The sequence below is a fragment of the Telopea speciosissima genome, chromosome 1, assembly GCF_018873765.1.
Source record: "Telopea speciosissima isolate NSW1024214 ecotype Mountain lineage chromosome 1, Tspe_v1, whole genome shotgun sequence".
NCBI classification, from domain to species: Eukaryota; Viridiplantae; Streptophyta; class Magnoliopsida; order Proteales; family Proteaceae; genus Telopea; species Telopea speciosissima.
Genome location: NC_057916.1, coordinates 30,131,714 through 30,192,661, shown reverse-complemented (window position 1 = coordinate 30,192,661; position 60,948 = coordinate 30,131,714). Strand labels below are relative to the sequence as shown.

Here is a 60,948-nt window from a genome sequence, read left to right as displayed (position 1 = left end):
GACTTCCAAACATAGAATAAAGATAAAAAATCTTAAAAAAAAAAAAAAACTATTAGGGCATAATGGAAATTTTGAAAATTTAAAGAATTAAACACAACCATTGCAAGTGGGACCTGCAGATGATCCACATCCAACCAAAATAAAGATCAAAGTTGATCTACCTTCAATTAGAAACATGAACAACCAACCAATACAAGATATTTGTTACCAAAAAAAAGAAAAAGAAAAAAGAATTGGTACAAAATATTCAAATCCAAAGGAAACCTCACACTTTTAGCTTAATTGACATTCAATCAATATTCAAAACAAGACTCGAATGTTTTGTTTGTCTTGACTAATTTTGATGCCACTGTTGTTCTCGTTGTAAAGCCAGAGATTTAAGAGAAATGCCATTGATTATTTTTCAAAAAGCAACATAGTTGTCTTATAATCATCATCATTGTTGTTCTATATGGGGGAGGGGATGAAGAAAGATCAGTACTTCTTAAGGTGTTTCTCTTTTTTAAGTGCATATAATTATTTTCTATGGATAGAAAATAGTAAAAATCAGTTGCTTTTTTTACTAATGAGGAAACTCTTGAACCTGCCCGGGTTTACAGTTTAGGTCCTAAGAAAAATCCCATTTCAACGAAGCCTCTTCCCACCCCCGTCTAACACTTCATTCGGGGGGGATTCGAACCTGGGATCCTGTGACGGAAGCTTAGAGTCGACTTATTGATGTATCTTTGTTTTTTTTAATACATTAACATGGCTTATGAGTTTGCATTAGTTGATTATCTTCGTCACGATTTGTCAATATTTGGGAGCATAGGTCATAGAAACAAGATGTACATGGACTAATATACAAATTTTCAAGTGTTAGTCACCAGATAAATATTGTATAAGAATACTTGTAAACACTAGAACTAAATCGCTAATGACATCACATTTCACACACACTCAAATGTCTTGGAATAGGTTTAAGAGTTAATTAGGTCCATGGGCACTGATCAAGGAACTGTTGTTCCGTCCAAACCATTTTATTGGTTCTTTGTTTTTGGAAACTATAGACAAACAATAATGAATATGTCGAATATGATTAATGGGTAATTCAAAAGAAGGTTGTAGGAATCGGCTGAAATCAGGATTGGGCTCGGTTGATTCCAATTCGAATCAGACGACTCACCTAATCCAATTCTAATTCCATAAACCATAGATTGAATAAAAGCAAAAACATAACTTCTGTTATTGAAAATGATCATTGGTTTTGGATGAAAGGTTTGACTTATTTTAAGTAATGTTTAGAACAATGATTTTAACTGAATAGGTCCTCGAGAAATCTAAAGTCTATGATTTGAATTGAAAGTTTTGAATGTGGATATTCTAAAATAAAAAAAGGCCGAGGATTGGGCACATCACCTGCTCTAGGTAAGGGGGCCGTCTTGCACTCTTGCCCAATGGGAGGAGTGGGATGGTATGGGTAGGATGGTCCTTTCCGGAGAGATAGAATCATAGATATAAGCCTATTCCCAAAAAAAAGTAATAAAGAAAAAAATCTATGCTTTTTTTAGGATTAAGGATAAAGCTCCTTTATTATCGTCCCGATTTGAGGGCTGTGTACTTCATCCGAGAATTTAGAAAAGAAGTTCTTGCACATGGGTATTTATGTAATTTTGTCACAGTTTTACTAAATTAGATTTTTTAAGTGACGATTCCTGTGAGATTTCACAGTACTTAAAAGCTAAGTGCGGACGGTGTGAGAATGCCGGTCCCGGTTTAAAGGGGGTTTCGATGCGTCACCGGCGGCGGCACCACCATCAACCGTAGTCATGACTCTTGAGCTTTCCTTCTCTAGATCAGCAACTTTGCTCTCTGTCTCGCTCTGGCTTTAAAGTTACTACCAAAATTTGGTCTTCTCTATCTCAACCGGTCACTCTCTCTCTCTCAGTTTATAGGAGGAATCTTTTAGTATTTGCTTTAAATCAGCGATTGAGGGGAATGTTTCAAAAGCTCTTCGGTTATCAGAGGGGGAGAAAAGCCAAGCCCAAAGATAAAGTAAGATAAATATTTCTCATCTCCAAATGATGTAATTCTCCTCTTGGCTCTTACACGAGTGGAATAAAAGAAGCTAAAGTACAACAGAAGAACATTATTAAAAAAAGGGTTTTTGTTTCTGCTTTCCCATTTTCCCTTTGCAATTATCAATCACCACATTTGGTTGCTGCGTGGGGAGAGATTGAGTTTGGGGCAACTGCGGGATGGACCCTGCTGTTCTCGATGACATAATCAATCGGCTTCTTGAAGTTCGAGGTCGACCGGGGAAGCAGGTCCAGCTCTCAGAGTCGGAGATCCGGCAGCTCTGTCTTGTTTCCAAAGACATTTTCATGCAGCAGCCCAATCTATTGGAGCTTGAGGCGCCCATCAAGATTTGCGGTAATTCCTCGTCAATCCCACATTCCTTTCTCGTCAATACCTCTTCTAGACTCTAGGTGTGGATCTAATTGGCTGTGTTGAAACGGGTTCCCATCAATTTCCGACTTCCTTTCTATAAATAACTTTTCTGGGTATGAATTAAATTGCGTCTGCCGAAACGGACTGTGCTAAAGGAATATGGAGTCGGATGTACCAGTTTTGGGTACTGGCTGAATTATACTTCTTTTTAAATGTGTACTGCTCGGAACTCTCTTTTTAAATCTTAAATTAAATTTCTTTCTGGGTTTCTGGGTTTCTGGGGAGAACGTATTAACCGTCTGAAATGGATTCTGTACCTAATTTATGGTATTTATCATTTGTAGCCGCCTAAAGAGGGATTCTGAACCCAGTTTATGGTATTAGCCATTTGCATGACAGAAAAAATTTCTCAAGGTGATTCAACTAAGGAATATCTGTCGTGGATATGGGCTATATTGATTCTTCCTAAACGTATTTCATTCACTTCCTGCATTACAAAAGGATTTTATCTATAACCATTAACCAGTACAAGTATGCAATGACGTTGCCCCCCAAGCCCAAACGGGAAAAATGGGGGGGGGGGGGGGGGCGGAAGACCACATGCAACTAATTTTACTAAAGGCTTCTATAGTGCCTGTTATGGGAGGGTGGTGTTGTTCTTTCATAGTACCTCTGATGGGCTGTATGGAAGATGGTTGGCAGCCTCAGACCATAGACAGAATAGTTGTATGGTCATCCATCTGGATTGCCTCTTGATTTGGGTTATGGAGAAGTTTAATTTGTCGTTATCTTACCAGTATGAGTTGGAGCTCTAAGTGTTTGTATTTTACATTATAAACGTGTTTTAGCTGATCAAACTCAAATCCTGAATATGAAAGTAATATCCAAGGATATCATATTATGTGGAGTTCTCCTGAAAGAAACAGAGGTCATGAAGGATTTCCAAGATGGGTTATTTATTACACTCAGCAGGAACCAGAAGAGAGAGGAGGGATAGGTCCTTATGTTTGGACAAGGATATGACATTTCTTGGTGCCCTAAATCTAGCAATTCTGCAGCTGGTACTTTGGTTAGGGAGTAATGGGAGATTTATTGTAGATCCAGGCCATGCCCAGAAAGTGTGATTTCTACTTCATTTTGTTTTGGTTCTTGATTGATCTATGTTTGACCCCTTTTTTCTTTTTTTGGGGGAGGGGGTGTTGTGATAGGTTTTGCTTTTGATTTGCATGGTGCTATGGGTATTCTCTTATATCAGCTGGCAAATGCTTTTGTTTTGATAAAAGGTGTTATTAAAAAACATTTTATTTTGTGTATCTATTTTTTATTTAATTTCTGCATACATAATTGGTCTTAGTTGGATTTTAGGATATGGTCTTGTTTGTTTCAATGTATATTTTAAGTTGGAGAAGAACTTCAGTTTAGCGACCTCGGTTATTTGTTTTGGATTCGTGTAGCGGGAGCCTCGTGCACTGGGACACCCTTTTTTAAGAACTTCAGTTTAGCGACCTCAGTTATTTTGTTTTGGGTCCATGTCAATTCTTTGCTCTCCCATGTGGGACAAGAAAAGGAGAAACTCCAATTCCTTGATTTTTTTTAATCAAGTTAATCAGATGATCAATGCTGATCTTGGATTCTGTCGCTCACATTGGTGCTTAGGATCTTTGGTGAGTGTGATCAGAGCTCGCTTGATTGCTACGCCACATGTAGACTTTTAGCTTGCCTTGGGACACATAGCTCAACCTACTTGTTGTCACCCCCTATCTACAAATGGTGATTCAGTTCCACCAATCCAAATATAGATTTGTTATTTGAGATTTCGGAAATATATGCCAGTTATATGTAATGACATTTAAAACGAGACAAGGCTATGTCTATGGTTACAATCTGAGCTCATGGAAGGAAGTAGGTCAATAATCAGAAAGTGCTGTTGAATGTCAACATGGAAAAGGTAGACACAAGTATTGCTGGACTTTTTGTTACTAGTGGCACAAGCAAATGACAATGATTTAAATCTGGATTTGTTTAGGACTACCAGGAACTAAGGTAGGTAGTTCCGTAGTTAAGTATTTCTGGTGGTGCATGCTTTTTGAATATGTAACATTTTATCCCCTTCTTGAAGATGTTTGATAAGTTCCAAATCTACGGTGTTCAATATGAAGGGAATATTTTAGTTATTCTTAAAGAATTTATGGAACATGCTATGGAGCTGAAATATCCTAGCTCATACCATTCTCAGATGAGCAAACAGAGGTGATTAAGAGAAGTTTGGGTTTTCTTCTGTGATGTGTAGTTGGAGATAGATCTAATATCTCTGACCTTTTGCAGATTTTACTACTGGATGAAATCCTGTTGTAATTTTCTTAGGCATGAGACCGAGGAAACTGATTAATTTGTCACACTGTTTCATAATAATCTTATGAAGGAACTAAATATTTCACTAGTCAATATGAGAGATCCTAAGCCAGGTGCCAAAATATTACCACCAATAACTTTTATGAGGTGAAAATGAACATAATCTGTTGTATTTAAGGAAGTTAACTTGTTAATGCATTGTATGGATAGGTAGGCTTTGGGGAACATATGAGTAGATGCAAATGTGTTGCCTTTTATGAGGTCTTAAAGAAAATGGGTTTCAATACATTTTATTCCGAATTTCCATCAGATTGCAATTACTCTGGTCTTGAATGCGGCATACCATGCTTGTTACGTTGAAGCAAATATTAAATACTTGGCCTTGAGGCTTCCTCAAGTACTAAAAGCAAAAGGTAGATTGAAGATGTGTTTGAGTCCCGGTGGTTTATATCTGCTGAGGGGGAGACCAGAACTTTTTGTGAAAATGAAGAGCCTTTTATGTATGAGGGTAATGTTGCAACAGTCCTAGTAGGTGTTGATAGTGTGGTTTTACAGATCAGTTTGGATCACTCAGATTGTCCAATCTGTATTGGTATCAGATGGCACTTATTTTATCTATCATGTTTATTGGAATGCCCAATCTGGTACAGGTATTGGGATTTTCTTACTGGCTTGGCCAACACTTTGTTTGGATTGTCTAATTCTAAATAATCCAGTCTGGTATTGGTCATGAACAATCTGTTCCATAGTTGTCAAGGTGACTCAAAGCATTGGAGGAGTGCCTAGGCGACAAGGCTTCTTCCTAAGTGTTGCCTAGGCGTCCTAGGCGTGCATATGACTATATAAAATATAGGAATGATAATTTTATATAATTATGCTTATATGCAAAATAGAAGATATTTGGGGTCAATCATAAATAAAGAAGGTGACATAGAACATGATGTCTCACAGAGAATTAAGGTGGGATAGATGAAGTGGAGAGGTGCATCGGGAGTGCTGTGTGATCAACGTATTCCTAACTTAATGGAAAGTTCTATAGGACTGTTGTTTGACTGGCTTTGATGTTTGGGTTAGAATGTTGGACAGTTAAGAAGTGTCATATTGAGAAGCTTTGTGTGCAGAGATGAGGATGTTAAGATGCATGTGTGGAAAACAAGGAATGATCACATCAGAGCTGATTTGGGAGTTGCTCCGATCAATGACAAGCTCCGAGAGAGTCGTTTGAGGTGGTTTGGTCATGTTCAACGGAGGCCTAGGGACGCCCTAGTAAGGAGGAGTGATACGATTTCGATTGAAGGAACTATAAGAGCGATGGGCAGGCCTAAAATGACCATAGGAGAAGTTGTGAGAAAGGACATGCATAGTCTAGGTCTCGTGCCATGTATGACCTCGGATAGAGCCTATTGGAGGGCAAAGATCTGTGTAGCAGACCCTATTTAGCTGAGATTCTCTTGACTTGTTGGGCTGTGCCTCTTTCCTCTTTCACTTTTCTTTTATTTTCCATTGTTCATTTGTCATCTTTCATCTTTCACTTCTCATCTAAGCCGACCCCATTAAGTTGGGATAAGGCTGAGTTTGTTGTTGTTATGGTTATATGCAAAATAGAAGCCATATCAATGCAATATGATATGATTATGCTAGTAATGACTTAATATAAGAAAATATATATATAATAAACAAATTATAGGATATAATATAAGTACATTCATCGAAAAACAAAGCAATAAACATAAATCAAAGTAAACTTGTGAAGTATCAACAAGGCGTAAGGCGTGCTGTTGCTTTGGACCCAAGAAAGCCTGGACGCCTAGGCGGTGGTGACACCTAGGCAACGCCTTGACAATTATGATCTGTTCTATGATTGATCTTTAAATCCTTAGCTCCCGCCATCTTGAACTCTTCTTGCTCTAACGGACTAAGTATTCCATAAAGAAGAGGGAACGCCATACATATATATCGCAGACTCCAGAACTCACTAACAACTAGGATAATACAGGCATTCTACCCAGTGTTTGTGCTAGTGGACCAAATAAAACAGTTTGCCATTTGTATCGTTGCCCACACATGATCTCAGGTTAATTCCCTTATTGAACCATAGTGCCTTGGAATCATCTGAATTGTCTGCTTTTTAGAAAACTGTGTGTCCTAAACAGTTGAATTGCTTCGGTCTGAGTTAGATAATGAGTAAACTCTAAGACTTGAGTTGAAATCATTCTTGGTAAAAAAAGAAATATTTCATTAGTGGGATATTAGTAGTCCCTTGATTAGGGGATGCTAATTAGCTCCTTGATTAGTGGGTGTTAATCAGTTCCTTAATACTAGGGAATTAGAATCTCAAAGATGATTGTTAATTTATTAATTTCCAGATTTTTGAAATGTCAGTGATGCAGAAGCCGAAACCATGATTAATTTGGCTGTTCTTTGATTTTTCGTTGGAGCCTTTTTATTTGTTTGTTCTTTTAGCCTAGGGTTAAAACAGTCTTTTTCATGGTTTATCTTCTTAGTTCCCCTCCACGATTTTAGAGGGATTAGTATTTTATTTTATTTGTTTTAGTTGTTTACACTTATACTCCTATTTAGAGTATAAGTCTATTCTATGTTTTATAATTAGGATTCAGATTAGGAATCCCAACTCCTAATCTGATTAGGATTGCTTTAGATTGATTATTTGTAAGGCCTTTAGGCCCCTTTATTATTATAAATAGTAGAATCGTGGGAGGCTCCCCACCTATTATGTTTGAAATTTTGTTTCTTCTTGCTGCTGCCGCCATGACTGCTGCTTCTCTCTGTCTTGTGTGTCATATCAAGACCCCTTGTGAGTAATATCAAGGGCTAGGGCTGGAGTAATCCGCGACTCCTTGCATCTTGCAGATCGGGAGGTTCGTCTTCTTCTTCCTTCAAGTTCTTCAAGGTTGCTGCTGCTGAAATTCTGCAATTCCAGTAAGAGTTACAATTTCCTGCAACTTTATCATCTCTTCTTCTTACTTCCATCTAACCTAATCGACTTCCCCAAACCCTAGCTTCATCTACATTCATCACAGCCCTATTCCCTCATCGATTACACTCAAAACCTAACCACAGGTCCATCACAAGTAACCCTCCCACTCGATCTCAGTTGCAGCCTCACCTATCCACTACAAACCCTAAATCCCTCCCTCAACATAAAAACCCAGAAACCCTAAGATCTGCCTAGACCTAACCAGCCATCAAAAACCCACCAAAGTCCAGCCGAACCACCCCTCCCCGCTAGGAAAACTCGACCTAAAGCCCAGCCCCTAAATCTGCTCCTAAACCCTAGTTTCAGCTTAGATCCTAAATCCAAAACCCTAACCCTAATATTTCTGAATTTCTATTTCTTATTCAAACCTCATTAAAACCTATTCTAATAGACTCCTAAAATTCTGCAGACCATTCATTACCCAATAAAACCCTAACTCAATCTCCCATTCCTAACCCTAATTTTGTCCTAGTTACCCTAAATTGCCCATTCGGCCAACCCTAAAACAGAACCTGGTCCTAAGTGAGATTTATTTCACCTAGGCTACATCAGTCAGCTCTTTTTAGGTTATGAAATCTACATTTAATGGGTGATAATTGATGAATGTATGGTTAAGAAGAACCTATTAGTTGCCTGCTCAAAAAGAGAAGATAACTAAAACAGATTTTCAAGAAATACAGCATAAAATGACAAGGCATGTACAAGGGGTGGTTGTTTGGTTGCCCCCTAAATTTGATAAATGGGGTGTCCCCACTTATACCTATTTTCTGGCAATGCTTATTGACTAATTTTGTTTCTTCTTATGACTGAAACACCGATGATGTCTTTGGTCTTTGTTTTCTTGAAATTGGGTCAACCCTTTTTTCAGGGAACTCTTAGTGGAAAATATTTGGTGGACCGTAGGTTAGCTAATGCGTAAACACGTGATAGTGGACTACTTGTCCAATGGTTTTCTTTCCCTTTGTATCTTTAGTTATCTTACCTTTTATTTATTTATTTTTAAAATTTTCCTTCAATTCCATACCTTCTTTATTGTTTTCTAAAACCACAGAGAGAGATGCTCGTCTGTGTTTCTGGTTTCTTTGGAAGACGGGGTTTTTTGAAGCTACATATGAGGATTTTGTATCAGACCCTGTGAACCTGCCAACTGATCTTTTTCCCAAAGTTTGTATTTCCCTCACAATTTTAAACCTGTGATTATCTCTAAAGCTTTCCTTTTCTCACAGTTTGCTTTCTAGACCTTTTTCTTTCCCTCTCTGGAGCACCAAATTCTAAATTCATATGGCAGTTGCATCTCAAAACATTAGTAAACTTCCAAACCAAATTCTCAACTTGCCACTGTAGGAATAAGCATCCATACCTCGTAGAATGTCAATTGGACGAGACAAGTGCCAATCTCTTTTTTTTTTTTTTTGGGGGGGGGGGGGGTGGTGTTGGGAGATGGGGATAGATATACGAACACAGCAGGGGGGAGAAAAAGAGAGATTTCAACACATTTAATATTGGACCTGTTAGCATTATTATGGAGTTCTTTTTTTCTTTAGTTCAAGCTGGATCTTCTTTCTTTGCTTATTTGTATAATCTAGCTTGAGGGGGAGTGTTGGAATATGTAATCCAGAATACTGTGGGGGTGTTCTGGTCTTTTTGGGGTAGTTTTATTCTTCTTATGTTATTAAGTGTAAGTGGGCTATGTGGGTTTTAGTCCCATATCGTCTAGTTTAGTTTCTTTGTAATTTCCCCTCTATTATAAATGGAGGGGCTTACCTATCAATGAATACAACAAGTTATTATTCTCTCAGTCTCTCTTTTCTCTCAAGTTACTGGTTACAGGTCTTAGGTATTCTACATGGTATCAGAGCTAGGCAACCAGTAACTGATTCTCTCCAAGATTGCTGATTTGAGAGTCGTTCCAAGTTTCTCCGATTTATGAAGAAACCCTAGTTCATAAAAGAAGGAGAACTAGGGTTTCGTATGGTTTCGATGAAGATTTGTCACAACTGCGTTTTGATGGTGCGCATCCCCTACTGCCGCTGCTCTTATATCTGGTGAGAGTGCTCCTGTTTGATGGCGTGCATCCCAGTTTAGGTTTCCACTCTCTTTGCTGGTTGCTGGCAATGATTCAAAACCCTCAGGAAAACCCAATCTGAATTTACGTTTTCTGTTTCTGATTTGCTGTTGTCGATTGCTAGTTGGGGCTATCGTTTGAAGTCGATTTTTCAGATCCTGATTTGTTATTTGTTGCTAGTTTGATGCTATTGGCTTACTGGTTGGTTTGTTGTTATCAATGTACTGGTTCGATTGGTTGCTGCTGGTTTGATTGAAGCTGTTCTTCCACCATCCTTCAACTGAACAAATATCTACCGCTGCTTCCCCTTTTGAAGTGTAATCCTCTTTAGTTGTGAGAAACCAATTGGAAATCATTTCTGGTTCTGAGTCCTACCGCCAGATTGGAGTTGCAGGATTTTTGTTTAATCTTTGACCTTCTATTTAGAGTTGCGTGGATTTTGTTTCTAATGCAAACATTTCTGGTTTCGATGGGTTTCTTTGCCTCTGTTTGGCAATCTCTTGTTTATCTCGTATGTGGCTGGAGTTCAATCTCTTTCCTGAAGGTATTCAAGTTTTCGACCTCTTCCCAAAGTAACAGCTCCCATCGAAACTCCTATTGCTGAGTTCTCATGGCTGAAAGCAGACTTGGCTCTACCGCCCTCCTTGTTCCAGCAAACTATCGAAGGTTGAAGAAGACTATTATTCTTATTTGCTAAGAAGGACAGCTCTTGTTTATTTCCTATATTACCCCTCCTTTCTCTTTTTATTCCACTTAGCCTATATTTTACAGCCCTGCCTAGTTTGTCCCCTTACAATAATTTTAATTCCCATCATGTCCCATTGCCTCTTTATCTACCAAATGACCCCTTGCAAAATTTTGGTTATTTACGGAACTGCCATTATTTTTTCATACATTCCCCTATTTGACTACCCAATTGACCCTTGAAAATTCTGGTTTAATACCAGTTTGCCCTTTGGCTTGGATTGTATTTAAAAGTGGATTTCCACCAAATTACAGCCATGCCATCCTTTTTTCCAACATCGTTCCCTTTCAATAATTCTAATTCCCTTCATATCCCATACCTTTGGTATTTATCCATAACACCTTTGGAAACTTTTGGTAAATTATAATTTTGCCATTCCTTTTTAATTACCCATAGCACCTTTGGAAAATTCTGAAAAATTACGTTTTTGCCATTAAACCTTACATCATCTCCATTATTTGTCCACGTGTATTACTACACGTGAGGGGGAGATTATGTACAGTACACCTGCAGACATTGTAGAAGTAGAACTTGCAGGAATACTTGGTGCAAAACATAGAAGATCAGAGTTTTCACCATTGCCAATGGGTATCTACTTTGTTATTGGGTTGAGTTTGCCGTAAGGGGGAGATTGAAGTATTGAAGATATTTGGTTGTTGCTTATTTGAGGACTTTCAGTTGGATTGATAGAGTTTTTTTCCGCTGCTTGCTGCCCTAGTTATTTAACTTCAAGATTTTATGTCACTATGACAATCTGAGATTCATCACTGGATAGCTATTGAAGATCGTTGAAAGCGACCTTTTTTGGAAGCCATTCCAGTCCCGGTTTGTTGATCATGTCTGTCCAGGTTTTGAAGATCAATTATTACAAGATCTTGTAGGTTTATTTGGGAGCTGCATTCATCTGTCAAGCTGGATTCTGCTACAACTTAGTTTCTTCCCATTTTGTTCAAGTTGGGCATTAGCACCTTGTATGTGCCAACTTGAGGGGGAGTGTTAACATTATTATGGAGTTCTTTTTTTCTTTAGTTCAAGCTGGATCTTCTTTCTTTGCTTATTTGTATAATCCAGCTTGAGGGGGAGTGTTGGAATATGTAATCCAGAATACCGTGGGGGTGTTCTGGTCTTTTTGGGGTAGTTTTATTCTTCTTATGTTATTAAGTGTAAGTGGGCTATGTGGGTTTTAGTCCCACATCGCCTAGTTTAGTCTCTTTGTAATTTCCCTTAAGGGGCTTACCTTTCAATGAATACAACAAGTTATTATTCTCCCATTCTCTTTTTTCTCTCTTTTCTCTCAAGTTACTGGTTATAGGTCTTAGGTTTTCTACAAGACCTAATAAGTGATTTAGATCTAGGCATGCCGCACATCATTTGGTTGGAACCCTCACGGTTAAACCTTCTCCGGTTGTCTCATCAAATTTAACTTTAGGCCTTTACACATCTAATAGAGGGCGGGCCTTGGTGCAACGGTAAGGTTGCTCCACTGTGATCAAGTGGTCATTGGGTCGAGTCTGGAAACAGCCTCTCTACGAAAGTAGGGGTAAGGCTGCATACATTATGACCCTCCCCAGATCCCGCAGTGGCGGGAGCCTCATGCACTGGGTAAGACCAGTTAGACTAGAGTAAACCTGGTCAGACCAGCGGTCAAACTGTCCCAGTTCCATGCCTTTGTTGGGTTTTGAAACATTGATTCCTTCAAATCTGATTGGAGTAGGAAATGCTGAATCACTAGCTCTGTGGATTGTCCAGCTAAATGAAGCTGTTGGGAACCTGGGCCAGTTTGAGTCCACCAAGGTTTTCTTTTCCCTGGTGTTCACCCGTCCTCCTGGCCAGATAACCAACTATGATGGCTTGAATCCTACATGCATTGTGATGAAATGTTAGTTAAGTTCATAGCTGGCTTGGGTGAAATGATGGTTCACCCTCAGGTGATTGCATTATTCTACTCTTTAAAAAAGATGTGGCAGGTGAACAAGATCATGATTCCCTGCAAAATAATGATTGTTTAAACAGAATCCTGCTTCAATTGCATATCTGAAGCAATTCCAAATGATGACCACCTAGCATACTTGAGGTTAGAAATGATATTCTGACAGATGACTGCTTTCCTATCTTCTAGAGCACATTTGGATATGAGGGTTGAGCACTCAACTACATTAGTCTTAAACGTGTATTGGCATGCGATTAATCCAATAGTGATTAGTGAGTATTTCTGACCAGATAATTCATTCCTTGGTGAAGTAGACAGTTCCTGGTGGGGAACTGATATCTGTGTACACATTGACAGGCCCATTAAGGAGCCTACAGGAAGAGGTATGGTGAATTACTAAATTATGTGAACTACACTAGTGCCTCTGTATCATCACATTCTTTATGTGCTCAAGTTTGTAACCAATCCTATACTGTCTCTTATCAGTCTAAAGCCCCCATATTTTGTTCTTGTTTCTGTTCACCTTATAGTCATAGGTCTCTTAGCTCATTGTGTGCAGAATGATTTGTTAGGTTGATAGCATATAGTTCTTCAATTGGGCATACCTGTGGCAAAGTGACTGTGATCAAGGGCTTTTATGTCTTTCATTAGAATTTAAATTGGGTTACCATTGTTTGACTCAAAGTTGATAAACTTGATTAGATACTGATAGAAGACCTCAGTTGAGGATCAATCAGCCGAATTTAATTGTTTTGCACCTGGGGTTGGAGACTCTTCTGAAAGGAACTTGATAGTGATGTTTAAGGAGATGCATTTGAACGAGTTAATAACAATCAAGATATTGATAGTAAGAGGCAGGGATTCTCTTATTAGAATAACAGATTGAGGTTAGAATTTTGAAGGAGATTGACCTTGTTTGGAAAATCCAGAGTTTGCAATTTGGATTTCACAGAAAATTCAGAAGCAGGAGAAGAAAGGATTGCCAAGGACAAGTAGACAGGTCTAAAGGGAGGAAGCAAATTTCTGGAAGGAAGATCCTGGTCAGAACATGTGGACAATAGATGGGTTAAAAGCATTTATGAATTGAGGAACATGCAAGTTTGGGTGCTGGGTCATCTTTTTGGAGCATCAGGTGCACAAATTGAATGTGCGAGACATTACTTCTTGATGCCCTTCAGGTTTTTTACAGTTTGGGGAGAGCATTTCTTGTGGGGTATGTTGCTGCCGAGATCCAGAGCGGATGAGTGGCTCGGAGCTGACTCAGGGGAGGGGGGACTCTCCGATGCCTAAGTCAGATCTCAGAGGAACAGCAGTTATTGGAGCCGGAGACGGAAAGCTAGTAGCAGAGTTCAAAGATGAATCCAATGGGCTAAGCGGAGTGAGAGTTGAGTTACCTTTTTCTGAGTATGGTTTCCTTATTTATATGACTCCCTTGGAAATATCCTTCCTGTCCTCTGGATCATGTATTCCTTAGGTAGGGTGTGAGATCTGAGCGGGAATGGTTAACAGAATTTGTCAGTGGCTGAGCTGGTGTTGTCAGTGATTATCCCTTTTGTGGGCCACATGTAAAGTTCTTCGTGCGTGGCTTTGGCATGAAGAGCCTGAGGTTGGAGGTTCAACCTAGGTTGTTGGCCTGCATCTCATGGGCCATGGTTGGTTCTGGTCCATTACACGTGTCATTTTCTTATTGGAAGCCAGATTCTACCTATATCAGGGTATAATTTTGATCTGTGCCCTGAATAACCTGAGGGACTGGGGCTTGGTTTTGCAAGTTGCTTACATCAGAGGGTTATTAAATGTCATAAGTTTTTTGAAAGAAAAATGGGGAGGTAATATAATAATAAAAGTAATAATGGATAATAATAATAATTTCAAGGGAAAAAGTTTTCCATACTGCCCATGTACCATACACCCTCTCACAGGGTTTTCTCTAGTTATTTTCTGTCCTCCTTTGACTGTGTGGGCCCCATGTGGATGATACCGTTTCCTAAGCTGCCATTGGTGTGGCATGGGAGATTCCCCCTACACTGGCAGCGTGGGGAAACCTCTCCCTAGTAATAATAATAGTAATAAAGAAGAATGAGAAGTTTTAGATTTTTGTTGGTAAGGTTAAGTTAAATAAATTCCTCGGACTTGCTTCTTTTATGTGGTACAATATTCAAGCTGATATTGCATGAACTTAAGTCATTGTCTTGTTATTTAATGATTAGGGGAAACAGATCTAACCCTTCCTAGTCATAGTCTCAATCCTGTCCTATTTGCTTCAATTAAGATATCTGATTTGGTCGCAGGATGTATACATGGAGGTGTAGGACACTATGAGTTTACTACAAACTTAAGGAGGTAAAATCTAGAATTAAAATGTCAAACAAGGGTTTTTTGACTCTTTGGATATCTAAGGTAAATAAAAGAATAGCAAGGTTGGGCATTGATGTACTTGATCTTATTGTGGAAAGGGTTTTGATAAATGCTAGAGCATAGTTATCAAGGTGGCAAGGTGACCATGGCATTGGAGAGGGCCTAAAATCAAGGCTACACCAACAAGACGGCAAGGTGCCCGCCTAGGCGACCAAGGAGCCTGGACGCCTTGATAACCATAGTACTATATCTCGCGATATATCGGTATCTCGGGCCTACCGAGATATCCGAAATATCCGAGATATCGCGAAATATGACCGAAATATTGCATTTTTCGCAATATTTCGGGGTCCATCTCGGGGTTTTTGGCCATATCTAGGCCTGAAACTTCATGGACAGCCTTATTTAAGCTTAATAAACACATTTAAACCATAAAATTGTAAAAATGTGAATTCAAATTGGTGTTTTGGGCTTGCACTGATTGACATACGTCACCGACCTAATGTATAAATAGTTAAATACACATAGATTAGGCAGCTTAATATTTAATAATAGTATTTAACTTCATCACATATCAAGTTAAAGCCAATACACATTGATGAGTGCCATGATTCTCATAAACTCCATAATATTCAATAACTCGCTTAAAGCCTTATAGGCAATACACTAAGTGTCAAAGTTAGTAAGTCACAAGACTCGCAACTCGCAAGTCACAACTCACAAGTTCATAGATCAATGAAATCACAACTTAAGTTACAAATTACAAGTGCTAAACCGCTAATAGTAGTTGTTGTGCCTCCCTGGATCAATCCCACTCATGCCTCGCCGAGTCGACGTCCATTGCTCTCTGCTTTGAAGGACATATGTGGACCACGGTATAGAATCGGAGAAGAAACGAGTGTAGTCATCCACAAGTGTCACGTAAATGGAATCATCAACATACTGTAGGTAACCTATCCTAGGATATAAACTAGGGTTACCAATCGATCCAATCGTGAAGAAGATGATCCACTGTGATATGATGTTGGCGCCGGCGCAAGAGGCGATGGCATTGGCTGCATGTATGGCCGGTGAGGTTGGTAGTTAGGTCCGCTAGGGTATGCAAAGATGTTATTTACAAAAGATGATCCAAGTATGTCCTGGGACTGGGGTAGTCATAGTCCCTACCCCACTAAACGCCCATATGATGATGATCCATATCTATATCCATCGTAAGGTTGTGATGCACCATAATCCGATGCCAATGGAGTGGTATGTGCGAAAATTAAAATAATTATTTAAGAGCAGAAAAATAAATCCGACACCGTGAAGCCGTAGATCGGCCATTGGTGTCTAACATATATTTAATTCATTACCATCTAAGTCATATTACCCCTAATTATTTCCTGTTTTAATTGTAGGAAAATTAATTTTTAAAACCATAAAAAAAAAAAAAAAAAAAAACATATGGAATAAAAATTTCGACACTGTGAGGCTATAGATCGGCCTCCGGTGTCTAACATATATTAATATTATCACCATCCAACAAAATTTGTACATAGTCTTTTCAAAAAATAGTTTTAGAGGAATAGAATTTACCTTAAATAGTGGAAAAAAGCTTGGATGATGAGCTTAGATGACCCTCCGATGAGTTTACCGCGAAAATCCGACAACAATGTGCTTGAACAATGGCTAGAGTGTTGGATGAGAGCTTGGAAGAGTGGAAGAATAGGCAAAAGACTGAAATTCCTTAGCAAATGCAGCTCTCGGCGAAATATGGACCGAAATTTGCGAAATATTGTATTAAAGCCCCCTTCACGTGACACTTTAAGCCAAAATACCATATTTCGTCGATATCTCACGAGATATCGAGATATTGTCGATATCTCACGAGATATCGTCGATATCTCACGATATCTCACGAGATATCGACGAAATATGGTATTTTTTCATTTCGACCTGATTTCGCATCTCGGTAAGCTCGAGATATACGAAATTAAGCGATATTTCGGCGAAATATCGCGAGATTTTGAACCATGTTGATAACTATGTACTAGAGTATAATCATGAGCATGGAGAGAGAGTGGACCTCGGCACAATGGTAAAGTTGCTCCATTGTGACCTTGTGGTTGCGGGTTTGAGTCGGGAAACAGCCTCTCTGTGAAGAGGGGGTAAGGCTGCGTACATTATGACCCTCTCCAGACCCCGCAGTGGCGGGAGTCTCGTGCACTGGGTACTCCCTTTTTTTAATAATCATGAGCATGAAGATATGGGAGGTGTGTGGTAGTGACACAAATGGATTAAAGGAGATGGTGACTTTAAATTCTTTCACGCTCGCAAATTCAAGGGGATAAAAAAAGATTATGTATTGATCCTTTCCCTTAACTTGGCAAAAGAAAAGGAGTCATTAGGAAAAGGAGAAGGAAGAAGCCAAGATATAGAGGCCCAAACTGGGCAAAGCTGCCACCCCGACCCACAAAAACAACAGGACTACCTCTCCTAAGAAGCAACCCAACCCCAAAAGCAAAGACATAGCACCAAAAGGATAAAGGAAGAAGTGAAGATCCCACTAACCCAGCCCTGACATGCTTCCCCCTCTTCAAAGGCAACTAGAGCTGCAGCTTAGGACACCTTGCTACTGCAGAAGAGAATTTTTCATCCCTCCATTGCTCCACATAATATTTTATGAGCTTATATCCACTCATCCTCCAATGCTCCAGATCTAATTATCCTTCTAACAGACTGATTGTGAATTTCAGTCCTTCTGATGGAGTTCTCTCAATACTTCACTACAAGAGCTTTCTTTGTTGTCTCTATTTCACCTGGCATACACTTCACAATGTCTCTCTTATCACAGAACTCTGACTCCATTCCCTGGTCAGCAAGATATAACTCATTATTTGGTCCTACCTGCCCCTCTCCACCCTCAACACTATCCATTTGGAAAGGATTGCATGGAATGCTGTGCACATCTTTATGGCCCAGCCCCCTAGTTGAGTTCAGGTCTAAGGTTCTTGAATGTAGCTTCCTTAGACAAGCCACTTTGCTGGAGAGGAGATCTGAAGAGTATGCAATTAAGGGCTCTTGCTTCAAATTCCTGGAGGAATCTCCATATAAACTTCCTCTTCAAGCTCTCCATGAAGAAAGGCATTTTTTACGTCCAATTGCTGCAAATCCCAGCCCAGATTGACAGCATGTTAAAAAATAAAACTTGGACAGTGTTCAACTTTGCAACTGGGGCAAAAGTCTCCTGGTAGTCGATCCTATAGGTGTGAGTAAACCCTTTGGCCACAAGTCTTGCCTTGTATCTATTTTGACTGACCCATCCATCTTCTGCCTGACTACAAATACCCATTTACAACCAGCTGGTTTCTTGCCCAGAGGAAGAACCACTAACTCCCACGTCTCATTTTTGGATGAGGCTTTCATCTCTTCCATCATGACTGCTTTCCACTTTGGATCTACAATTGCCTCCTGCCACTTCTGTGGAATGGAAATAGAGGAAAGAAAAATCACAAAGGCACGATAGGAAGAAGACAAGGAATCATAGGAAACAACATTGGAGATGGGATGTTGGGTACAAGACCTAATGCGTTTACGAACAACAATAGGTAATTCAAGAGAAGGATCCTTACCAGATGGAGTAGCAGGCTCTGGATCAAGGTCTGACGATTGGAGAAGAGGTACAATTGTGGTTCCAAAATTAGAAACCAACAACAGAATTAGAAACTTGAGTGAAGAGCTAGCTTCAGAAGGAGAAACTTGTAGAAAATGGTTAGTAAGAGATGGATAGAATTAGTACTCAATGAAAATAGAAACCGGTGGAAATAGAAGGTTGAGTTTTTTCGGCAACCAGTACCAGAAATCAGGGTAGCAAAACAATTTCTGGAAACTGAAGTTTTAAACTCAAACAATAACTAGAGTCTTATAAATCAATGGCATCTTCTGGTCTGAAACAACACTGAAACAGGGCTTGAATTAGTGATAGAAAACAGATCAGATAACTGAAGATAAACAGACAGTAGACCAACTAACAGAATATTAGATCATGCACTGCAAAATAGAATTGAGAAGGTGCAAAACTTACTAGCCGCAGGGTAAAAGGAGGGATTTTACTCCTCTCCATTTCACAACCTGTAATTTCTTGTTATTTCCCCTTTGAGAATGCGACATGTGGCTCAACCAAATCCAAAGGTCTGTATTTAAATCCCAACTTTTAAATCCTAACTAACCCTTGTTACACTAACCCGGGTTGGTGTAACCCAACCCAACCCTAACCCATGGTTTAACCCAACTTTTTGAAAACGATTCTTCAGATTGGTGGATTTCAGATTTTTAAACTTGTGCCTTTGTTCGCCGTTGCCGGAGATGAGAGCAAATGATAAAGTTGCTCCGCCCTTTCTGCAACCAACCCGACACCAAACCCCTTCCGCGTCCCACCCCACACACTTCAATCTCCTTCTACTCCATCCCTCCGCGGAATGATCTAGTTGATCCGTGATTGAGCAAATGGTAAAGTTGCTTCTCTCTGCTGTTCCTTTCAAAGTTTTCCATGAAGAAGCAACCAACTAACAAGTAGACAAAGGGATGCAGAAGTTTAGTACTGCTTCAGAACCACGGAACTGAGGGTAATGGATCTCAGAACAACACAACAGAGACACAGTAGAGATGAAATTTGACTAAAGGGGAATAAATACTTAATTACGATCAAACAATTATAACACTAAAATTACAGGGCACACCATTAATTTTTTTGTAACCGCAGACCTTGTTCTTGAGCCCCCAATCATCATAGTGAACACTGTGCTCTCCTTGTTTGTTATTGATTGAGTTAGGTTGCTATGTATCTATGATGGTAATGTTTCCCCTCTTACATTCTATGCCCCTCTTCCAAGCATCCATGTTTGCAAAGCTTTTGGAGAAAGATTAAGGTAGCTAGATTTTTTCGATCGGTGATGTTTTGTAAATGTATCACTACAGAGTAATAGAGGCATAGTTGAGGTAATGAATGCATGGATGCCATTTGTTGAGTTGAGTTGAAATGAATTGATAGGAGAGTTAAATTCAACTTTGAATTTTGAAACTTGTCACAATTCTAAGGATCTATTTCTTTTGGTATCGTCGGTTATATATGGGAGAATAGGGAAAATCTTCCAGATGGGCCACCGCTTCTGGTATACGTGTCTCTCGCAAGAAGCGTCTGGAGCACCAACATCATTTCAAAGCGGAGCAATGAACGCCTCTTGGTAAGAGATTCAAACCACACCCTGCTCTTGAGCCCCAATCATCACGGTGAACACTACACCCCAAAACCAAAAAAAAAGAAAAAAAATCATGTATCTGATGATGGTGCTTCCCCTCTTATATTATATGCCCTCTTCCAAGCATCAATATTTATGTATTTCTCCGATGAGCCCAGCGAAGCCATCAACGTTCTCTCACCGTAATAACAGTGAGTGGGGCAGGGGGTGGTGGTCTGGGTGCAGGGATAGTAGAAAAAGGGGTTGGAGCGCCAGGAGTTGGGGTCTGGGGTCTGGATACAGGGATAGCGGAAAAAGGGGTTTGAGCACCAGGGGCTAGGGTCCGGGTTTGTTGGAGAGAGAGAGGGGGGTTGGAGTCGGGGTTGGTAAGGTTGCGGAAAGGACGGGGAACATGGAGACGGAAGGCGAGAAGAAGAAAGAAACAAGAAGATTAAAAAAAGAGAGAGAAAAAGACGAGAAATGAATAAAGTAATAAATAAAAGAATAAAAAGTTGGGTTAAACCATGGGTTAGAGGTTAGGTTGGGTTACACCAACCCGGGTTAACCTAGGAGTTGGTGTAACTGGGGTTAGTTAGGAGTTAAAAGTTGGCATTTAAATACAGACCGTTAGATTTGTTTGTGCCATGTGTCGTACTCTCAGGGGAGAAATTACAAGAAATCACAGATTGGGAAATGGAGAGGAGTAAAATCCATAAAAGGAGTGCAGAAAACTGAGCCCAGTTAATTGAGGAGGAGAAGAAGAAAGGAAAAAGAAAGGAAATGATAAGGAGAAGGATATGACCTTGGGATCACCACAACAGGGCTGGAACTGAATCACCACAGAACAATTGGGCAAAAGCCATCTTCATTCACTCATAAATTCATTCTAGGTTGTGAGGCCCTTACATGCTTATATATAATGAGCCGTAAACTAAAGCAAAACATAAAATTGAAATTCTATAAATTAGAAACCAGACCCCAATCCCATTGAGGCCCATTAAAACATCCTTTTACAACAAATAACCTAAAAGTAAAGTGTCCAAAGTCCTTACAATCCATTGGGGCCTTGAAAATAAGCCCATTTAGGCCCAAACGAGCTGGGCGACCTAGATATAAACCAAAACTTGAGCCCAAGTTCAATAGAAAACTGGTTCAAACCATGAACCACAGGACTAGAATAGGCCCTTGGCTTCATGCTGGTAATCTGCATTAGGATTGTTGCTCCAATGTTTGTAAATTTATTCTCTTGCAGTATTATGACCTATTATAATGTCAATTTTTTTCCCTCATTGTATTTCTTATAACTGCATGAAGAGGAGATTGGCAGTTGACATGAGTGGTGGTCTCTCTTGGATGCATTTAGCAATCATTTGCTCCCCAGGGTTTTCATCTAGCTCTAGCAGAAGTAATTCTTCTTTAGAACAGCTCATGCGAGCTGCTGTTGTTTAGGCATTCCTCTGTCTGCTTTTGCTTAACAAGAATGTTCTTTGAAATGTTTGAACATTTATTGATATTAAGTTGCAAGTTGAAGCATGTGAAGTTGCTAGATATCGTGGAAGACGCTTGCCCTCTTAATTTGAGTAAAATACTTCCCCATTTGTCAGTCTTCACTAATTCATTCCACACGTTACCACCTTGCCAGACATATTGCTCTTAGCTATGATGCAATTTCTGTTCTCCTTGAGGGGGGGGGGGGGTAGTTTCACAGCTTAAGTAGCTTTCATCTTCAGATCTGTTGTCCTTCCAGGTTTTGTACTTCAAATCATCGAAGGTGTTAGTAGGGTAGGGATTTTGCCATCAACCAAGGAAATAAAGACCTCCTCGGGTGCCAAAAAAAAAAAGCTTCTGTAACAACTTTTTTTATTTCCTAGAAGAGAATTCACTTTCCATTTATGGTTGAGAATACTTTGTTCTCAGGAGATCAGCCTTTCCCCCCCCCCCCCCAAAAAAAAAAAAGGCGGCCTTTTGTGACATTTTTATTTCCAAGAAGAGAACTATTCGCTTTCCATTTATCAGAAAGGGGGACATAGAATCTGTGCTATTTCTGGACGAGAATACTTTGTTCTCAGGAGATCAGCATGTATTCAATTTTGTATCTCCAGGAAAATTCTTGATGATGACTCTTATGTCCTCCTGATGATGCAGAATCATCACCAAACTGGGCTTCTTTGCTTAGGAATAATTTTAGGGTTGGGTTATATACATGTTGGGCCTTTGATCCCATGGGTTTTCTATGTAATAGGCCACTTTTATGGGCCTAAAATATGAATAATTAGTTTGCACACGGGATTACTTAGTTTTATTTTTATGTAATTAGTAGTCATATGATCACTTAAGTGGTCATATGATCACTTAAGTGGTCATATGATCACTTAAGTGATCATGTGACTTGGTTAAGTGGTCATGTGACTATTTAAGTTGGGCTGGATTAGGACTTTATAAGTCCAACCATGTTTTGAGTCTATTTCCTTTGTTATTTCACTTTCCTAGTTAGCTTAGGTTCCTAATAGGTTAAGGATTGAGTTAGGCCTTTCCTTTTTAGTGTAGGAGTCTATTTTTAAGTCTTTAAGTCTTTTATGTAAGGTTGTAAGGGGGGCAAGTATTGAACACGAATTTTGATAATGAATAGGCTTTTTGCTGCTCTCTTCCATTGAAGATTTGTCTTGTGTTTGATCAAGGCTGGTGGGATTTGTGTTTGATCCAATCGACACCTTGCGGTGGGAAACTTGGGTGGTTCTTTTAAGGAATCGGTGTTTGATTCGGTTGACACCTTGCGGTGGGAAACCCAGGTGGTTTGTTTTGGTTCTCTTTTGAAGCTCTCCATTATTGTTCTACATAAATTTGACTCTATGGTTGAGGTTAACGGTAATTCTTCTACTAACAAAATCTATGATTTATTACCCCATCCCTAACCTAATATAATTGTGTTCTCATTGTCCTCTTGGTTTCCCCATATGTTTTATTCCCCATTGTTCTCTTGGTTTCGTCATATGATTTATTTCCCATTGTGATCTTTGTTTCCTCATGCGATTTCTCCCCCCCCATTGTTCTCCTGGTTTTACCCTAAAATTGATTCACCTTTTGATAAAAGATCGTGGTTTGGTTCCTAGTTTGACTATTCAAACCTAGGACTATATTAAGTGAATAAAACTAAGGAATCCCGTATGCAACCTAATTACCCATATTTTAGGCCCATAAAAGTGGCCTATTACACAGAAAACCCATGGGATCAAAGGCCCAACATGTATGTAACCCAACCCTAGACTTATTCCTAAGCAAAGAAGCCCAGTTTGGTGATGATTCTGCATCACCTGATGGATGAAGAAATCTAAGATTCTGGATTCGATATATTCCATTTCTCTACTGCGATAATATTGGAAAGCGTCTGATGCTGTCCATGACTGATTGACAATAAAACTCCCATTTGACAGCCTTTATACCAGTTTAAGCTACGGAATTCAAATTTAATTTATATGCTTCATCCATGCAACTTGGTCAAATATTTTTGCTTCATCTTTGGGGAAGCTCTGAAAATGTGTTTATAATGTTTGACGTGTTGATTTCTGTACCCATATAGAACTTGAAAACTATTTGCTGTAATTTATGCATGTACACAGGTGAACTCGTAATCACCTCAAGTAGAAATGGTATTTGTTAGGACGCTCCTCCATAGCTTTGTACGTTCTCTTGTACATAAATGCAATTCATAACAGAGAACTAGCTATACATGGTCCCTTTTCTACCATTGCACTGTAAAACATTAATTATCTAATGCTGAAAGAGACATTTTTTGAGTATTTCTTTCTGATATTGTACTTTGTATATGATCAGGTGACATTCACGGTCAGTATTCTGATCTGTTAAGGCTTTTTGAATATGGTGGATTACCTCCACAAGCAAATTACCTATTCTTAGGGGATTATGTGGATCGCGGCAAGCAAAGCCTGGAGACCATTTGCCTTCTTCTTGCATATAAAATAAAATATCCAGAAAATTTTTTCCTCTTGAGGGGCAATCATGAGTGTGCTTCTATAAACCGTATATATGGATTTTATGATGAATGCAAGCGGAGATTCAACGTTAGGCTGTGGAAAGTCTTCACTGATTGCTTTAACTGCTTGCCAGTGGCAGCTCTCATAGATGAAAAGATTCTCTGCATGCATGGAGGCCTTTCTCCTGACCTCCATAATTTGGATCAAATAAGAAACCTACAGCGTCCAACAGATGTCCCAGATACTGGTTTGCTCTGTGATCTCCTTTGGTCAGACCCCAGTAAAGATGTTCAAGGGTGGGGAATGAATGATAGGGGTGTCTCATATACCTTTGGTGGTGACAAAGTGACAGAATTCCTTCAGAAGCATGATCTTGACCTTGTTTGTCGTGCTCACCAGGTCCCAAAATATGGTTTGGTTTTATGTCATGGATTTGGACTAATCCTAGGATAGCTTAACTTACTATTGTTCTCAAATTATGCAGGTCGTGGAGGATGGATATGAGTTTTTTGCTAATAGGCAACTTGTAACAATATTTTCAGCACCTAATTACTGTGGGGAGTTTGATAATTCAGGTGCTATGATGAGTGTGGATGAGACTCTGATGTGCTCTTTCCAAATACTAAAGCCTGCAGGAAAGAAAGCAAAGTCCAGTTTTGGGAGCACAACTACGGCAAAGCCTGGAACTTCTCCAGCAGGAGTCAAGGTATATTCAACTCTAAAAAATGAAACGAATGAGATAGTAGTAAGATGTTATATAACCATGGTGTTTTCTCTTTTAGAGCTACCTCCCCCCCCCCCCCCCCTCTCTTTTCTTTTAGGAATAAAATTTGCATATATCTGTTGTTAGTTTTATTTTATGGATCATTTTTCGTAGTAAATTACTGTAAATGTTTTGCACTTGTCAAATTTTTTTTGTTAAACTTTGCAATTATAAAGACAAGAAAAATATGTGGACATAATTAAAGATCTGTATAATTATGTAGTGAATATAAGAAACTATTGGGAGGGGACTGAGGGTAATATGGAATTCCCAATATCAATTGGATTACATCAAGGATCAGCTTTGAGGCCGTATTTGTTTGCGCAGTGTGTGTTCTGGTCAATCACATCTGCAGGAGCAATGACTAACTGCATCTTGTTGTATATATATTTTTTATCCATGTATATCTTCAATCTATTATAATTACTGGATTAATTTGAAAAAATCATAGAGAGGTGACGGGAGACATTCCAAATCAAGTCCCTTGGTGTATGCTTTTTGCTGATGATATAGTCTTGGTGGATGAAACAAATGCAGGGATGAATGGCAAGTTAAACTTAAGGAGATCCACCTTGGAATAAGTTTTCAGTTTTTTTTTTTATAAAGAGAAGTAGAACAAAAATAGAGTATATAGTGAGTAATTCTAGTAACAATAGGATTGCAATTGGGGTAAGAAAATTAATGGTAGAGAGATACCGCAAAGTGATACTTTTAGGTACCTAGGTTCAATCATTAATCATTAATAAAGAATGAGAAATAGAGTATGATGTTGCACAAAGAATTAGAGCAGGGTGGATGAAATGGAGAGGGGTGTCAAGAGTGTTGTGTGATTGACGTAATCCTTTAAAACTCGAAGATAAATTTGTATGACAGTTATATGATCAGCCATGATGCATGGAGTTGAATGTTGAGCACTGAAGAAACAACATGTAAACAAACTTGAGAATGTTGAGATGGATAATTGGTTTAACTAGTAAAGATAAAATAAGGAATGAACAAATTATGGCTAATTTAGGAGTAGCTCCAATACATGAAAATCTGGGAGAATTTGTTTGAACTTTGAAGTGGCACCGACATGTACAATGAAGGAGGCCTTTGAACGCTCTAGTAAGGAGTAGTGATATGATTTAGATTAGTGGAGCTAAAAGAGCTAGGGGTGGTAATGTCTTTTTTGCATTATTTGACAAGTTGCAACTAATGATTGCATGACTATTTCCACAACTATACACATGAATTTCTTGAAGCTTTTGGGAATGTTTGATTCTGGTACTCCGTGCTCTTAACCATGTGCTGTATAATTAGTACCTTGACTGTTATAACTTGAAACATTTTTATGTAATATTGTCTGTAAAATGATGTACGGAATGTGCAATATCCACTGGTATATATGTATGAGTGCTTTTAAGGTGCAGAAATAAAAGTGTACCCTTTATGGGAAGTGGTCAAGTGGCTAAGAAGTTGTTGCATGTTTGTGTAGCTTTCCCCTTTATACGATTTGTTTCATGAAAAAAACAAAAGAGGGCTAGCTAATGAGCCAACATTTTGCATGTGCACAATTGTAAATAATTAGCAATTATTTGGTAGCAACTAACTCAATTTTCTAATTTTTTTTTTGCTAAGCTGTTGGTTGGAATTAAAACTATTTTAAAAATTTTAAGTAAAAAAAAAACTTTGTTTTTAATAATTTTTAAGTCATTAGCTTAGACAACAACAACAACAACCACCATAACCTTATTCCAACTAAATGGGGTCGGCTACATGGATCCGATAGAGGCTATGACAGTAATAGAAATAAAAGAAGTAAGAGGAGTAAAAGGAAGTAAAAAAGACAATAAGTAAAGGAAGAAGTCCATGCAATAGCCAAGCAGCATCCCAGGAACAGTTAATAAGAAGCTTCAATGTTTTAATGGAATAGTTTTTTTGATAAGTCAAAGGCCTACTGAAACCCAACCCCCATTGTACTATATAAGGCCCCAAAATAGATACAGCACAGCTTTTTCTTTTAACCCTAGAAACATTAGGAGCCTGGGTAACCTTCAAAATCGTGCACCAAACTCAAAAGGGAACATACACAGACATATTATTTCACTTCATTTAGAAAATTAAATTTTTATTGATTTCTTCTCACCAGGTATGATTGCACACGTCGCACTTGTAGGGGAGCTACAACCACCTAGAGAAGGGGTTGGAGGGAGTGTGTGTGTGGGTGCATCTTTGGAGGTAGATGTTTTTTTTGGGTTTTTTGGTAGCAAAAGTTCCATGGATGGCAGCTAACACATGGAATCAGTGGATAGGCACACCTCTCTATCGTAGTGATGTGGTAATTTTGACTGTTGGATATGTAGGGAACAATGTGGACTGACTACTTATTAAAGTTTCAAACCCATATTCATTCATGTACCTTCCCATATATATAGGCATATGCTCCCCAAGTATGTCCAGTGCACCCTCTTAGCAGTCTTGGACTTGAGGCTTTGTTTTGCCACTTGGAGAACTCCAACTGGGCCTTGAAAATAAGACTACTTATTAAAGTTTCAAACCGATATTCATTCATGTACCCTCCCCCCTTTAATTTAGTTGGTGGTCAAGCCTCTTTTGGTGTTGCAATTTCAGGCGTATTTAGTTCTTTTATCTCAGTGGTTATTTAAGCCTTTATTTATTTTAAAAATAGTCAAAATAACTATGAATGTAAGACAGGTTATGAATTTACATATTAGTAATTTTAGATATTGTTTATGATCTATGGGACATGGCTTTGTGCATTTTTTTTTCCTGTGTTTGATATGCATGTTCGACACATTCAGACATGGTCTTGGGCATAGCCTTGAGAAAAAAAATGGGAGCAGGTTGAAGAAGAGGAAGTTGAGGGGTATCAGAATTCAAAGAAAAGAAAAAGGGGGGGGGGGATGAGATGTGTCTCTGCAACTGCCACTCAAGAAGAGGAGGAAGATTCTTTCTATAAAAGAACATATCTGGTGGTGTGACACTACTGAAAATCAAACCCTGCTGCAGGGACTTGAACCCCACTGATGGAAATTGAACACCACTACCGGAAATTGAACTCCTTTTGGATGCCACTGCAAGTCATGATCCGAGTAGCATCTTGTCCAAACAACAGGAAGCCCCAAGTTTGGGCCTCTCATTAACATTTCATATCAATGTCCTCATAAGTTTCTTAATATATTTATCCTTGTGTTTTATATTTTTAAATATATACTCAACATTGAATACATCTTTACTTTTATACTCCTTAGTTGTCAGGCGACGCCTTGCCCTCGCCTTGATTTCTAGTGTCACCTTGTTCGCATAGGCGACACCGTGTCGCCTTGCTTTTTAACCCTCTCAACCGCCTTGGTTCGCCTAGGCGCCTTAACAACTATGTACTCCTAAACTAATAATATACTCATTATACCCTAAATGATGAAAAAATGTGAATCACACCAATTGTAAATGTTGAGTGATGTCACCTGAAAGGGTATTTTGGGCTTTTCCCCCCATAGCTAGTAGAGTCAGCTATGAGGGAGCTTGTTTGTAATTCTGTCCATTCTTTGAATGTGATAAACAAAAGGGCTTGATGATCACATGGATCATTCAAGCATCGCATCCTAAATTGTTCTGCTAACATGGTATCAGAGCTAACTAATCTGATCTAGGTTTCAGAACACCCCCATCGTTTTTTCCTTCTCTTCATCTTCTTCTCTCTTTTTCTCGGTCTCTTCTTCTTCTCCTTTTTTTTTTCTGTTTTTTTCCACCCTTATTAAAGGGCAGCACTAAGGAGGTGATTGAATGATCTAGTTGCTGCCCTTTATGTTAACTCATCAATCAATGATGTAAAGAAGTTTTCTGCAATAGATGCTGCTGTCCTCTCTTCTGCGATTTTTGGAGATTCCTCTTTCTTGAAGATCAAGTCTCGATTACCACTGGAGATTTGTTCGTATTGGAGATCCATTCTGGCAGCCTTGGACAGCATTTATCACAAGTCATCATCAACAATTGAAGCCCCCTACCCTACATTGATCTCAACTTTCAGTGTTTTTGAAAACCTTGACATTTATCGATTTTAGGGTTAGGGTTGTCAACTCTTGCTGATCTTTTGAGGGGAGTTCTATCCATACCAGAGGTGCACTTGATCCTAATATCAGCTACATCTACTGAGTTTTTTTGAAAAATCCAGGTCTTCTTCTTCTTGGATCGATTTTCCAAATATCGATCTCCTTTTCCAGTTCTTCTTTTGGCTGGCTGCATCGACACCTTGCTGGTTCTGTTGAGTTATCCATTCCTTGCCGGTTCTGTTGCTTGGTTTTGCAAGTATGTCGGGTTCAAATCTTACTACTGCTACTTCTGGAATTGACAGACAGACACGGACTGAATATTTACCTTTCGCTGCTCCTATTAAACTCGATGGAACAAACTACTTAATGTGGTCCAGATCTACTTATTTGACCATTGTTGGTTGAGGATTTACTAGACATATTATTGGAAGTGACACAAAGCCAGCCGAAACTGGTCCTCTTTAGGATCGATGGGTTTTCAATGATGCTATGGTGATGTCCTATTTGCTGCACTCTATGCAACCTGACCTCTCTAGCAACTACTTATTATTATTGGATACAGCCCATCAAATATGGAGTGCTGCCAAGGAGACTTATGGGCGGGTAAGGAATGATGCTTAGGTGTATGAGATTTGAAAGAAGGTTCATGACACCACACAGAAGGAACTGTCAGTCTCTAAATACTATGCTGCCCTAAAGAGTTTATGGCAGCAATTGGATCACTACTCAGATTTTCAGCCTTCCACTGCAGCTGATATTGCTGCCTATTGCAAACACGTGGACAAAATTCGTGTCTATGACTTCTTGGCAGGCCTGAATGTTGAATATGATCCCATTCGTGTTTAAGCGCTTAGCCGATCTCCTTTCCCTACATTAGAGCAGTCCTTTTCTTTGGTTCATACTGAGGAGACTCGTAGGGCTGCTATGTTGCACACCACTACTATTGATACATCTGCCTTACATGCTGGTTCCAGCCCTACTTCCATTAGCATAACCGGTGGTGGTAATGCTGCCTCCAAGGAGCCTGTAAAATGTGAACACTGCAACAACACTAAGGCTACTTGCTGGAAATTACATGGGAAACCTGCTGACTTTGAGGTGAAACGTGGTCGTGGGAAGTCCAAGTCCAAGGCTAATCACACTGAAACTACTGCTGCTGCCCCTTCTACAGACATTGATCTCACTCTGGATGAACTTCTAGCTTTCTGTCGCATGCTAAAGGCCTGTTCAGCTCCACCTACTGCCCCTTCTGGTTCTCACTTTGCTTCAGGTATTCCAGTCGGTAGTTATTGTGCATCGGTTGTCTCTAGTCCTTGGATTATAGACTCCGGTGCTACTGACCACATGACTAGTTCTTTCCATATTTTTCACCAGTATTCTCCCTCTTCCGGGAAAGACATTGCTCATGTGGCTAATGGTTCCCTTTGTACTATATCTGGAAAGAGTTCCATTTGCTACTCCCCTACCCTTACATTATCTTCTGTTTTGCATATTCCCTCTTTTTCTACTAATCTTCTTTCAATTAGTAGTCTTATCAAAGATTTAAACTACAAAATAACCACCTTTCCTTTTCATTGTGTCATATAGGATCTGGTGAAAGGGACGACAATTGGGGGTGGTCTCTACTTGACACGGGCCAAACTTCTCTTCCACTAGCTTCATCTCCAGCTCATCAGTTACACTCAGCCTCGACTCCTGATCTCCATCTATGGCATTGTCGGCTCGACCATCCTCCTCTTCGAAATTTAGCTTTTTTATTTCCTCAGTTAGTCAAAGATTGTAAGCTAGATGAGTTTTTATGTGAGGCTTGTGTTTTAGCCAAACAAACTCGGTCCAATTATTTTCCTTTGAATAAAAAAAGTGTTTCTCCTTTTGCTTTAGTTCATACTGATGTGTGGGGTCCTGCCCAATTGTGCTTCCATTTTTGGTTATAGATGGTTTGTTACTTTTATTGATTGTTATACTTGTACCTCTTGGGTGTATATGATGCAGCACAAGAGTGAGGTTTTTTGATGTTTTCAGCTCTTTCATTGTATGGTTCAGACCCAATTCAATGCAAACTCTAAAAATTCTGCGTAGCGACAATGGCAGAGAATACATGGAGGGTCAGTTCCAAACATATTTGGCTAATAGTGGGATACTTCATCAGACCAGCTGTGTCGACACTCCTGCCCAGAATGGAGTGGCTGAAAGAAAGAATCGTCATCTCTTGGAAGTTACTCGGGCATTTATGTTGCACAGCAGGTACCTTCTCAATACTAGAGTGATGTTGTCCTTACCACTACCTACCTGATAAACTGCATGCCTACCCGTGTTCTTGATGGTCGTGCATCCACCGACATTCACTAGGGTTCTTCTTTTGTTGTTCCACCAAAGATATTTGGTTGTGTTTGCTATGCTCGTAACCATCATCCTCATAGTAAGCTTGATCCTCGTGGCATTGGGTATATCTTTTCGGGCTACTCAGCTACCCAAAAAGGATACAAGTGTTATTACCTTCCTACCCGGTATACTTTGGTCACTGTGGACATTGTCTTCCATGAATCCCTGGCATATTATTCTCAGCCACCTCTTCAGGGGGAGCATGATTCAGGTTTTGAAGATGTGCCTGCTATACTACCGGTTCCTATTCAGGGGGAGCCATCTCCTTCAGCCCCTACTCCAACCTCTAGCTCGGTTCCTGTTCACAAGGTTCAAAAACTCGGGTCTTGGTGCCAACTCGGACCCTTGAAAAACCAAGTCGAGTCGAGATCTCCTCGAGATCTCGCCGAGTTGATGCACTTTTTTTTTTCTCGACTCGAAGCCTCATCTCGGTGGGTTTTAGACCTAGTTTAGGTCTGAAACTTGGTATTCAGCCTATTTTAGGTCATTTAAACACAATGACACGATCAGATTTTGCAAAAACAAAGTCCAAATAGGAGTTTTACTTAGTGGGAAAGCAAGACAGACACTTATGCTAGAAACCAGGACAAACACACTTATTTATGTCTAATATCATTAAAGTAAATGCTTTTGTATTTGTATTTCATTTACTTAAGATACTATTCATAAATAAGCAAATACTCCCTATTTGAATCTAATAAAAATAGTTAAAAAATCAAATTCCAAAAGGGAAAAAAGTCAACCCCCCAATTCAAGAACAAAAACTGGATTTTCGGTGGTAGGTGCAATTTTCAACTTTCTAATGCTGGGGTTTTTCTTAAATCTAAAAATTCCATAAATCTTAATATGGTAAAACATTGCTAAAAACCAAAAGTGCGGTAAAATATTCATTTGTTTTGATGTCCAAAAATATTTTTCATTCAGAGCGATTTTGACAAAAGATTGCTTAAATCTGATTTATATTGAAGGAGTTATGTACCGGTCAAACTTAATTCGGTGTGCCCGAATGTTGTCAAAATCGCTCTGAATGAAAATATATTTTTGGACATCAAAACAAATGAATATTTTACCACACTTTTGGTTTTTAGCAATGTTTTACCATATTAAGATTTATGGAATTTTTAGATTTGAGAAAAACCCCAGCATTAGAAAGTTGAAAATTGCACCTACCGACGAAAATCCAGTTTTTGTTCTTGAACTGGGGGATTGACTTTTTTTCCTTTTGGAATTTGATTTTTTAACTATTTTTATTAGATTCAAATAGGGGGTATTTGCTTATTTATGAATAATATCTTAAGTAATTAAATGATATTAGGCATAAATAAGTGTCTGTCTTATCTGTCTTGGTTCCTGGCATAGATAGGTGTCTGTATATCAAGATTTTCCAGCAAGATCTCGAGATCTGGCACTCATAAAAGACCTATTTGGGCATTTTCCTATGTCAATCCGAGATCTCTCGCCAGAGATCTCGGCGAGATATTGACATTTTGAGACTCGTAGGCAGTCTCGTCTCGGGATTTTGAAAAACCGAGAAACTCGACGAGATCTCGGGAGTTCTCGAACTATGCCTGTTCAGGAGGAGCAATTGGTTCGTAGACCTGTGAGTCAGATTCCTGTTGGAGTCTATACCCGGATCCCTAAGCACAAGGAGCAAGTTGAGACTACCACCACTACTGTACCTCGTCTCCAATCGTCAGACCTCGATCCAGAGCCTGCTACTCCATCTGGTAAGGATCCTTCTCTTGAATTACCTATTGTTCTTCCTAAAGGCATTAGGTCTTGTACCCAACATCGCATCTCCAATGTTGTTTCCTATGATTCCTTGTTTTCTTCCTATCGTGCCTTTGTCTTGTTTTTCCTCTGTTTCTATTCCACAGAAGTTGCAAGAGGCAATTGCAGATCCAAAGTGGAAAGTAGTCATGATGGAAGAGATGAAAGCCTTATCCAAAAACGAGACGTGAGATTTAGTGGTTCTTCCTCTAGGCAAGAAACCAGTTGGCTGTAAATGGGTTTTTGTAGTCAGACAGAAGATGGATGGGTCAGTCAAAATAGATACGAGGCAAGACTTGTGGCAAAGGGGTTTACTCACACCTATAGGATCGACTACCATGAGACTTTTGCCCCAGTTGGAAAGTTGAACACTGTTCGGGTTTTATTGTCATATGCTATCAATCTGGGTTGGGATTTGCAACAATTGGACGTAAAAAATGCCTTTCTTCATGGAGAGCTTGAAGAGGAAGTTTATATGGAGATTTCTTAAGGTTTTTCATGTGACAAGACTCATGGGAATGTTTGCAGACTGAAGGGGGCATTATATGGGCTGAAGCAGTCCCCTCAGGCTTGGTTTGGCAGGTTCCATAAAGCCATGATTTTTGTAGGGTACAAACAAAGTAATGCTGATCACACCCTCTTCATCAAGCGTTGTGGAGATAAGATTACCCTTCTTATAGTCTATGTCGATGACATAGTTGTGACCAGTAATGATGTTGATGAGATTTCTCACCTAAAGATTTTCTTGGGACGAGAATTTGAAATAAAAGATCTAGGACAGCTAAGGTACTTCCTTGGGATTGAAGTTGCCCATTCCTCCAAAGGCATTTTTCTCTCCTAAAGGAAGCATGTTCTGGACCTACTCTCAGAGTCTGGTTTGTTAGGGTGTCATCCTTGTGATACTCCTTTGGAAGCTACTACTCGTCTGAAAGAGAAAGATGTTGATCCTGTTGATAAGGGACGTTATCAACAGTTGGTGGGAAAATTGATCTATCTCTCCCACACTAGACCAGACATTGCATTTTCTGTGAGTTTGGTCAGTCAATTCATGCATGATCCCTACTCTACTCATATGGTTATTGTTCTTCGCATTCTCCATTACTTGAAGTCAGCTCCAGGAAAAGGGATCCTCTTGTCTCCACATGATCATCTTTGTATTGATGCTTACACTGATGCTGACTGGGGTGGTAATCCTAATCAGAAATCTACTTCAGGTTATTGTACATTTGTAGGAGGTAATCTTGTCACATGGCATAGTAAGAAACAAAATGTTGTGGCAAGATCCAGTGTTGAAGAAGAGTTCCGTGCTATGGCCCAAGGAATCTGTGAGTTATTATGACTTCAAAGTTTACTTCAAGATCTTAGTGGTTCTGTTCATCGTCCAATAATGTTGTACTATGACAACAAAGCAGCAATTAACATTGCCCACAATCCAATACAGCATGACCATACCAAGCACGTGGAGATTGAAGACACTTCATCAAGGAGAAGTTAGAAAGTGGAAACATTTGTATACCTTTTGTGAAATCAGGTGATCAGCTTGTTGATGTCTTCACAAAAGGATTGAGTGGAAAAATGTTTCATCCTAATTTGGTCAAGTTGGGCATGTGTGATATCTATGCCCCAACTTGAGGGGGGAGTATTGAGTGATGTAACCTGAAAAGGTATTTTGGGCTTTTCCCCCCATAGCTAGTAGAGTCGCCTATGAGGGGGCTTATTGGTAACTCTGTCCATTCTTTGAATGTTATAAATAAAAGGGCTTGATGATCACATTGATCATTCAAGAAGTGCATCCTAAATTGTTCTGCTAACAGTAAATTAATTATTTTTGTGTTAGTTAACTAATTATTTATTATGCGTGTCCCTGTCTAGAACTCAATTGATTACCATGTCTTTGTCTGAAACTTGTGGGATTTCTTTGATTTATAATTGGTGTTCTTATTTAGTGAATACCAGCTACTTCAATTCTCTAAATGCACAATGGTCTCAGTTACACATTCAAAGAGCATGTCTAAGGTATACCATTTACATCCCTGCTCTGAATTGATTTTCATAGGATGAACACCTTTAAATGATCTATGGTTAACAATCTCTATAACTAAACATGGAAGATGTATGTGTAATACAATTAAGAAATGAATGATTGAGCTTACAGGTTTCTTAGTCCCTTACTCCATAGGTCAATCTGAAAGATGCATAAAGCTCCCTAAGTGTCACTCTGACCCTTGTTCAATTTTTTTTTGGGTGTTGTGCATATGAATTGTATAATCTTAACAACTAACCAATGTTGAAAAAAAAAAAAAAAAAAGACCTGTGGGCGGTCTTGATCCATGGAATCATGTAGACATACTCCTTGGTGATTTAACTAATTATTTACTTTTTCTGTACCTACATGTGGTTGTGCAAGCTTTATGACTCTTACTAGAAGCTAATGCCTTGGTGAATTTTATTTGAAATTGTTTTGTTCGGCTAAAAGGTATATCATCCAGACTGTCTTGTAAATTTGAATTACTTAAACCTAATTAGTCATATATTCTCAAATGGAATGCTGCATCTGTTTTGATGACATCCTATAACCTAAAATTCCTTAAAACAGCTACAATTTCAAGTCTTTGTTTATAAACAGACAATATTTGCTTGGAATGTTTGACAACTCCACTCAGGCCACATCTTCATTTTTCTCTGTGCAGTCTTTCCTTGGTGCATAAGGGTGACAGTTGCCTTTGAGATGGAGGAGATGACCTGTATGTGTTTGTGATGTGCTACGACTGGCCATCTGGAGGAATTCAATTTTATTTGAATTAGTTCAAAGGTGTAAAGAAAGGGAGAAGCCTTCATTTAAAAAGAATTACAAAGAATGTTTTTTCTATCCTTATAAAGGTTGCTCACTCTATGTACACTAGCTGCTGCTATGAATGATCGTCGTGTGAACTAGAATGTGTTATTGTCTCCCCAAACCTTTATGCAATGTTCCCCTATACTCTTCAGCATTGCAGCAGTTGCCGGAGGTGGATTGTGAATGGTAACTGCTCTTGCTACTTGCTGGGTATTCTGTAAGTTTTCTAACTTAAACCTCCTGAAGGCTGAAGCTGGGCTAGAGGATTTAAAATTTCGGTTCTCTCCCAGAATTGTGGTACAGATGATACCCTCCAGCTGAGATTGAAGATTGAAATGGATGCGTATTTCTTTTGTTTATGTTCTTCGTTGCAGGGTATAAGCAATGGCCCACAGTTAAGGATGGACAATGGTGGTAAGATTATAATCCACCTCAGTTAGGGATGGCCGTTCGGATTACCCACCACCCCTCAGCTGAGAAATGTTGCGTGCTTTGTGCAGAGGTCATAAGAGCCATGCAAGATGAAAGTCTCATGCATAGTTTTGAATGAGAAAAAAGAAGTAAGAAATCCTTCATTTGATTCTCTTTCTCTCTCTCGCCTCGGTCATCGTTTTCACGGATTTAAGTCATGGTATCGGATCTCGTATTGGGTATGGTAGATATTGAAATGATATAGATAATTATCAGTTGGTATCAAGCTCTGAATTAGCGAATTTTTTTTAAAAAAAAAAAATCATCTTTTTGACTTATACCAGCTATACGTATAAATATGGATCACTCGGATACTGTTACTTAAACCCCCAGTTGCTTTTCCTTCTGTTACCTCCAAAGTTGCTGATTCAGATTCATTCACTTGCGCCTCTTTCGAACCTAATCTGTCTTATTTACCTGAGGATCTGTGGAACAGTATTCCTTCCCTCCGAAACCAACAAACAAAAAAGGCCGAAGAGCACCCTCTGTCTGACTTTTCAACTGGGGGAGTGGTGGAACAAAATGCTTTTTAACTTTTGATCAAATTCCCAGGGACCATTCGATGAATGAGCCCATTTTCAATTTCCACAGACAAATCTACTTTTGACTTCGTAACAAAGTATATGAGATGTTGGCTATTTTGGACTGAGACTGACTATAGGTTAGCAGTAGCACTAAGAGTGGATGGGCATAGTTACCAGGTCCATAGGTAATTTAACAACTCCTTCCATTCAGGGTTTCTCATTGTCATTGTGGGCCCAGTCTTATCTTCACCTTCGAAGCTACTAAGAGTTCAAAAAGACCCTCTTTCTAGGACAAACATGATAGAAAAGAGTTAGCTAGTGTGGAAAGGGGTATGTGTGGTTCTTTGGTTTTTGATGGGGCGTCAACCATGTCACCCTCCTCGTCAGACTTTAGAGTCATGAGATTCCGCATAGGACAGGTAAAGGAGAGATTCTCTCACAAGAGATTCCAGAGACCTTTTTTTTTAGTTTTTGATAAAAAGAGATTCCAGAGACCCAATGTCCATGTCCATGGCCTCATTACCATTGGCTCTTGACCCAATGTGTCCTTGTCTTCTTTCTTTCGTTTAAGAAGTGAAGAAAGTGAAGCTTAGCTGGTCCATACTTTGATTACGCGTAGTTATCTCTGGCTTCAGTCATCTTTGGTCTGAGCCTCGGCCCACACTACTTACTCCTACCTACTTCTAGATAAATTCTGATCAGAAAATAAAGGGTATAGGTAATGGGTCTTCCTCACCTTTTTACCTTACCTGTCATACCCCATTTAGGGCACACAATTGTTGTTTTGCTGCATTGCTGATCCAATCAAAATTCACAGTGCATATGCCGATAGTCATAGCAACTAGCAAGTGCAGTCCACTAAAGTCAAGGCTCAGGAATGAGATTTTGTTTTTAACTTTTGGTTTGGAAAGTTACAAAAATATATTAATGAAATTAAAGAGAGTTTATACTCTTAGAACAAACCTCATCAGTAGAATTAGATAGACTGACATGATACAACCAAAATCTCAAGATTTCTATTTTTAGGGGAGTGTCTGAATGAGACTTCTATAGGTATTTAGAATTTGACATTTTTTTTTAAGTTGCCATTTGTCTTACTTCCAGAAGCTCTTTAAGACAGGGGTATAAAAGGATTTCTAAAAGTAATTTGAAAGTAATGTAACCTTATGTCATTATTATACACATTTTTCTAGTATGCACGTGAAATGATACTCTTACCACCATTACATATTTAAAATAAGGTTACAACTTATTTTACACCTTCAGGGGTGCCAATAAGAAAATCTCTTCAATTATTTAATTTCTTTGTGGCAAAAGATTGCTGACTGGTTGTGTAGCCCCTACACCAGCGTGAGGATCAATAAGAGTATGCTTAAGGGCATCAACATGATGAGATTTTTGAATTGATGGGGGTGGGAGAGTAATTGTGTGCGCTTCTGTGCTTAGGCACAAGATCTAGAGGCCGACCAAGCAGCATTCTTTTTCCATTTGTTTAATTTGTCTTTAAAAGTCAAAAGTGAAAGGATTGGCCATTGATGCAACTTTTCCCCTTTTTTGTTCCTACAAGTGATTCTTTCAAGAAACACTTGTTTGATTCTTAAACTGGTTTTTAAAGTGATTGATCAATGCTTACAGAAATCATCTCCACAAGTAAATTATGAATTGAGTTAGTTTAAAAATGTGAACCAAATTTCCATTCAAAAATATTATTTGAAAAGAGTAAGAAACATTGCAAAATCACTCATCCGAAAGAACTAAATTGGTACCAAATACATATCTAGTTAAAATCATTCTGAAATAGTGATTTCAAAGACTTTCAACACTTGATTTTGGAATTATGGATCCAACACAGAAAGTAAAAGGAAAAGGAGGGGGAGGGGGAGGGGGGGGGGGGGGGGACTAAGAGGCCTGGTATTTTTAGGTCCTGATTGGTAATAATTTCGCTCTCAATTCGGAGTAGACTTGGAACATAATCACCGCTTGGTATGTAGATGATAGAATCACTCCAACTTTTCCAAATTAAATTACGGAAATGTCTTGTCAAGTGTGTAAAGCCATTTTTCCAAGTTTTGACATGGGAAGAATGAATAAAAATGCAAATAACCATAATCCAAATTCTTCAAAAATATTTTTATCTGCTGAAAACATTGTTTTTAAAATTCTTTTTTTTGTTTTTGGTAAGAGTTTTTAAAATTCTAATCTATATGAAATTACAATCACTTCAAGCACGACGAATCAATGGTAGACCATAAGACCACAGTTTCTGAGGTAGGTGTGTCCATACCATAATTGCAAGACCCATTCACAGTAACTCAATGATAGACCATAAGACCAATGTGAAGCCATAAAGAAATTGACACACACCAAACCAAAGCAATTCAAACAATGATGAACACAGTATTCACAAATTGATATGAGCACATTCCCAAAAAGGAGGAAAATTTACCGGTTACTTTGTTGCTAATGTTGAATCGGTATGAAAAGGGAAAAACTTTCCTACAAAACAAGAAGAAGATTCCTTTATCTCTTTAATTATAGTTGATAATCTCATCAAATAAAATTACTATAATTAAAAAGATAATCAATCTATTTTATTTTCTCAATAAATGTCATGCATAATTAAACTCTTTAATTTGCATATAAGACCATTCACTAAACAATATCTCAAGATAAACTATAAAGTATGTAATTAAATATTGTCAAACCCCAATTCATCATACATCTCTTTATCAGAAATTTTGTGATCACAATTGGATGTAAAAAACGCAATCAAACATCGTTGAAATAATATAATAATATATACTTGATAATAAGAAAATAATTTACAAAAATATCACTGGATTTAGATTCCAATCCGATTGATCACAAAATTTCTCTCTTTTTTATATTTCTTAATCAAGTAGTGGATTCCATGATGAACATTTTTTTCGTTTACGATGCACAATCATGAATTTAGCACACCAATATATAGTCAACATGACATCAACCATTGGTGTACCAAAAATCAGTAATGTAATACCAAATTGATAAGGATCTCTTAGGTCAAACGGTCAATTGGTGACAAATATTCATTTCTTCCCAATACCATCGATAGTAATATATGTGAGAATTGTACTAGATTTTTTTTCTTTATATATACGTAATGTGTAATTATATTTATGATTTGAAATTATCATTTCTAGTGACATACAATGTAATAACCATATGAACAAAATCTCTGGTCCTATCCCTAATTGAGAACTGTTTCAAATGAAAAACCCATCAAACAATCTTAATTATAAATCCACAATCGAATTCATACAATAATAGAAACTAAGTTTATTTATTCAAAAACAAGAAAAATCGGGTTTGAATGGGGGGGGGGGGGGGGATGCTCCATCAAAGGATGTTGGAATGCTAAAACTTACAAAGGATGTTGGAATGCTAAAATAGTACAAAGCCGCAATGTCTTGGAGAAGGTCAGAGAAGAGTGATGGGATCGGATCGCCTGCCTTGGTTTAATTATTGTGTGCTGTTGGCATGCGTTCAAAGATTGTGTGCAATGCTTTAAAAGTGGTAGTGGGTCCATTAATATATGTGTGTGTGGGGTTGTGAATACAATTAACCAGTTTCGATTTAAAAAGTCTTTTAAGGCCCCAAGGGGCAACGAAATGGAGTAAGAAAAAGCCTTCAAACTTTTCTCCAAATGTATGATGTCTTGGTTACTTTGAATTTTGAAAGGGCTATAAAGGAAGGAATGACTGCTTCTTTGTTTAACTCTTTTTCTTCGTTTTTTGTTTTTTTTAAGTTAAAAGAACATAACAAAGAGGGCCGTTAATTTTGACCTAAATATAGAAGAAGAAAAACAAAAAAAGTTGTACAATTACAACAAATCCATGAGTGCATCCTTTAATTTGGATTTATGTATCTATCTATCGCTGGTGCTGCATGCGTTTATTTGCCGCATCTCCCCAACTTCTCCACTACTTGATTGATTGATGATCAATATTGATAGCGATCTCTGCCCTTCTTTTACCTTTGTTTAACTCTTTATATAAGTATGAATTTTAAGAAATTATTAATGAAAGGAGACACTGGGTCCACTGGGAGATTAAGATAAGCAGAGCAATAATTAAGAAGAAAAGGATTTATATATATAGATATAATCCCCATGGTCAAAGTATCTGGATCTTCCAAGTAAATATTCAACAATTAACGCAATGTCACACACCGCACAGACACGTACATGCACACACAAGCTCTGTGAGAGAGAGAGAGAGAGAGAGAGAGAGAGAGAGAGAGAGAGAAAAGATTAAATGGTCTGAACAAGAATGGGTGTGTTCAGATGAGTTACACAGGACCACCCCTCGTTGAGAAATGGTGCGTGTTGACTTGTGCAGGGGTCATCTTTACTTGCACAGCACCTCTCTTCAACCTAATCTTTAAGGAGAAGATATTCCTTCCGGCCTAAACCAATAAACACTATAAAGGCCAATTAGAACAACCTTTTCTCATCTGACTTCTCATCAACTAGGGCAGTGGGCAACATTTTTTTGGGTTTTTTAATTAGTTTTGATCAAACCAAATTAAGGAGACCATTCTGATGGTGACTAACTTAATTGACTAAAGCCTAATAATACTCAAATCTAGTTTGGGTGAATGAGCCATTTAACAAAGTATTTATATATATATATATATATGAGATGTAGGAGATTATTGGACTCGATCTTGACAATATATATGTAATATGTTAGCACTATATATGAGTTAGGAAGCAAGCCCATAGAGGTAATTTAACAATTAATTACTTCCATATATATACATGGCTTTTTTCATTGTCATTGTGGGCCTAACCTTCATCATCTTCACCTTATTCGAAGCTTCTAATAGTGTTCAAAGAAGGCAGCTAGACCCTCTTTTCCAGTTTTCTCCCTCAGATGATTTATTTATTTATATATGGAAGTGTGTGATATCTAATAATGCGATTTGGTGGGAAATAAGAAAAAAAGCCAGAGATAGAAAGTCTTTAATAAATTTGGTGGGAGGTTTTTTGGATAGGAGACCCAATAAATGTGACAAGTAAATAGGCGTAAATGATAGAAAGTAGAGTTAGGGATAGCAAGGTTCATTATGGGATTCCGCATAGGACAGTACAGGCCCGTAAAGTAGGAGAGATCGATTCACAACAAAGATATTCCATTCCATTCCAGAGATTCTATTTCAAAGCAGGAGAGATGATTTCGGGTTGGCCCTTTTCTGTTTATCTTCTTTCTATGATTGACAAGTTCAGAAAGCGCAGCTTAGCTTAGGCCTTAGGCCTTATGCCTTAGGTGGTCCACACGCGACGCGATTACCCTTTGTATCTTCAAGGAATCCAAAATTTGTCACGAGCCCGCCGTTGGTCTTTGGTCTGGGTTTTGGGACCACACTCGAGATCCATACTTATTTGACATTTGGCCGCCACTGGGTCATGGCTCCACTCTTACCTTATTCACGGAAATGTAATATAGTTCTTAGCTTTTGACCTCGGCTGCTTGGGTTCATACTTCACGGAAAATTATCTACTGCAAGAGGGGGGTGAACCCCACCCGAGTAGGGGTGGAATGGTCATTGCACCTCCTTTGTTAGGGGTACTAGGGGAATTGGATCGGACAGGAATTACAAAGAATAAAAATTCCATACTTCAGACATCATTATTTCTTCCGCTATAAAGGGCCCCGAAGCCTCACAATCTGATTACTTTTCAAATTAATATATAATTAATGGATGCAACTTATCACCAAAGTGGTGAACTAGGGGATGAGATTCTAGAACAATGGCAGATGACCACACAGTTGGGTCTATCGTAAGTCCATAGAAGGTTAAGAGTTCAACCCTCCTATTCCCCACCTTTCTTGAAATAGTAGTAGTAACAGTAGTAAGTGTAATTACTTATCCAAAAAAAAAAAAAAAAACAGTAGTAAGTGTAGCCAAGTGGTCTCCCTTTGGCCTCTTGTGGTTCTCTGTCCCACCTGGCAATACAAATAATAAAAAATAAAAACAATGGCAAACTATAAAGTTGTAATATTCTTTTAATTGTTTGTTATTCTATTCTCAAAAGTTATTTTATGTATGAGTAAATAAAGATTTTCAAAAAGATGTAAGTCATTTAATTCAATATTAAAAAGAATATTGTTACATTAGAAATATAAAAAGGAAAGGTTAAAGATTTTTCCATAATTAATTGATAGGGTAAATTTCACACATACACTTGGGAGTTTCTTCTGTTAAGTGTGTGTGTGTGTGTGTGTGTGTGGGGGGGGGGGGGGGAATTCGATAGGCTGATATGATACAACAAAAAAAACTCTAGGTTACCAATTTGAACTATGTAATATGTTTAATTCGTCTTTAGAACTTAGAAGTCAAAAAGGGGAAGGGTTGGTCATTGATGTCCAAATTTTTTTCAATGATTCCTTTAAAAAAATACTTGTTTGATTCTTCGACTGGTTCTTTCAGTAACTTAATACTTGCAGAAATCTTCACTACAATCAAGTAAATTAGGAAGTTAGTTCTAAAGATGAGAACCAAAATTTCCACACAAAAAGATCACTTGGAATGAGTAAGAAACATTGCAGATTCACTCACTCCAATGAAATTTGGTGCCAAATACAGATGTAGCAACAATCATTCCGAACAAGTGATACCAAAGACTTTCCACACATCACATTTTGTTCAACACTGGTGGATGTGGAGTCATGGATCCAACACAGAAGATAAGGGGAAGAATACAGTACAAGAAATACTGTCATTAAATGTTCAAAACCCGCCTTTATAGCCTTTATCGGCAGTTTTTCATTGTCAGAATTTCGTCATTAAATGTTACGCAGATATTGATATGTGGCGGTATTAGCTATCACCTATGTATGTATATTTTAGAGGTGGTAATTTTAGGAAAAAGATCGTGTCCTGCAGTGGTGGGAGTTGGAGCTTTCAGCCTAGTTAAATGACAGTAAAAACAGAGGTGGGGTGGTCATTTCACATGTGGGTTAGGAGCCGAATCCGTAATTTTATCGCTGTAAAAGGAACACATTTAGGATCGGACCGGACTGACTCTGATTGGCCCTGACTAGGGGGGAAGGGAGACGCATGGGGCTGATTAGGCTGGGAACAAGATGAAGAAAGGAAGAAAGAAAGAAAGAAAGAAGAAATTTTTGATTCAGTTGGTGTTCTGAAATCTTGAATCGAGGTGGCTCTAGAGGAAGAAGAAGAATGAAGAGGAAGAACAAAAAGAAGACAGGTCGGGTTGGGCTGGACCGGGCTGAACCTTAGGCCTCAAATCTGGCCCGACCCGACCCAGCCTGACTTACAGTCAGGGTATCTCAACCCAGGCCTTGTTCGGACTCATGACAAGCTCGGGCCAATCGTGCAACCCTAGTGCCTATAAAACCTACCTTTTCATGGGGATAAAAAATTGCCCCCTGCTAAATGGAAAAAACAAGAAAATCTAAAAGTGTGGCCCTGCAACTTTTAGAAGGTAGCCCTTACAGCGACTATCCATCCACACATGGATGAAGGCAGTCCGCGCATGAGTTATAAAGTGGGATGCTGGCGGTGGGTGGTGGCCGGGGGAAGTGGGGTGTTCGTTTCTTTTCTCTGTCTATTTTAAGAAGGAAGTGGAGGAGAGCGTTCATTTAGTGGGGAGCACAAGGTGGTTGGTGGTAGGTGGTTGGGTTACCTTCCTCCTTCCCTTCTTCCCACTCTCCTCCGTTCCATATTTGATCAGCGCACGCACCGCACCGCACCGCACCATAAACGACTTTGATACGCCCTTAATTATAATCATTAAACTCTCCTTTGGTTTCAAACTTTACGCACACAAAACATGAACTCAATACATACCAAAAAAAAAAGGTGAAGGCCGGTTTGAATTAGTCAAAAGATTTGAAAGTCTCACTCCTAACTCCCTCCTGAGTGCTTTCTTTATCCTCGTGTATATATAATAACATAATCAACAATGGCATGAAAATGAATCTCGGATCTGATGGACCCACTACTGTTCTGTTCAACATGATCCACCCAAATAGAGATGTGGATTCTTTGTATATATGATCTACCTCGGCCATCTTTAGATATTTATGCTTTTTATTTTTGTTTTTCTTGTTTCTCTTTCGAATGTGACATAAAGGCTTTGATGCCACCAACCATCATCCTTTGGAATTGTAAGAGGTTGTTTGAGATGAGATTTTTCATTTCATTAGGAAATTCCTATTGATTGCCTATTATTCCCACCTAATTTTTTAGTGGAAGAGATCGTTGCCTGGGCCTCTAGAGCTTACACGCATTGGTCAATGGGAGTGTATGCAAGCATCGTCCTGAGCTGGATTTCTGCACTTTCATGAGAGCAACATGGTACTTTCATGTGCTTCTATGTCTAGGCACATGAGTCACACAGGCCACGCGACCAGGTGAGAGGCAACACATTGACGAACAAAGAGAGAGAAGAGAGCGATTTGGGGTTGGACATGATGTGTGACATGTGCAACTATGCTCTTATTAATATTTAATCAGTATAGTGTAAGTAGTGCTTATTTAACCACGGTGGAGTCTTAGGTGACGTGGTATTGGTTATGTAACTTATCATGGGACGTAAGGGTGTCAATTTTGGAACCGGCTTGTTAGGAACCGGAAGCAACCCACCCAATAGCTTATTGGTCCGATTCTGGATTTACTGATAAGTTATTGGTTCGGTTGCAGATCTACCAACTTGGAACGGATGGAACTGGAACAAATTCACATCCTAATCCTATATATTAAGTTCTTAAGACTCAAGATCATGAGAACTAAGGTCAAACCCTTTATTTTTTAAGTTTTCCAATTTTGACCGGTACCACTTGTGTCATATATTATTTTACCAAAGATTTGGCTATAAATTTAAAGGTCCATTTGGGAATACTAACTTAAGAACATACTATAAAATAATCCTAATTAACTTATGATGTTAGTGGTGTTCCTACTTATTATTTGAATACAAAACAAGAGGCAACATAGACTAGGTTTGTGATTCAAGAAAAAAAAATAAAAATAAAGCATATCTCATGTGATTTGAAATTAATGTCTTATTATAATATTATTAAATTTATGTAACATGTGTTGGGGATTTTTTTGAGGGGACGGTGGGAACCTTTTAGGAACCGGAACTAACCCACCCATTAGTTAATGATCCTGGATCTCAAGTGTGGAATAGATTAGCTTATTAGTCCGGTTCTGGTCCTGACCCCTTAGAGTTGCAACCGTTAAGGAACTGGAGTGATAGCGCAAAGCCGGACCAATTGACACCCCTAATGGAACGTGGATAGTAATTGTAGGAGTTATAACCATGTAAGTATGGTATTCGGTTGGGACTTGTTAGACTGTTTAAAAGGCAATATATGAAATGGAAGATACAATGAAGAATATTTGGAACTCCTTAGTCTTCTCTCTAAGAAAGGATTGGTGACCTCCAAATTACACCAGGATACTAGGCTCTGTCTATAAAACCAAAACCCCTATTTTCTCTCTTATCACTTTCTCTTTCTTCTTATTTTCTCCCCTCCCTCTCTTGGGCACGCATCATGATGCCGATCATCAAATGGTGCAGCTGCCATCATAGCCGCAGCCACCACCAATGCAAATGCTTTCATAAATTCATTGGCCCCTGTGCTGGTGCAAGGCCCTACACAACCTCACAGTGACCCCTCCTGTTTGTTTTATAAATTGATTCTTATCTAAAGTAAAAACCAACCAAACATGTGTAAATTTTCTTCATTTAAGTATTCTTGTCTTAAATCTCCACAACATATGTGGGTTCCAATCTCCCCCAATTTCCCAAACCCAACCTCTCTCCAACTACACTTTGCCTAGTAAGAGATAAGCTTTACACCTCAGAAATGATGATTGGTGTTCGACAACATTTAACGTCAAAATCACATAAAACCTTGTATACTTGCCTAATATTATTAATATCTTATAAATGTAATAATCTCTTACTTTTAAAGAATCTAAAGAATCCTTTCATTAATTTCCGGGCATTGTTTATTGGAAAAAGATCCTCTCCAGCGCAATCCAACGGCTGGAGGCCCCGCGGGTGCATGCCCGGATGCCTCCAACCATTGGATGCACGTCGGAGGGACTGACGTGCTGGAGAGGATCCGGGTCTTTGCTTATTCTAATAATTCAAATTTATCACATTACATTGAAAACACAAAATAGTTGTAAGGGATGATTTTCTTATTCACACTCCCAAGTCCCAAGGTGTCCAAATTATTTGTAATTTTATTTTTTGTCTTTTTAGTATAAATTTGTTTTTTCCTTTCTTAATTGAAAAAATGTCATAATCTGATTACTCAATTATGCGCTAAATCACAAGTGGAGACTGACATCTACAGCATCTGTCATGATATTTTTCGATTGCAATAGTCCTTTGTTTTTTTGTAGTTTTTCTTATATTCCAAAAGCCTCCAATACTATGGTGGATTCCTTGGCCAGGGCGGCCCTATCGATTGAGTCTCCGATAGTATGGTCAAGTACCTCTCTATGGCTTCTGCAAATCTGTAATATAGATGCTACTGCTTGTAATGACTATTTTCTTCAATAAATTTGTTTTTTACCAAAAAAGAAGAAAAAAAAATCCATAATTGAAAAAACCACTTTTTGATTCGTGCAAATCACCCGTTTCAAATAAAAAAAATATTTTAAATAAATAAAACCTAGTGGAGGAATCATTATTTTAAAATCAAAATCGAACCGTTTTGTTTTGACTCGTTTTGACCCCAATTCAAAATTGACATCCTTACATGCTCCCTCTTGAGGGTCTAAGCATTGGCTTTGATGTGCACCTCTTTGGGGGAAGTGCTACTTGGCCAGGTTTGATTGAAGCTGGCTTGATATTCGAGAAAGTCATTTTGGATTTTACAAAGCTCACAAAATTTGAAAACCATCTTAAACCTGTTACGTGACACAATTAATAAAGTGTCAAATACGGCGGATGGACCATGCAGGATAACCACTCCCAATGTGTCATTGCCAACAGAGCAAAACTATAAGACTTTATATCAAAACTCATAATCGAAATGACAATCTTATTCTTATGGAGCGAACTAATTTTCATCTTGACATCTTGGGGGAACTTCAAAGAAACTTATGGTGTGTGCTGTGAATGACTCACAGTTGTTCAGATGGAACAAGTGAGAGTGGTTGGATTTCATCTGAACGACTGTGAATCGTTCACATACATTCAAATACATGAACATTCCCTGCACTCAAAGTTTGTTCTCTAGTTTTTAGATTTGTGTTTTAAGTCCGTCTTTTCATTACCTACAATCATTAGACAAATTGTAGTGTGAACATGAGAAAAACAATCGACCACAATAAAAAATAAGAAAATAGAAATATTCCCTCGTGGGCAGTTGTATTTTTATTTTAGAATAAGAAAATCATATTATATTCTTAACCTTCTAAACCTCAACCACTGCCCCATGTGAAGGTGGGATTAGATCCTACGATTTCGGTTAAATTAAGTTAATTTGTAGTATTATTTTATATGTGATACATTGTACCAAAGATTATATATCTTTAAAGATTTCATAATAGGAACATAATCATATGGTTGTCACGTTGTATATATCTCACAACATAAATCAAGGATATAGACGTGAGTATATATATTGTATATGTGCTGAACAAGATCATTTGAGAATCTTGCATGGACTACAATCAATTGTTTTAAATAAAAGACTCTTTTTTTAATCTCTATCAAAAAAATAATTTATTCTGATAATTATTGATTTCCGTCTCTGAGAGGTTCTTATCATTCCGTGCGTTGTGGTGTACGATGTACCAAAGGCTGATACCTACATTGGGTATATATTGGTGCGCTGGATTCACAATGTTCATTTGTGAATAGAAGCGATATTCAACAAGGTATCCACTTCTCAACAATGGACTAAAGTCAATTGTTTGTTGATGCGCTTGATCTATTGCTTGTTTTGACGATCTCCACACTTGGTCTTATTGATGGAAGATTTATCTTGTCACAATGGAGCTTCACCATCATCATGCCTCTTGGTCTAAAGTATGATGTGGATTGACCACGTGTTAAATTTCAACTGCAATTTAATATACCTTATGCAGGCCTACCCTCCAGTGTATATCCATGCAACCCTATTGTAGTCTTCTGCATCCTTTTTATATTTCTAACGATATTTTTTAAGGGGAGATGTTTTCTATCCGGGAGCGTGGCCTATGCCAATGCTCCCTGAGTCTATGTCTCTCCTCCCCAATAGGGGGTAGAAATGTCATTTCATATAGGGGAGGATAGAGATAGACACAGGGATGCGCTTGTTCGGAGCACTCCCGAGTAGAAAACATTTCCAGAATTTAAGTCCTTCTGGTGAGTTGTTACAAGTCGTTACAATATTAGAGAGGTTCAAAATATGGACATTGATGGTAGTGGTAACAAAAATGGAAGAAGATACTTGAGAAGCTTTCATCAATATAGGAATCAGGCACCACGACCTCATTGTAGCAGTTGGATCCTGTATCATGACAATGAGATCCTTGTTGCTACACCATATTTCCTTGATTGAGTAGCCTAGTCGCGAGGAGTGATCCAAGCCCTAAACTAGACCAAAAAGTTCTATCTCTAAAATATTGTTAGTTCCCAAAAAACCTGCTACTATCAAAATAAGTTGTCCCTGCAACAAAATGGAATACATCTGCCCTGAACTCTTTAAATGAGAGGAGACTGTCCCTACACAACCGAGAATAGGATAGTGAAATACAAGCAAAGATTCCAAACGAATCATCAAGGAATACTCACTCATAGTTGTATGAAGTAGAAATCTCATTGGATAAAGAGGAAGGGAGAAAATATTCAAGTCACACAACCAAATCTGGATATTGTTCATGATCTACATCGGTTCCGGTTTAGCAAAATTGTGTATCACCTTATTTCTAAGGTTCAAATAAAATAACATATTATAATAAAAACCGAAAAACACCATTTAGTAGTGGATTTATCATGACGTTTATCAGAAATGAAAGAGATAAAGCTATAGCAAAGATTATTAGTTGTTTCGATTGAATGAGTTGGTGAATCCTCATTCAAAATTCAAATCCACTGTGCATATCTGTACCGATTATTGTACCTTCCATATTAAGTTCATTTTTGAATTTTGAATGAGGATTCACCTACTCATGCAATCAAGACAGCTAATAAAGATGAGCGCGAGAGATATTCCGTTCTCAATCCCAACGGGCTTGCCGCCCAAATATGCTTAGGCCAATCACATGTAATGAAGATATCTCTTATGGATTCAACATTTGATCCACAAAAAGCACAACGGTAATCGATCTGAGTCCATTTCGAGATAGTCGTTTTAACAGGGATCCTCGATTTGATCGTACTTTGTTCTCCATTGAATGCACTTGTCTTGTCGTACTAATTTGTTTTCTTTTTATAGATAATATATTTTAAATATTACTTATTTATAGTGTTTTATGCATCAAAACTGTATTTTACCTATATCCTAAGCATTTTCATACATTTTTTACCATTTACATGTTTATCTTCAGTGTATAATGTGATTCTTCGTTAAGATATGATACATCTCTTAAATCACCCTTACCATACAATACCGGATAATGATACTTTATACATCGCAAACCTGAAGTTTTTCCATGTGAACAATGTGGCAATTTTAATCCTATAAATATCTAAGATATGGTCTGCACTCTAGATTGCATGGTCACATGTTAAATTTCAAACTTTAATTCATCCATAATATATTTTCAGCCATCCATTTCTTTCAAAAGTTTATTTTCTATCAAATCTTAATCCTAATTACAGTAAAGTAATGGGAAGATAAAATAGAGTAAATCTGATGTGTTGTCTCTTAAAAGAGGTCCCTCTTCCTTGGGGCTCCCTATATATAATGTTTTTGAAATCCGAGTTTTCGAGGCTCAAAAACTGTCAAACCCACTCTCCACTTTCCCATATAGAAGTTATAACCCTTGTGGCAGTTGATGATCAAATCATGGTAGGCTGACCATCCTTTGGTCAAACCATATTTTGGACTGGTTCTTTTACGGTCTCTTGGGCCCAAGGTTCTCCAACACTGTCTATTGACCAAAAATGGGGTGTAAACACCAAAGTCATCCTTCCCTTTGCCTTTGGCAAGAAAACATAAGATGTGTTGATCTACTTTTTTGGTGAGAGCATGCTCGAATCTTTATATTGAATTGATGACAAAAGCCCAAGATGGAACAATGCTTTATATTGAATTGATGTTGTTACTAATTAAGTTAGTATTACATTGGACACTTCCCTCATCAATCATTGTAGGCCCCATTGGACATTTTTTCAATTGTCCATATTTGGTAATGATACATTTTATATGTTAGTTTTATTTTAGATTTCAAATTTCCACTTGATTCAAAATAAAATGTTGAGATTTAATAATAAATTATAAAATGATTTTTAATAATATAATCATGATGTGTTGTATTTATTACAAAAAAAATCCGTTTGAAATTTTTTTTCCTTTCTTTAATTTTCCTTGCAACGAAAGGGAACTTATATAATAGAGAGTTTGATCTTAAAAATATTTAAAATTACAACATCTTAGATTTATTGAAGTGTAGGCACGAATGTCCGCCAGTTAGTATCAATATTATCGAAGCTCTCCAATTTAAATATTAATCTCTATTACTTTTTTTTGGTAAGATATTAATCTCTATTACTATACTTTGACAATAAGTTTCGTATGATGAAAAGATTAGTCAACAATAAGATATGAAAATTTTGTCATTGTGAAGCAATCCTTCAGAGAATTCATATATTTGCACTTGCAACCATGGTTTTAAAAATCGGGAATTGGATCATTGAATCCGCCGTTTCATATCAGAATTGATTTCGATCAATCTGACATGCCCGATTCACACTCAAAACCTTGAAAATTTCTCAAATTCGTTTTTGAATCGATGGGCCAATTCTAGGGTTCTTGAAGGGTAATTTCAATCGAATTCCAATCCAATCCAAATCGAAATCGTCACTATCCAATTGCTCATTTTAAAACTTTGCTTGCAAGGTATAATGTTGACTGAATTATTGGTGTATGAACCCTTCTTTCCTTCCCCAACCTTATCTCAAAATTTGACAAACAATAACCAAATGAAGATCGGCTCAGCCAATTTGATTCGATTCTTGAACCATTCATGGGTCACTTATAAGATGTTATAGGAGCCACTGATTTGCCGTTCAATTATCTTTTTGCACTCTGATGGATCATATAGGACCCCACATGTGGCGATCCTGGTCGTCTGATCAAAGAAGTGGAAATAGATTAATGAAAAATAGTTTTCTATATGGGAGTATAGCCTACGCCAACACTCCCATGTGTCTATCTTTCTCTTCCTTAAAACAAGGAGGCAAAAATGTCTTTTCACATGAAGAGGAGAGAAAGATAAACATATAATTGCACTCTGATGTAAGAGAAATGGGACCCATGCAGAAGTTTCTCTTTCCGTTCCCGTCAATGGGGAACTGAAAGCACATCATTGACTTGGGGCCTTTAGCCCAGTTTGACTTGAAGAGATAATGCCGATAGAGGTGGGGTCCATTAAGAATGAATATCCCCTCCTCCATTTGGGACCATTTTATTTTTATTAGTTGACGTGGACGATGGACCTACTAAGCCACTTGGTTTTTGTTGGTTTGAGTGTCTTTTCCAACACCACACACTCTAAAACGAAAAGAATTTCAGACATTTCGGCAGCTCAGCGGAAGGAAGGCGGAAGAACCCAAGAAGTTGCCTCAACTTTACCTCCCCATTTCGGGAGATATTGACAATAAATACCAAAGTTAGGGGTCCTGATAGAGCTTCAATGCTACATCTTAGGATTGGAATCTTGGAACAAAGGACCAAGGCTGATTACTAATTATATTCTTTGACCAGTGTGAGAGTCAATGAGAGCACATGTAAGAGCATCAATATAAAGTTTCAATGCTACTCCTGTGTCTGACCATAGGAACCACGTAACCAAATAACATTCATTTTTTCATATATTTTTTTTACTATTTTAATATATAAAAACGGAGAAACTTTGATCATTGAAGATCGAAGATAGATATGCTCAAGGAAGAAGAGATAAAATAGGGGTTATGGTTCCATCGAATATATTTTTTTATAATAACTTTGAAAAAAAATATGATTCATACTCTAAAAGATGCAATTGATCGAGGGAGTTGCTGAATGCCGATTTTTTTTTTTTTTTTTTCAGTCAACAAAAAAAGGCCCCATATGGTGTATAGGTACTATTTAAAAAGAAGGACGATGGGAGGGAAAATTATCTATGCACCAATTTGAATATCATCACATGAATGAATAGAGATGATATTTCTATCATTTGATAGATGGATCATAATTCAGAATGATTGACGTGTCAATTTTTAAAGTTTAATACAATCAAATATAGTCATATCATCTTGTGTATTAACATGCATCTCTATCTAATCATGTGTGGTCATTACGCGTTTTAGTCTTTTTTTTTTTTTTTAATTTGAAGAAAGTTCTACTTTTAACTAGAAAGGAATCAATCACATATAGTGTCTAAAATAGTTAAGTTTTTTCAATTCTAGTTTTATGAGTGCAAAACATTGTCTGTACCTTATTTCTTAAAACATAGATTCTTTAATATCCCATAAAAGAGAGAAACATTCCCATTGTTAGGTCTCATCTTCTTCCTCTTGCCAATCAATCAATTAGATATTTGCAATCAGTTCAAACTTCAAAATTTGTGACACCTAGCTCTTTAGTTCGTTGTAATCTATCAAGAATGACTCTTGCTTCGAATTCTTGTATATTTCGATAAAATCAAAATCCAGGATTACAATATCAAAACCGCTTTTAGAAACACATTTCTGAAATACGCGTTTTGGAATTGATGGTAGCCTTTGAAAATGTGAGCTTCATGAGTAATCACAAGCCAAATAATTATCCAAAAACAAATTTTGCATAGCTAGCCAAATACACATCGTCTGATATCTTCCTGTTGGTTGATACATTGGGACCCAATATCTATTCAAACATGGGTCCCATACATAGTAGCTAGGGATCTTAGCCTCCAAGAAATTTCAAGTACTCTTTCTTCCATTTTACCTTGGTCTTAAAAAATAGGGGAAAAAAATTAAAGGTGTACCTTAATTGGTATATATTTTCTTCCACAGTTCACTTAAGGATAGTGATTGGATGGCTCAAACCTTCACTTTAAATAGCTGAATTAGGGTTACAACTTATAATATAAGATGAGATGTATATAATTTTAGATATCAATAAATATATATGACTCGCTACCTCTGTTGGTTGCCATGGAAATAAAGGGATTGAAAGTAAAATAAGGAGAAAAGTTCATTATTCAACAGTGCAACTAAAGGTTTTGGTAAGTGGCAATCTAATGGAGCATGTAGTTGGAATCATTGCTCTCGTTTTATATTGTTATTAATGTTTGTATTACATTTAAACACGTAACCTAAATTATAATCATTATCCAACATGATGAAATAACTAATTAAATTCAATGGTGTTCATGAGCTTGATTGACTCACACCGAAGTATTCTAAGATCCTTAAACATCTCTTTATTGGACGAAATCAGTAATACCCCCAAGTGGTGTACGATCCCCTCTCCCCCTCATCCAAAACCCATTGAAGGAAAACTATCCCCAAAATTTTAAGTAGATTATGTAAGCAAATTTGGTAAACATAACAAATTTTTTTAACCTAATGTCACTCTCTTATCCTTCCCTCTATTTGTAATCCACACGGAGATTTAAGAAAAATAAAAATCCATTGGCTGAGTGACCTCATATAATAGAACCGTATGCGATAATGTACTTTGTACTATATTTTCTTTCCTAACGCGTGAGTGGATGAGTTAGTGATGTAATCACCTGTGGTTGGTCTTAAGTCGTAAGTCGCAACTCCTTTTTCTGTTTTTTTTTTTATGTTTTTCTTTCTTTTGTATAGGCAAGTCGTAACTTGACTATGGAATTAGTATGGCAGGAATGATCCAAACTCCAAAGTCCTTTGTCCAAGAAATATCCGAAACACCTCGAATGGCAAATCAGCCAAAAAATAAAAAACTTTTGACATTTGGATTGTTTTGGACAAGTTTTTTTCCATTCATCGTTTACCAATTGTTTTAATTATTGGTAAAAAAAGAAATTTGTTTATTCATACGTGGAGTACACGTGGAGTCAGAATTAAATATTTTTTCAATCCATAGACTGGAAATTGATCAAACTACCCAACACAATTCGGATGTAGTTTTCCTGATCAAAGAATCAGCAACGCTATTACAAACTCAGGGTTTATGCTTAAAAAAGCAAACCTGAAACTCTAACATAAGATAGATGATATCGTTCACAATGGACTGAAGCAAATCATCGTTTACCATCTTGAGTCATTATTATTGTGTTCATCTATCATACAGAGTCAATAATGCATCCCAGTGTTCCAATATACATCCCAAAACATCAAAATTCATGTGGAGTATTTATTTATTCACCATGGTTGGAGAGAAATTGTCACAAAAGGTTTTTATGTACATAGAAAATAGTATAAATGATTGTTTATCCACATCTACCAGTCCTTAATTGACCCGATCTAATCGTGGGTAAACCTTCTTACCCAAAATAATAATAATAATAATAATAATAAGCCTTTTGGATTCGCATCAGACTATTGACTTAGCTATTATTATGATGACTAGATTCATCGAAGGGTACATGAAAGAACCACTTACATCTTACACTTAGAATGGGAAGCAAAAGAGACATGTAGATATGGAGATGTAAGTTTAGAATTTTATTTTTATTTTTTGTGAATTGTTCTTTGTGCTAGGGGTAAGCTGCACCAAACACATGGCTGTGGGCGAAATGTCCACCCTGACCCTTGAATGGTGGAAATGTTGCCACCATGTATCTGGGTGTAGCCTACGTTGCGATACAGAGAACATCAACCCTTGCATTTTTTTATGTAGAAGGTTTCCCAGGCTACTTAGTATGGGAAGAAATCTTCATACCACATCAATGGGTGTCTTGAAAAAGGTGTAGTAGGAAAGATAAAATTGAGAAAATATAAAAAAATCTATGTGAGAGGAAAATTATGCTATATTAAGGTGACAAATTTTTTGTATTTTGTAATTCAAATATATATTTTATGGAAAAAAGAAAGTTGCTTGGATGTGTGGTTATTGTGCCCACTACCCAGACACATTAGAGCAGAAAATTTCTTTCCAACCTCATTTGTATTGATATCCTTATGTGTATTCTCATTGGCCTCCATACAGGTGTAAGGCTACACAATCAAGCAATGATCTTTTGCCCATATTTAATATATAAATTTATTTTTTTTTTACCAATGCCACCTTTGTATCCCAAGTTATTCTTAAGACCTTATACTTCATATTGAATTTTTTTTTATTTTATTAAATTACATTTTGAAATAAAAGATCTGTTTCAAAGATTTCCTATTTTAATTTTGGAGAAAAAAAAATTCCATGCAGCTAATGTACCTATGTCTTCTATAGATTTCTTTTATAAAATTATTTTGTTTCTTTCTCTTTCCATTAATCATATGGACTCCATGTGTTGAGGGGGAAATTCTCAAAAGGATTTAAAAAAAACAAACAAAAAGAAATGGGGATTAGAAATAATAATCGTGCATGCAACAAAAAGAAACAAAGTATCTTACCAAAAAAATAAAAATAAACAAACATAATATAGCGGTGAAATGACGTCAATAAAAATGGTTTGAAGGCCTTAGGATGGGGACCACGCAATGTTCTGTGTATATGACGTGGATGATTCCTCGGTTCTGGCCTTTTGCTAAATAATTTTCTTTCCTTTTAATTTGATAGGTTTCCTTGAATCCTGGGTCAGGATTCCTGGGAATGGCATTAATGTGAAAATGATTTCCATAGTAAGGGAGAAGTAAGCGCGTGAGAATGTGAGTGTGACACACGCAACGGCCAGTCTTATCTTAACACTTGTTAGAGCATTTATATTTAGGGATGTAGACGGATCGGATTCGACTCGGATAGTGTTATATCATCATCCATATCTGATTAGCTATTGAATGTTAAACGGATACGGATACGGATATGGATATGAATACGGATAAAATATTTTATTCATTTACATGTAAATATAGTTTTTCGAATAACTATAACTTATAAGTATTCATATTCATTTAGTTTAGTGCTAAACGAATAGAGACATAGATTCGAAAATGAATTTCGATTATTCATTTACACCCCTATTCATATTTCAGACTTTATACCGTCTAGAGTCTCTAGATCATTGACTATTGATACAAATAGTATTAACAGCGAAGGATGGGCGTCCGATCCACAGAAACTTCCAAGTATTTGCCAACTATTAAACCTACTTTGTCTTTGTCAAGTGGGGAGGATGAAAGACTAATGACGACGACGACGACCAAGTCAACTAAATTGCAGGGGTATTTATGTAAAAATAAAAAAGAGGCTACGTATGTCCGTTGGATCAAAATCCGAAATTCGGTCGACATTTGCTGCTGTAAATCCATAATAATAATTGGAAGGGGGAAGGGGGGCGGGGATCATTGACTTTAAAATTATTTTAATAATAATAAAAAGGTATATGCCAAAATGGATCCAAACTAGGATCAGTCTATTAAAGCCCTTCGATTGCGCCGTCCTCCTCTTCATTTCCAACCACAACAACTCCCCAAGTCCCAACTACGACTTACTACTCCCAACTCTGAGCAACCGAAGCCGTCCAAAAGGAGGAGGAGGAGGAGGAGAAGCAGGAGAGGATGATTAGGCGATTTCTCTGAATAGAGAGAGCCGTAGAGCAGGTAAGAGTTAAATTCCACTGGTCAGAGAGACCTTTCCAACCCACTTCATCTTCTCCCACCTGGCTGTTTTTTTCTTGTACCATCTGTCCCAAACTAAAGTGGATGTTTCCTTACTTTTCTCTCGCTAACTTTTTCTTAATTTCTTCCATTTTTGTTGTTGGCTAGCTTAAAAAACACTATTCAACACTTTTAGTATAATTAGGGCTTTAAACAGTTGGTGTTGATAAGAATGTAAGAAAGAAAGGCATGTAGGTGCATGAACACAAGGAATGTAAGAAAGAAAGAGATATGCAGGTGCATGAACACAAAGGTTGTGAAGATCTGTGAATTGGAGATAGTGATTATTCCAATATAAGTCCAAATCATGATAGGACTTAATTTTCCTATCACATCTCTTTACAATCTTTGTTTAAGATCTTCTACTAATATTTCCTTTTACCTAAGTAAGTCTTATCTTAAAAAACCATTACAGAAGCTTCACTTGTTCTTCATTTTTATTATTATTATTATTATTTTTTGCTAATTATTTCCATTTAGCTAAGTAAGTCTAATCTTTAATAAATTTTTTTTTTTTTTTTATCATACTTACACTTAGATGGAATAAATTTTTTTATTTATTTTTATATTATTTGAATGCTTTGGATGTCTTATATATAAGTTATAGTTACTACTTACGTACTCCACTACCTATTCCTTATCATAGAGTTTCCATACAATTGTTTTCTTTCATTTTCATTGATGAACTCATCTTTTTAACAGTTTTAATCCTTAACAAATATTTTATTTATTCATTTTCAATGCATTCTTTCATTTTCATTTATGATGTCATCAGTTCTTTTTTCTTTAATTGACACTTTATGTTTTCATAAGACAAGGTAGAAGATTTCTATTTATCTAAATTGAAGATATTTGATTTCCCCCCCCAAAAAAATAGAAGATAGTTCCTATCAATTGATGGTTATCTACCCACTCCCCCTTTTTGTACAAAGTCCTGAAACTGCCCTTAATGTCCAAAGAGTCCTCCCATCAAACAACAATAGAAGTAGTGGGACTGAAGAGATTCTTAACCCTAAGACATAATGGATAAAGATACTTAGTAAACTATATAAATTATCAAATGGTTATGTATCAATAAAGAAAAAAGACAAAAATAAATTTTCAATAATAATTTTGTGAATTTTTTTTGTTGTTCAAAGTTCAAACTTCTAAAATGAAATTCCAGTTCTTTTAAAATATCTTGTTTGAGAGGTTTCACCAAGAGCTCAAAAATTATCGACTAGTATTAGTTCTTTTGTTATTTATGTATGAGATGGATTGGAGTTGTGGTCACGGTTTTTAATAATCAATCTCCGCCAATATCGATTTGATATCAATTCGGATCAGACAGTTTTACTTTTCTTTCTTTTGAAAAATTGATTTTTTTTAAAAAAAATATTTTTACCCTTGTCTATTCGGATCCAATCAAGAATCAATATTATCGATACCGCTACGTATCGACCGATCCAGCCTTTCCAATACCTGTTCCTCAAACCATGGTTGGCATAATTAAGATTAGTGAGAGGGGGGGGGGGGGAGATCTCTCCCTGTATTTGAAACCTTTGATGGTTTTTTATGCTATGTGATTAGAATAATAGATAAGCTAGCTTACGGATGGGTGAGGTAATCATACCCGTTAGTTTGCATAAAAAGAAAAAAGAAAAATAAATGGAAACTTCCATTTGACTTCCATAACGTGATATAGAGAGAGAGTAATTTGAAGTTATCCAAGGTGGCCATAGGACAGTGGACACAAATAATTATAAACTAAATTTTGTAAATTAAAAATAACCGTTATGAATGGAGATATTCCATGTTTGGGCACGAAACTTCCGCGCCCAACTGGCCTCATCTCATGAATTTTTATCTTATGCAGTTATTGTAAGGTGAAGTACTGTATTGTGCAACGGCCTGCAAAATCATGTGCACCATGTGGGGTTCACTCTGCCATATGGTCTCTGCTACACTATACGATGCAGTACTGTACCATGCAATTACAAGAGAAGATACCAAAATTAAGAATCCTACCTATTTCAATTAATAAATTGTAAAAGTGTTGAGCGAAAATTGGGTGTGGGGCCTCTTTTGGGGAGGGGTTCACTTCACTTTCGCAGATCCCCCCTACCTCAGGTGGTCTCTTCTTCAACCCTTATGCTGAACAGGTGAAGAGTCCCCACCCTAAGCAGTAATCACTGTCTGTCACGAAAAAATCCAAAAAAGAAAGCTCCAATCAATTTGAGTGGACCACACTGATTTATATCCGGTTTGAGCCGAACGAATTTGTCGCCGTAGTCCGGGGGCTATGACGATTAAATCACGATAACCGAAGATATTTTCAAAGAGCTGATAGGCTAATTTCTTCATCTTCTTCTTCCATTGTTTGCTTTTTGCAGTACTGTATGTTCTCAGAACAATTGTTGCAAGAAGAATCATTCGATTAATAAGTGTTTCAACTAACAAGGAGGAATAGCAAGCAGCAGAGGTATCCAATCAAACTCAGCAGGAGCCATGGCTAGGGAACAGTTACAAGTGCTTAACGCACTTGATGTTGCGAAGACTCAACTGTACCATTTCACCGCAATTGTGATTGCGGGAATGGGGTTCTTCACAGATGCGTACGACTTGTTCTGCATCTCATTTGTCACGAAACTGCTCGGTCGTATCTATTACACTCATGCAGGAGCATCAAAGCCAGGCACGTTGCCCCCCAATGTCGCTGACGCCGTAAACGGTGTTGCTCTGTGCGGCACACTTGCTGGGCAGCTCTTCTTCGGTTGGTTGGGTGACAAGATGGGGCGTAAGCGTGTATATGGTCTGACCCTTATGCTCATGGTTGCCTGCTCCGTCGCGTCGGGACTCTCTTTCGGGCATAGCGCAAAGGGCGTCATGGCGACACTCTGTTTCTTTCGATTTTGGTTGGGATTCGGCATCGGTGGTGATTACCCACTCTCTGCAACCATCATGTCGGAATACGCCAACAAAAAGACCCGTGGCGCTTTCATTGCTGCTGTTTTCGCCATGCAAGGTTTTGGGATTTTAACGGGTGGGGTCGTCGCCCTCATCCTCTCCTCCGCATTTAAGAGCGCGTTTCCCTCCGCTGCTTACAAAGACGATCCAACCGGATCCACCGTG

At 37.9% G+C, this 60,948-nt stretch overlaps 2 protein-coding genes across 2 annotated transcripts in view; both read left to right on the top strand.

The window, feature by feature from the left end:
* Positions 1-1,840: 1,840 nt before the first annotated feature.
* On the top strand, positions 1,841-36,162 carry LOC122672872 (serine/threonine-protein phosphatase PP1-like). Its single transcript, XM_043870380.1, has 4 exons — positions 1,841-2,412; positions 23,929-24,488; positions 24,574-24,795; positions 35,747-36,162. Exons 1-4 carry the CDS (start codon positions 2,238-2,240, stop codon positions 35,762-35,764), a joined length of 975 nt encoding a protein of 324 aa, XP_043726315.1. The 5' UTR covers positions 1,841-2,237; the 3' UTR covers positions 35,765-36,162.
* A 24,048-nt stretch (positions 36,163-60,210) lies between these two features.
* Positions 60,211-60,948, top strand: part of LOC122666835 (inorganic phosphate transporter 1-4-like) — a 1,738-nt gene continuing 1,000 nt past the window's right edge. The window contains exon 1 of the mRNA XM_043862926.1: positions 60,211-60,948. This exon is cut by the window's right edge and continues 1,000 nt beyond it. Within this exon, the coding sequence (XP_043718861.1) occupies positions 60,325-60,948 (624 nt within the window). The 5' untranslated portion in view covers positions 60,211-60,324.

Excerpts from the sequence above, each read along its gene's own strand:
- LOC122672872 (XM_043870380.1), top strand. The coding sequence starts at position 2,238 with ATGGACCCTGCTGTTCTCGATGACATAATCAATCGGCTTCTTGAAGTT. Across the intron at positions 2,413-23,928 it reads GGCGCCCATCAAGATTTGCG|GTGACATTCACGGTCAGTAT; the intron begins GTAATTCCTCGT and ends GTATATGATCAG. Across the intron at positions 24,489-24,573 it reads TTGTTTGTCGTGCTCACCAG|GTCGTGGAGGATGGATATGA; the intron begins GTCCCAAAATAT and ends CAAATTATGCAG.